Source organism: Candoia aspera, chromosome 10 (genome assembly GCF_035149785.1).
Source record: "Candoia aspera isolate rCanAsp1 chromosome 10, rCanAsp1.hap2, whole genome shotgun sequence".
NCBI classification, from domain to species: Eukaryota; Metazoa; Chordata; class Lepidosauria; order Squamata; family Boidae; genus Candoia; species Candoia aspera.
This window is the reverse complement of record NC_086162.1, coordinates 15589271-15661359: the sequence shown is the minus strand read 5'-3', so window position 1 is coordinate 15661359 and position 72089 is coordinate 15589271. Positions and strand designations below refer to the sequence as shown.

General features: G+C 42.2%; 1 protein-coding gene and 1 long non-coding RNA gene across 2 annotated transcripts; both read right to left on the bottom strand.

Moving 5' to 3' along the window:
* Positions 1 to 16234: 16234 nt before the first annotated feature.
* Positions 16235 to 17520, bottom strand: LOC134503661 (uncharacterized). Its single transcript, XR_010068567.1, has 2 exons — positions 16429 to 17520; positions 16235 to 16393 (listed from the first exon to the last, which is right to left on the bottom strand). It is a non-coding gene; the product is annotated as an uncharacterized LOC134503661 (long non-coding RNA).
* Positions 17521 to 18316: 796 nt separating this feature from the next.
* HIVEP3 (HIVEP zinc finger 3) lies at positions 18317 to 64182 on the bottom strand. The gene is made up of 6 exons (XM_063312537.1): positions 58962 to 64182; positions 56130 to 56275; positions 41548 to 41723; positions 30613 to 30711; positions 20893 to 21938; positions 18317 to 20426 (listed from the first exon to the last, which is right to left on the bottom strand). Exons 1-6 carry the CDS (start codon positions 64023 to 64025, stop codon positions 19581 to 19583), a joined length of 7377 nt encoding a protein of 2458 aa, XP_063168607.1. The 5' UTR covers positions 64026 to 64182; the 3' UTR covers positions 18317 to 19580.
* Positions 64183 to 72089: the final 7907 nt, after the last annotated feature.

Genomic DNA, 72089 nt, shown 5'->3' with positions numbered 1-72089 from the left:
AACCTCACTAGTTTGCTTTTAGTAAATGATATTTTGTGATTGTCCATGTCTCCCATGGGCACCTATTTACAGGACCCATTTATAACCTACTATATGGTCTCAAAATGTGTCATTGGCCTATTCCTAGAACAAACAGAATTAAATCTTCAATTTTATTTCCCTTTTGGCAAATATCAGACAGGCACTACTGGTTCTTGAGTCACCTAAGGGACTCTCTCCAAATCGTTTCCTCCAGGAGCAAAAGCCTCTCGGGCACCACAAAAGCTTGTAGACCAGTGTTTTTCACACTTGGCAACTCTCAGATGTGTAGACTTCAACTCTCAGGATTCTCCAGGCAGCATGAGTTGGGCCACTAAAGGCCACTAGTAGATCCCTAAATTAACATTTTCCCATTCCTTCACTGGGTAAATTCTGTATCTCTTATCAATGAACAGATCCGACTTTCATTTGCATGGGACCAGGATATGTATAGGTAAGATGTGTGAATGGACTTGCATTCTTGCTTTGGGTGCTGGCCCTACAGATTATATTATGTCTCTGCAACTTTCTCCACCCAATAGTCTATCAATAGATGAATGTACACTGTTGACTTTTATCCACACCTCAGATGCTGAAAGATGCTGGCCTTCCTTGTCAGCATTTGTTACTGCTGTTATCATATCGTTATTTGCTTAAATGAGGTTAGGGTCCTCTTTGAACTCTAGGATGGCAGGAAATGGGATTTTCCATGAACTTCAATGGTTTCTGTTTTGTCTTGCAGCCTATGTGTCACTATCAGATGAAAACTTTGATTTCAGGAAGTGACTCAATGGTCCTAAGGTTATTTTCATTCAGTGCCTTGACAGCAGAGATAGGGAACCTCCAGCCAGCCCACAAACTTCACCAGTCCATTGGGCCTGCAAAGTCTTCAATCAGACCCTCCCCTTCTTCTATCATAACTGGCTTTCTCATACACCTTAGGCAATGCAGTCATTACAGCTGGTAAGGGCCATGGTCCAAGCCTTCAAGACGAAGTGTCTGCAAGCATAGCTTTCCTTTGGAAAGACTGCTGAATGATGGGAAGGGGTAGAATTTAAGGAGAGGGGCTTACATCATCTGGCCTTTAGCCGGGAATGTATTCCCTCTCTATTGATTATAGAAACAACTGTACAAATCTTAGGGTCACTAACAAACCAGGGACTAATAAATATCAATGTGATCATTGGCAGAGTAGGCTAGGAAGTGGTTGGCCCAGGAGATCAGAAAAATCACACACCAGGCATTTCTATAAAAATTTATTTACAGAAAGCACAAAAACATATTTACAGGCTTGTGCATGCACACACGCTCTCAGAGAGGAGTGAGCTGCTTAGTCAGCTGCAAAGCTAAAAACTAAACAAAAGTCCTGCAAGCTGCTTTCCCCTCAGGCAATGCAACTATTAACACCTAAACTGAGGACAATTAAATTCGACCTCTTCACCCAACCGATGCTTAAGGAAGTACTTAATTACCATGGTAGCCAAGAGCAGAAAAAAAATGCCAACAATCATTATTCAGAAAGGGTAAAGGATCAATTGGAAACCTCTGGTAGATCATAAGGTGCTCAGTAATAGGTGACTTCTGGAGGAAGAAATAGTGGACTGACGATGTGGAGCCGATGACTGCAGCAAAGAACAAAGCCGGTGAGTAGATAGGCTCTTCAGAACCTTTCCGGACAAGGAGAGGAAATGCTCTGAAGAGTTGCTCCTCATGAAGAGACCACAATACAGCGGTCCCTGATGGGCTTTGAGCACTGGGAGACAACAAGAATAGCCATCTCACCCACAACCACAGTCAGCATCTTTTAAAGGACACTAAGTTTGCAAACTTCATTCTCTAATGGCATTCAGAAATTGCTTGTTAACTACTTTTAAGCTATTAGAGGCCTTTGGATCAACAAGTTTGAAAATGCTGGGTGAGTTTTCCTTCAATCCTTAATGAAAGAAAATTTTAATCATAAGCTTAAGAATTTTTTAAAAATGAAATAAACTGCAAAAAAAGTAAATAAGACTTGGATCCTAGAAAGTTATAACTGGATTAAGGGACCAGATAAACTTGGAATAAAAATTTAGAATTAATTATAAAGCATCCTTCCCAGGGGAAACAGATTTGCTTGGACTCTTATAGACAAAATAAAACTGGACACTAGAGAGAACTAGATATTTTAGTTAAAGAAGAAAAATACATAAGCCTGATTACCAGCTTATTAACTGGGATTTATAAAATGGCACAAAACATTATAATAGTGAAAATAGGGAAGGACCTTTTGAAAAATGGAATCAGAAGTTAGTACCAACAATGTCAATAGCAATGTTTGCTTCTATGGATAGACTGTGTCCAAAAGATGTTATGGAAGAAATGGCAGATGAGGAACAAGTTTTGTTTGACAAGACAGGGGTGGCATTGAAAGTAGATCTACAAATGACAGCTACAAGAATGACATGGAAAAGGATGTCTCACTAGACATACAAAAGAAACTGGTTGGTGTTTTAAAAAATCAAAAGGGAAATACAAATAATAAACCAAGAGAGTGACCTGGATAATTTCTTTTATACTGAATTTACAAAAGAGGCTTGTTAAAGCTTTGAAGAATCTTGTGAGAAGGGACAAAGAAGAAAGAAATCAAATTCTATGATATTGTTTGAATGGACTAAAGATTAAGACTGTTAGAAGTAAAAGGAAGGAATAATAAGTTGGTTCATTTGATCAAGGTTAAAATAAGATATGTTGGTATTTCTGGTAACCCTTAATGGACTTTACGCTGACACTAGGACTGAAAAGATGATGCTTTATGGACTTGTCTATAGATAAGAGACGGGATATGGTATGAAGAGATCATTAGTTGTAAACTAAGAGGGGCTGAAGAGTTACAAAAATAGTTTATACTTGTGATGAAGGTTGGAAGTCACTTCTTTATATATTTCTTTTCTATTTACTATATTCTTGCTTTTCTTTCTTTTTTCTGTCTGTTTTCTATGCTTTCTTTGTCTCTTGTTCTCTTCACTCTTTCTATTCTTCTTTCTTGTAGTTTATACTAGATTTTACTATTGTAATTAAAATCCATAAATATAAATAAATATAGTAATACATCAGCCAGATTCTTAGTTCAGGTTCTTAGTTGTTTAAGAATAGTTAAAAACTTCCTATGCCAAGTAGGAGAGTTTTGTATATGGAAACATCAGTGGCATAGGAAGTTTTAAAGATTGTTATGTTCAAAATGATTCAGACTCAAGCTGTCCTGACTGAACATCCTATTTCAAGCTAACAGTTGTCCTGGGTTGAAAAAAAACCACCATCTCAACCATTTTGAAATTCCTCAGAGCTCAAAACACTTTCAAAATGATCGAAACAGTCTCTGTTGAACTCGAATAGTATATTTCAAATTTAAAAATTAGGATTCAAAGCAGTTTGCATAAACCTCTCAATTGGGACGGAGGGAGGGAGGAATAATGTAGACTACTTGGGCTCATTGGAAGTGGGATACCTATGTATCAAATAAATAATGATCTAGTAGTTAAATATTGAGAAATGGTATACTTTTTCAAATAGCAGGAGATATGTGACTATTTTTTTAATGCTTCTCCGTGTTTAAAATCAAAGCAGTTCGTTCCATAGAAAAAGAATTCGCAACAAAATCTAAAAGCTGAGCTATTTCCTTTGGTATGTTAGTTTTATCAAACGGAGAAAACTTTTTTTAGCAGGTTATTAATCTCCTATTATATGAAGTACAGTAGTTTGCTGGATTATCTTTGCTTTTTCTCCACGTTAGGAAAAGGGTTTTTTGGTTGTTGTTGATTCTCATTAGCTGGCAACTTTGGAAACAACAGTGAGGTAGTGAGTAAGACTCCAGAATCCAGAAATAGCACTTGCTTATTGACCTTGACTGAGCAAACCAAATGGAATCTAAGCTATTTTCCTTGTCACATTTGCATTGTTTGATTAGAGAAGCTGAAGCATACACCAAAAGCCCTGTTGGAAGTTATTTCCTTCCTAGCTCTTTTTTAGCACTCTACCTTGTCAGGTTTCCTCAGACAGAAAACTTGTCACAGAGTTACCAGAAGATCAGAATAACAATTATGATGGGAGACAGGACAGCTGAGTAGTTAGGGCTGAACTGGAACTGGCATGAGCCAGGTTTATACTTGCACTGACAGGGTGTCTTTGGGGGCATCGGAAAAGTCAACATGGTGGCCGCAACCACGCAGTCAAACCCCCACCATTTTATGAGATGCAAGGGCCTTGCATATGCGGTTGTAACCTCCATCTTGATGGTTTGACATCCCCGTGTACCAAGGAATATGGCCATATCAATCTCTGGGTGATCTTCACAGCTTAACCCACCCTGTAAGAGTGTTTGTGCATAAAACAGGAGCTCTGAGTACACTGTCTTGGAGGAAAGGTGGAATATAAATGTTATGAGCAGACACATCCACCACTATCAAGCTCTGAAGAGGCACTATTGTTCAGTTTAGCCAAGACACCACAAAGGACAGCCTGCTGGGAGGCCCCGTTTTGTAATGGCTGAAAACAGGTGGCTCACACTGAGTGCAAATGATGTCTGCAATATAAAACCTAAAGTAGATATATCCCAGGTTTTTTTTTTTAAGTAAACTCTTTGGGCATGCCCCCCTGCCCATATCCCACCTGTATCTGTCCCCCCATGTTAAGTGAGGCTCTTGGCTTCCAGAAGGGTTCCCCCACTTGCATTAAGATTACCGCAAGATCGGGGACTGAGTAAACATTGAATCTGGACTGCACAGAGTAACTGTGAGAACTATGGTGGACTGCAGGTAGTCCTTGCTTAATGACCACAATTGGGACTGAAATTTCAGTTGCTAAGCGAAGCAGTCATTCAGAGAATCCTACCCAATTTTACAACCTTTTGTGTGGTAGTCATTAAGTGAATCACCACAGACATTAAGTGAACCACATGGTCATTAAGCAAATCACTCAGTCCCCTATCGATTTTGCTTGACAGAAGCTGGTTGGGAAGGTCGAAAACGGCAATCATGTGACCATGGGATGTTGCAATGGTCATAAATGCAAACTGGTAGCCAAGCACCCACATCATGATCATGTGACTGTGGGGATGCGGCAACAGACGTAAGTGTGAGGACCGGTTGTAAGTCAGTCTTTAAGCACTGTTGTAAGTCCGCAACCATCGCTAAATGAATGATTGTTAAGCGAGGACTACCTGTATTGCAACCTGCTTCTGCTTCAACCAATAATTACATCTGCCAGTATGCAAGTACTCTGTAGTCACCTGAAGCAACTGTATCTTCCGTTTAATTCCCGACTTCCTTATTCCGTATTTGTCCTATAAATGGGCATGTGTGGTTCCCGGGTGGCAGCCTTTTAAGGTGCTGCTGCTGAGATTGAAATGAGAGCTCCAATTGGCTAACAGTGAGTCACCTCTGCAGTTATGCACCTGAGCATTCTCCTCACCTTAGTGGTTCAGCGGTATCCTTCTCACCGGCTTCATTGAGTAGAGGAACTCATGTGGAATGAACGAACCACTTCAAGCCAAGCAGATCTTTTCTTTCCCCTAAAAGGGAAAAAGAAGCAAGAGAGCAGTTCACCTGCGCACAACGTGGTGAAGCAGCTGGCAGAAGTAATTGGATGGAGGGGAAAGATACTTTCCAGAGGTCATACGCCACATGTAGATGCATTTCGGCGGCTGAGATTAAGCCTGATGAGCTTAGGCTCCATTTGCAGGTTGGCAAAGGGTGGGATTTTCCAGGCACCGGTGAGCTCACTGGAAGATTATGGCCCATCAGTCCTTTCCAGAACTTAGCCTGTAACTCTTGGCACATCTCCAGGGTGGGGAGGGGGGAGGGATGATTGGGTTGGCTGTTTGGTTCACAATTTTAAGTAATCAACTCTGTATCTGTAGCCATGAGGATGCTATCAGTACACCTGTTATGTCGAGCTTGAAAATTTTTCTGCAGTCTTTTTCAACTCTTCCTGTTCAGTTGGGTGGGAAAGAAACTTCTAAACTCAAAACAAGGTTTACAGGATGGAATTACTCAGGTTTTCCTGCCAGGTTTTTCATGTTTTTCTCCAAATCAGAGATGAAGGCAAAAATGCTAGCTAGCCTTGCATATTACGCCATGAATGAATGAATGAATGAATGAATGAATGAATGAATGAAGACTGACTTCTTTATGCTGGTCAGAAGTCAGCAATTTAAGATAACCTACAAGAACTAAAAAGGCCAAGAAGCAATACCTTATTGCAGTACATATTATTATACAGCACATAGTAGGGCTCACATTGAAATTGTGACGGCAGTGGGAAAAGAGTCTATAGCAGTGTTTCTCAACCTTAGCAACTTTAAGAAGTATGGACTTCAACTCCCAGAATTCCAAGTTATTAAGGTTGAGAAACACTGGTCGACAGAGTAGCAGCTAGACTTCCGGAGGCATGGGTATTGGTGGTCAACCTCACCATTGCAGAATAAGACCAATTCTTATGTTATTACACTGGTAGCAGCCAGTTTCCTGGCCCAGTTCAAAGTGTTGGTAATTACCTACAAAGCCCTATATAGTATACTGCTGAAATATATCAGGCACCATCTGCCCACCCAGTCTGAACATCTCAGTAAGAGAATCAACGATCTCCCATCTGCGAAAGGTTCACAGGCATGGACATACAGCAGGCTTTTTCTGTGGTGGCCTTAATGATCTGGGATTCTTTCCTTCATGGGTCAAATTATTCCCCTCCTTTGTGGCACTCCATAAAGCAGGAAGGATAACACTTTTCCACCATGCATTTTGCCCTCTTCCATTCTTACCTTTTCCCCTATACTTCAGTTGGTGGGAGGGAGGGAAGGAGGGAGGCCCATTCAGTTTTGGACAGCTCACCAGGGAGGAACAATTTTTTTGATTTCTCAGTTTCTCTGGATTAGGGTTTCTCCACCAGGGTTCCGTGGCACCCTCGGGTTCTGCGAGAGGTCGCCAGAGGTTCCCTGGGAGATCATGATTTATTTAAAAAAATATTTCAAATTTGGGCAACTTCACATTAAAGAGGTAAGTTTCATTCTTTATTTTCAGTTTAAGAACACTGTTAATGCGTATACTCAGGTCTACCCATGAAACGAATATAATAATCTTGTAACTTCTGGCCTACATTTGAGTCTGAATGTGCAGGGGTTCCCCAAGGCCTGAAAAATATTTCAAGGGTTCCTCAGGGTCAAAAGGTTGAGAAAGGCTGCTCTGGATGACTATCAGCCCGACTGACTTTTTGGATTACAGGGGAGATGGAGACCAAGCTGCATGCTGCAGTTATAAAAGCTGCAGCAATAAAAATAAATGAATACAATAAAATAGTAATGGCAACCTTGTCTTTGCCTACTCAATCTCTCCGTATGCTGGCCCCATGCCACAAAAATAACATTCTACTGGCAATCCAGGTGGGAGGCCTGATGCTCCACACCGTCACCTAATTCCACAGAAGAAAGCCTGACATCAAAACAGGTGCTAAGGCTATGATCCTGGCTCTGATTAAACCCAAACTCCCTGTCCTTCTAAGGCATTTTTTTTTAACCAAAAGCCTCCTCAGTGCTTAATACCTGGGGACAAAGAGGACTGGCAAATTAATGATTCACATTTTTGTAGGTGGTGTTGGAATGGCAACCACGTTCTCTGACCCTGGAATAGCTGTCTCAGCAGCAACAGCTTCTCACCTTCTCTGCTGTGCCAAACGGGCTCCAAAATGCTGCTAGACAGCGCCCTCGTGAGGCAGTGAGAAGCCATGCACCTCTCCGTTCAGTGGTGCTAGCTGAAGTGAACCCCAAATAGGCCAAAAAATGACAAATGGGCAATCCGGTGGCTATCAAAATACGTGGGGAGTTTGCAGCTGAGATGGAGAGAGACTGGATTTGCCATGAGGACAGTGGCACCTTTTTTCTTTGCCTTTTTTAAAAAATTATTTAAAAGTTATAAAAGGAAGATTAAAAACTAATACAAACTAATATAAAGAAGGAAAAAAGAAAAAGAAGGAAATCAAAGAAAGAGATAAAGGTGCAAGAAAGGGGGAAAAAAGTAAAATAAAATAGAAAAGAAAGAAAAGAAATACAAAGTGGCTTCCAATCTTCCTTACAGCGGTTATAAACATAGTTATAAATTTACCTCTTACTCTAACATGACTCACTTCTATAATCTATCCTAATCATCAAAACCATAATCATAAGTTCATTCTTTTCTGTTTTATGCAAAAAAAATCGATAAGGACTTTCCAGGCCAATTTCCAGTCAGCAATATTGTCTTTTCTCTTATCAAAGACATCAGTTTAGCTTCTTTGCCTCCTTCTTGGGGGTGGAAACAACCTTGTTTCAGAAGAGACATGTTCAGGGAGGAAAAGAGGTGTAGATCACCCCCACCATTAAAAGCTGCTACCACTATAACCCTTTAAACATGTTCAAGAGACCACTGTCATCATCTGTTTTCAGAAAACAATCAAGACATTTTGGCTGGACACTGCAGAAATACCAGGACAATGCCCAAGGAGATATTATCAGAAACTTACATTTTGGGACATTCTCCTTTCCCCTTTTTTCTTTTTAGCAAAAGCCTAATAACTGAAAAAGAAAACATGCAAATACCAAGAGCATGTTTCACCATCATGATATACCATGCTGTGGTGGGCTACAAGTTCAGGAAAGGAAGCGTTAGCATCTTGTCCTGTTGTTGAAAAGTGTCAGTCTCTCTCTCTCTCCCCACCCCCACCTGTAACGATTGCCTACTCTAATAGACTCAGCCTCACAAGCAGGAACTTAATGATATCTGATTTATTAAAGAATAGTATGCAAATACAGAGAAAGCTGAGAATGAGCAAAAGCGCGCCAAATACAAACTAAAAACCCTCGGCTCAAACGTAATCCCTCCCCTCACCCTGCTGTTGCAAACTCCCCCCCCCCCCCAGGTGCTGGTAACCGTTTCTGCCGATGTCCTGGGAAAGGAACCTTGAACACACGAGATAACCCAAACACATTCCAATCCAGCTGCCAACATATAACAATCCCACGAGATGGAATCCTCCTCCCCTCCCAGACGAAACACGCATCAGCCAAATGACATGCCAAACGTTACGATGTACCGGCAACATTGGAACGGTGAACATGACAGTTAGTCCCCATCTGAAACCATCCTGAATTCATGCTTAGTCATTACTCAAATAGTTCTGCCCTACAGCATCCATAGCCAGATTGCCTACAAACCTCAGAGTGGCATTTGTATAACATGGTTCATTAAACCTGGTTAGTGTTTGGGTAGCTTATGGGATTATATGAACCCATCTTATTTGGTTAGATATGCTTCAATATCAATCTTAGAAAATGGATTTATTTGGTAGGCAGAGTGTGAGTTGTGGGAATATAAACATCAGGTGTTCCTTCTGAACAGACAAAGGAGTCAAGAGTTTATCTCAGTGGTTGGCACAAGTGCTGACTTCAGATGAATTCCTCTTCATCAGATCTGCTACCTCTTAATAATAATGAATGCAGAGAATAATTTTAGCGAAAATAAAAATTGCAGAGCAGTTAGATCAACATTTGGCTGTTCTATGAGCTGAAGGCTGACCTTAGCTGGGACATACATATCCTTTTAACTCCGATCTCTGTCAGTGCCACAGCAACAGATGCATCTTTCCATGTTATCCTTAAAAAAAAACCTATTTGAAAAACTATTTGCAATCATTCTGGATCTTCTCCACTTTTGAACTTTTTATAATTGACTTTTTTGTAAAAAAAAAAAAAATATATGCCCAAGACCTGTGTCTCCAAATATATATTTTCTTTTGTATATATTCTTGACCAGAGACTTGAAGGCACTTATAGAATCCATTCCATTCTTTTCCTTGCTAGAGTGGATTTGTAAGATGGGCCACTTTCTACACTGCTTCTGATTAGCCGTAACAGTGACCTGTTACTTTTTTCATTTTTTGTTGCATTTAATTTGGCTTTTCCTTGCTCCACATCCTTTAGTTATTGACACCAAACATCCCACCGGGAGTCCATTTCTGCTTCCGGTGGTTGTTCATTAACTCTTCTCAAAAATGTAGAACCACCAGTGCTGCCAGTAATAAGCATGTCCCCTTCCCCACAATCACATTCAATACTTAGCACCATAAAACTGCAAGAGAACTGGGATGCCATTCATGAAGTCCCACAAACATTTATTGAGCTTGTTCTTCCCACTGGAAGGGCAGCTTCTATCATTAGGCAGAGTGAAAATGTCATCTCAGGCAATGGCAGCTTTCCAGCCAATTCATCTGAATTCTTGCACCAGTCCTCATGGAAGGAGCTGTGTGTATCACACTTCTTATCTATGGCCTTAAAGGAGGAATCCTCTACTCCATTGCCAAGGTTGACTTCCACCAGCAGTCCAGTTGGCTTCTAGTATAGAGCAGACTTCTGGTCCTCTGCTTCAGACAACAAAATGTCTTTGGCTAAGGAGGGATTTTGACTCTGTTGTAAATCTGCAGCCCAGTTAAGTGACAGCACCCTAGCTGCTGCTGAGCTCTGATTAGGACTTGGGTGGAGGACCACTGGGACTTCCAGAACTGAGGAGTGAAGTTAGACGAAAAAAATACCCCGAACAAGCCATGGCAAGCCCCTTCTGAAATGCTGCCAAAAGACATATCTCTGAGGTTAGCAGAAAAGGAATGAAGTTTGACTTGGAAGTCTTTGCTCCCCCCTCAGCCAAAGTTCAATTCTCTTAAAAGATGGGGAGTGGGGTGGGGGAAGATGGCTGCAACCAGCATAATCCAGTAGATGGCACTGACTGACTAAGTTACTTTCAATCTGGTATGAAGTTTTCCTTGACCTTCTACTTCAGGATTGCCAGTCATCTGCTTGTAGGGCTGTAGCTATGGTGTGCTAAGCTCCTTGGTTGCAAATTGTGTCCAAACATACAGCATCTTAGAGTGGGAGGTGACCTTGAAGCTCATCTACTCCAACCCCTTCCTTGATATAGGAAATCATGAAGTTTCCTCAAGAAATGGCTTTCAGGCCCTACTTGAAATCCTCATGAGGATGAATCCATCATCCCTCTGGATGACCATTACCTGTTTGTTCTTCTGTTCTAGGGTTTTTCCTAATGTGCAACCCACAAGTGTGACCACTGATAATGATCCTGTATCAAATTTTGAGAACAGGCCTTGGGAGAACCAGGTTCAAGTCTCCACTTAGTTATGAAGCTTACTGGCTGACTTTGGGCCAGTCACTACTTCTTCACAAGGTCATTGTGAGGATAAAACTGGAATGGGGATGCTCTGTATGTTGCCTTAAATTCATGGAGAAAGTCTTAAGTGCAATCAACTAATCAGTCCATTCCATCTGGTTCTGCCCTTCTGGGAAAGCTTAGAAAATTTTCCTCTGTCCTCCATCTTGTCTTCTCAGGCTAAACATTCCCATGCATTCAAAATTTCCTTGCCTAGGACTTGTTTTCCATGCTGCTGCCCTGTGTCAGTACTTTGTTGGTGGCACCAGCAGTGATTTTAGTACAAGGCCACATGTTCCTTTACTTTCTTTCCTTGGTATATTAGAACAGCTAGTGGTAGCCAAAACATACCATACTTAGGTTTGCTGGCAGAAAGTATTTAGGTTCTTTAACGTTGCTGGCCAGTGCTGTGCAAATGCCTGTGTGTGTTTTGAATCATCTTTTCCCCTTTGAATCCAGACCCCTTCCGCACAGCCCTCATCGGCAACACTAAGAGATTACTGTAGTTTCATAGTTGTAAGCTCATAGGTCTGCAAATCACCCCCTAACGCTTCCAAAAGCTGCCACTGGATTGTGACTTTAGTGTGATCCAAGAGGACAATTATTAAATTCATAAGCAGTTATATAAACCAGATTTTATTTAAATGCAATCAAAATGAAATCCAGTGTAGCTTTTTACTGTGTTCCACTGCCTTATTTGCCCTGGCTACTTTCTGGAATAAGCATCTGTAGCATCCCACTCAAACTCTGTCTGTATCCCTCGGCTTCCTCAAAAGTTGCACGGTTGCAGGTTCCTATGCACAATGCACATCCCACTGGATGCCCAATTCATGAAGAGGACTCAACAGTTTTAATTTTTGAGGAGCACCCAATCCAATGAGAGATGGAATTTCCTCAGGGTACCCACCTCTGAAGGAATGTATCTTCAGGAACTGTGGGCTAAAGGCTTCTCGGTGTTGCCCTCCTCCTTTGGAACTTACTCCAAATATCCAGACCTTCTCCTTATTACATTTTCACAGAGCCAGATAAACGTATCTTTTACAGTCTTCTGACATTAATATTGAGGTTCCTCAGAATCCTCAGAAATGGAGTGGCAAAGGAATTGCAGAAGTAAATAAATATTTTACACCTGCAGCTCCCCCAAAACAAGAACACACCTTGAACAACCACCAACAAAAAAGCAGTCCCTTTTGGGGACATCAAGGGGGAGGTTCCCCATATTTCAGTAAGCAAATGACTGCCAGACAGGTGGTATGTTGGGACTTTAAAATTTATTCCAACATGCTATTTTTTAAAAAATAGGCTCAGACTGATTAGACAGCCCAAACTGTAGTAAAGGCAATATACGTGTAAAAACTTCTTTCATTCACAGTACAGATGTCATTTACAATAAGGGTCACAAACATCAAATGCTGAGTAATTTCTCTCTTTTTTTAAACATTATATTCTGTGCTTTTTACCTGCATTTTTTTTTTTTGCACTCTTATTACCATACAGACATTGCAAGATGCAAATGTAGAAACTGAAATAAAAATTACAGGCAAAACTACCAAATTACACTTTACTCTGAGTCTGTACATATTTACAGTACCTTTTTTGGAATGTATTGCCATTTTTAAGAACATATAGAAACTTTCTAAAGACTATTCCACTTACAGAATACATACACCTTTTAGAAAAAAAGGCAAATAGTTATCTTACATGAGACCATGTATATTAAATTTGCGTACACATCATCAATATTATTAATATTTTACATTACATTTACTAAAGTGAGCATAAGTGCCATAATATTCAAGACTGAAAACTTATTTTATGTCATCATTAGGACCCAAATTTGGTATTTTCTAAAAAAATATTTTACCTTTTAATTCACAAATACTGTGCAATAACAGGACTTAACAAAAAAAAATGTTCGTAAGGAATACACACAAAGTCAAGTTTGGAAAAATTAAAAGGAGGGAAAGTATTGAAATAGACACAGTAGGAGGGCTAGATCACAATGCGTAACACTTAGCTCAGAAATGATGTAACAGTTTGAAAACACTATATATTTAGTGCCTCTTAAAAATCAGTCACGACTTGGCGTATATTTTTTAAAAAATTGTGACTTAAATAGAGATATTCAGGTGCTAGAATATAGAACCTTCTACTAAGAAACTATCAGTGAGTTAAATATAATTGCTGTTTCAATATATTTCAGCATGAGAGTCATAGCCCAGCTCTCCTCCAATGCAGTTGTAACGAGGTTATTGCTTTAAGCATGCTGCAGTTTTCCATGCTATCCAAATCTGACAAAATCATGGTTAATTTTAATGTATGCTTTACTCAAAATGAGTCAACAGGAGACCAGGGTTTAGGAAGGTTTGTTTCAGCAAACCCTAGTTAAGATTAACTATAGGAGAAGGCCTGGATGTAATACCAAACACTGGCTAATCTAAAAACGTAAGACTCCTTCTTGTGACCACACTGGAAGAGAATGAGGATAGGGCACACATGTCCACGATTCACTGACTGGGTTCACACATGATGCTAAGTGCCACATTTTGCAAACCATAATGTCTTGATTCTCATGAGATGCTAAGCCAGACTCGAACAAGCCACCTCATGGCTTAGCATGACACATGAAACTGCCCCTTATGTTTTGTTCCTTCCAGGTTAAACTAGGAGAACACCCAGATATAGTCCAAATAGTTAAGGAACGGGAAGACCTCAGTACCAGGTTACTAGACCAAAAGCTATGGTAGTCCGATGGATTTCGTCATGATTTGGTCACCACTCCTGGTATGCTAAGGTTTTCTCCAGGGTCTAGCCCAATCAAATATCATCCATTTACATTTACTGAGAAACTGCGACCATCCTGACTGGCACAATTATATAATGGGGACATAACCAATAGGGGGGAGATGATGTCATCACGATTTGGCCACTTTTACAGGTGAGGCAATAAACCCACAGCTTGGGCCACTGTATTCCCTCTGATTGTTTGGTATTTTCATGGAAGGCAACTTGAAAAAGAGATCCATGCTATCATGGACTGGTTTTCCTGTACCTCTGGAACACAAATCATAGCTCTAAATATGAATCACTGTTACAAAACCTGGTTTGGTGTTTCATGTTTCATCCACACTACAACATCATATGACATCAATTTCAATTAACTCGGAGGGCAAACCCCTTTCGAAAGACTGGCCTTTAATGAACAGACATTATATCAAAGGGTTTAAATACAGCCTTTCAGAGATGACAACTCTAGTAATAAATCACTTTGAAAACAAAAAGCTATCCACTCACTTTGAAGTCATCAGCAGTTTGCAGGGGGAGCTCTTTGGATGGGTAAAAGCAGGAGCAGCTTACCAAAATACCAATGGAAGTGCTCATAAGCTAAAACACAAGTTTCATCCCTCCATCCAGATGAAGCCCAGTAACCAAGTATACAGATTTTTTCAAAGTTTTGCAAATGATTCTTTCTTTTTAAACCAAAAGCTGGGGGGGGGGGGGGACTAGAAATAACCCTCAGAACCTGCACTTCAGTTACATAGATTAAGGGTGCACAAAAGTATCAATTCAAATCATTTCAAATCCAAAATAACCCCAGGTTAAAATGGCCTGCCTCTAGTGTGGAGCAGCTATCTTGAGCACAAAACAGGGTTTGAGTTCAAAATATTCCCAGAATACTCAAAATAGTCCACTTCAAGTTTAGGCCAGTTTGGATCAAAACATTTTGTTGACCAATCACATGCATGCTTACTTTGAAATAAATGATATTATACTCAAGAGATATTTTTGAAGGTGAAAGGTCCCCTGTGCAAGCACCGAGTCATGTCTGACCCTTTGGGGGGATGCCGCTTTCACGTTTTCTTGGCAGACTATAGAGTGGGGTTCGTTTGCCATTGCCTTCCCCAATCGTCACCTTCCCCAGCAAGCTGGGTGCTCATTTTACCAACCTCGGAAGGATGGAAGGCTGAGTCGACCTGAGCCGGCTACCCGAGAATCCAGCTTCCACTGGGATCGAACTTGGGTCGTGGGGAGAGTTTCGGTTGCAATACTGCCACCTACCACTCTGCGCCACACGAGGCTTCAAGAGATATTTACTCCAATGTAAAACTTAGGATTCTTGACTTTTGGGAGAAAAAGAAAAGCTCTAAAAAGACATTGTCTTTAGCAATGAAATTCTCAAATTTTCTTAGTCTGAGATGATGGGGGCTAGTCATGTCTGTCTCCTAACTTTTCTTATAGCACCACAATGTTGTGATTGACCCAGTACTTGACTTTTAATGGGGCAATTTTAAGTGCTTCTAGTTAAGCACCTTCTTAAGGCTTTGCTAGGTCTGCCTAGAGTGCTCAGCACCATACAATTTGAGCCCTTAGTATGTTGAGTAGCTTGCAGTCAGGAAAGCTAACTCCATCTGGTCGACCAATGCACTTGGTTGACCAACAAGAAATGCCCTAGAGACCCAGAAGACTAGATGGCTGGCAAAAAAATGAGTGATGGGAGGACTGCTCCCATTTATTTTTCTTGTATCACAAACTCAAAGCTTTTTCACACACAAGTTTTCAGTTGGTCTCTGGTTAAATATTAGGAAAATTAGAACTCACTAGTGAACAAGTCAATCTGAGGTCTGCTTCTGTGTTTATGAAGGACACTCATTATGCAATAGAAGGCTCATGTCTTATCAAACAACCTAGGGATCACAACTTGGTGGTCGTTAGATGTTTAGGATTACAAGTCCTATAGTCCCCTGCTACTGGCCATGCAATCTAGAGCTAATGGGAGCTGAAACCCAAAGCAACTGGATGATGCCAAGTATAAACTATGCCACACTAAGGGCAAAGTGTGGCTGCTGGCAGGTATGCTGGTACAAATATCCAGGATCTATCTATTTATTTATCAAATTTTTAACACCGCCCATCTCCCCCACAAGGAGGGACTCTGGGTGGTCTAGGCAAACATTAGATCTCAATCAGGAAATAAAAAGGAGGAATTCAAGTAGAGCCCTCTAAAATGTGAGAAGAGATATTATCACAAAAAGTTACAATGCATTGCATAGTATGTTGGGTCTTCTGCCACTCAGCCTATGCTAGGAGCATTGTGGTCCCAATAAGAGATCTCATGGTCCCCCTCCCCAAAATAAAATGCCCTTACAGGCAACATCCTGATATATGCAGTGATAACACCAAGCCTCCTTACAGTGGATAAAAATTTACTTCCATCTGCAGAGCACTGAAGGAAGACAGAACGGTATCAAAACAAAAAGTAAACATACCCTAATTATTAATATTAGCTCTGGGAACATAGATTCCACCAGAAATCATAGAATCCATCACAATGGAAAAGAAATGCGACTTCCGTTGCATCTAAATGAGGAGGAGGTGAAAGGAAAACAGGCAAAATCTGGGAAAACAGAAAACCCTGAGCATTATGTTGCATTTGATCTAGCCCCCAAATGAAACCAGGCACAGTTAAAGCATGAGTGGATAAAAAACATGAGAGTGTCCAATAATGGCTCATGTAGTTTCAATACTGAAAACCATTTGGTCCATAAAGAGCTGCATGGAAAGCTGGCTGGGAAGGAGGAAGGGAAATGGGCCACCCAGGAATTCAAAGCCTCAGTGGAGATGAAATACTGTTGTCCAGCAATTGCCACAGAGATGATGATCCAAGGATTTCTCCATCAGTGCTGGACGGGGGGGATCCTCTAAGTCAATACAAGGTAGTGCTGATTTCTGTTGGTGCAATCTATTCGATTTAATCCAGTAGTAGATGTTTGTACCCCATGATCTGCCACAGGAGAAAACTGAATTAGACCTCCGCCAAGGTCTTGCTATAGATGCTGGATTCCAGTGCAAACACAGCAGCACCATCATGCTGGACCTCAGCCCTGAAAGAGGTCTCGGAAGCAGATGTAAACAAAGGAGAAATGTTGAAGCCCACCCGTGGAGTTTTCCAGCAAACTCTGCAATTCTAGAGTTGGTTTGGTCGCTTTCACAATGTCACTGTTACCTTGAATCGATGCACACAAAACCAGCCAAACAAAAAGGCCCAACATCCTGTTTTCTTAAATCCCTTAATACAATACACCAAATGATACATCTCAGAAGGTTATTTAACCCATTCTGTATTCTTCGTCTATGCCAAACCCAACGGTCTATGGCTTTGTCAAGCCAGCTTAATAAAATGAACTCATTCAGGACTTTTTTCTCCTTTTCCTGTTTTGGGGGAAGTGAGAGAGCATGCACATAGTAAATTCAGAACATCTCAGACAGCTCAGGACTGGTCCACTGGATATTTGTGGATCTGTTGCGGGGGTGGGGGTGGGGAGGAGGCTGGCTTCATTTTGCAAAGCATTTGTACAGACTCCATACAGACTTTTCAAATAAATGCTGAGCACACACGCTTATCAGAGTAAACACTTCTTTTTAACAGTTGCACTTTTAAAATGGCATGAACAAGGCAGAATTGCATGACTTGAGCATGATTTGTGTGTATGTGGCACCAGCTGGTTAGCGGTTGGGTGGGCACTTCTTAAAACTGTGTTCTCAAAGGAAAAAAAGGGGCTAAATGTTCACCACTGCATCACCTAGATTTGAAATTTGGCCCTCTACAAGATCAGATGTTTGCACTTATTCAAATAGTTGGGAGAGGAAAGGATAAACTACTCGAAGACTTATATATTCCTGTTTTCTTCATTAAGTCTGAATGAGTGTTTTCCCACTTATGAGGTCTTAAGTAGTGCTGTTTTCAGTTCTTATAATCTGCTATCCAGCATGACCAGGCTGGTTTGAGATTATAAAAGTTGAAATCCAACCTATTTGGAGGGCATCAAGTTTGGGAAGTTGAACAACCTCGTCTTTCAGAGCGAGGGAGATGATCTAATTGAGACAAACATATCATGAAATCAGAAATATAAATATGGCTGGGGCAGATAGAAGCACAAGCATGCGCTTAGCTTGGATTGGTGGGAAGACCCTTGCTAATGGCTTGTGCCACACTAAAGTCCTGGCTTAACACCCATGATGGGTCTCTTAGAGCTTGCTCACCCACATGTGGACTGTGCAGAAGACACAGGAATCAGTCGTAAGAAAGAAACCAATGATTTATTTTGTTCCCTGCACTAGTTTCCAAAAGTGGAATCAGGTGAGATCTAAGCTGGGTGGGTTTGTTTTTGTTTTTGTTTTTTTTTGGTATAAGAAACTTGGGATAAATTTTAAAAAGTACAGACATATTTCCAAATCTGAGGTTATGGATCTCACATTCGAGAGCACGTTTTCAAACAGCAAGATTCCAGGAGCAGGGGGAAAAAAAGAAACGGAACAAGATTCTCAACTAAGTCTCAGCCAACGTTTACCAGCCAATTTTCATGGCTGGTAAAAAGCACCCTTTAGGATTGTGTGCACATGGATTTAAGCAGCAGCGACATGGAATGTCAGCGTTAAAGCAAGAATGGCTGCCAGAAAGAACAGATCTACGCCATTCTCAGAACAGTTTTTTTTTACATTCAATAGATATCTATTTCCTTCCAATTTATTTTTTTCTTAAAGGGGATAACCCTTCATATGTCTGTGTGTCCCTTTTTAAAAAGTGCTTTTGTGGGTTGTATTTAGGGAGGCACATGCTGAGATCCCCAATCCCCCCTTTTTGGGGGGGTGGGGGGGAGAGAGTTATCTTTCACTGCCATCAAGACCTCCCCAAAGTAAGTGCTAATTTCATCAACAATTCAAGGGTAAATACTTCTTCCCCCCCCTCCAAATCGGAACAGTCACAGCTGTCCTTAAAGCACATTTACAGGCAATCAGAATAATGCAAATAATAATAAAAAAGAACCATTATAAAATAACAAGCACGTCACCACATATTAAATAAAGCAAGTAATAAATAGGGGTGGGGAATTATAACTTTCTGTACAGGGGAACAGATTTCTATTTTTTTCTAATCAGTATCTCTGAAGAGGTGTCAATTTTCCTAGAAGTTTTCAGTGCATCCTTTGGAAAAGATTCTTGACTCTTCCCTGTCTGCATTTATCGGAGCCCATTGGAACAGATGCTGCAATGGAGATGGAGGGACATGGGCTGGTCAACTCCTTTTCAAGACTGTAAAACATTTGTAGCTTCCATTTTGTGTGTGTGTGTGTTTATGTGTGTGTCAAGCAAACAAAACCAAAAAGGGCATTGACAAAGGCACAAGTAAATGTGAAAGTAAAATGGAGGGAGGGAGGGAGGGAGGGAGGATGACTTTTCTACACCAGAGACACCTTCCTTTAGCAATGATTATTCTAAAACCAACAGCACTGACCAAGGTCCGTTGTTACATCTGAGAAGTCGCTGACAAGACAGAGCAAGGGCTTAAGTATTTCCTGTACTGTTCTCCACCCGCCTTTGGGCCACGCCAAAGCCTGCAGCATGTTCCAAGGATGGACTTCTTCTCCTATGTGCCCCTGCTTGTGGGGCCGGCTCTCCTGACAGGTTCCTTCTCCTGGCGGAGAGCTGGTGGGTGGATTGGCTGGACGAGTGCTCCAACAAGCAGCCCATGCTGCTGCTCCTGTCCAGAGACTGCGTGGGGATGCTTGAAATAAAAGTGCAGGTGGATTTGAAAGTAGCGCATGAGCTGCCACCATATTTCTTCCCCTTCTTGGTGAAGGGTCCTTCCCCATGAGCCAAAGGCTTTGGAGAACACTCCCCCTCTAGGCAAGAACTAATCAGGGTGGCTGTACAGCTGTCCTGCTCTGAACTACTCTTTTTTACCCTGTATCCCTCCTTGGATCTTATTTGCTGAAGCTCACTAGTCCTTGTTTTCTCTTCCATGCAGATGTTGCTTTGAACTGGTGAGGCTGCTGATGAAGGAGGTGGTTCGTGTCTGTCTGGAGTTGCTTTGCCTCTGGCTTTCATCTGGCTGAATTCAGAAGTGCTACCACCAAGTTCGAAGTAGCTGGCCTGCAGTGACATCACTGATCCATGCCCCAAGGTGGGATGGCTGCTGGGCCTTGCCTGGACCATTTGGATGCCCCCAATTGGGATCATAGGGCAAGGGCTTCTGGGTAACTGCTGGGAATGCAAGGGGAGATGACTAAAAACATAGTCTTCCACTCGATTTGGAGCATGAATGGGGACTTCATGGAGCGATTGCAAAGGTCTGAAATACAGATGTTGAATGATGCCTGGTGAAATGGTTGGGCTCCTGGATTCTCTCTTCTGTAATGACAAGAGGTATATATAAAGTCAACTCTTAAGTTGGAGTATACAGATGTGGACACAAAGTACTGGCTTAATTTAATAGGGAACTCTTAATTTAGAAAAAAAGACGACTCAAAGAAGATGAAGTAAAAGAACTCCATCTTCCACTGCATCTGGTTATCCTTCTCTCTTTCTGTCCTTTGTGTTAAAACAAAAATAAAACAAAATCCACACCCCCAAAGAACACATCATGAAAATGATAGTTCCGATCTTAAGCTGGACACTGTCCATTTCCAAGTTCCTGACCTGCCACTTGAAGAGCAAGGATGTAGAACAGGGATGGGCAATATATGGATCTTCAGATGTTGCTGACTTTTAAGTCCCATCAACCCTAGCCAGCATGGCCAGCGATGTGGGATGACAGGAGTTGCAGTGAAAAAACATCTGGAGGACCAGATCTCACCCATCTCTGAGCAGAGCTTACCAGTTTAGGGTCTTCATGCAGCTCCTTATTTTTGTCAAGAGACCTGTGAGGTAGAGGCACTGAAGATGATATTCCATGCTGAGTTTTACATATGCTTTGCACTTTTTCATCTGCTGCCACTTGGCTATGAGAAGGCAAATCCTCTCTTCCTGGGGATGGATACCGTGAAGGTGGCTCTGAATAGCTCTGGGACAGCATTTTCTTCAGAGATGAGTATCTAGATGATGACATTTCCCTGTTTGGAGAGACACATCTCACCGGAGAAACCCCTCTTGCTGGCGGAAGGTATAATGGTGATGAGAGCTCTCTTTTTGAAGAAAGGTACCTGCTTGGTGAGATCTCAAGTCTTGGTAATGAATCACAGAGGACAAATGACTCTCTCTTCAGAGTCTGGTGACTGGAGGGCGTTTCTCCAGTATATGACAATCTTTTTGGTGAAGTTTCATTTTTGGTTAGCAGATGCTTTCGAGCCAACGATGACCGGTTGTTTCCACCACTGCTAGCCCCAGAGTCCTTGCTTGGGGAACACTTCCTTCTAGGAGTGATATCTTTGGAGATTGACAGATCCATTGCTAAGAGCATCTGTGGTCTTCTAACAGATTCCTTCTCAGTTGAAGTTGAGAGTGCACTGGAGGACAGAGCTGGTCGATGAAGTCTTAACAAGCTGTGGCAGACAGCAACTTCACTACTGTCAGCTGACCATTTCATTTCAGGCTCTAAGGAGGCAGTCTGGTGACACCGAACAGCACTCTCACTGCCAGAGGGAACATCTTCCACTATGGACAAGGTTGTGCTGGTGCCTTTCTCCTGGGAAGAGAGACAACTTTTTGGAGAATGCCCTGGAAGCAAAGTATTCTTCGTTTCAGAAGGCTTTCCAAGTGACTCCTCTTGGTTTTCCTCTTCCTCCTCTTCCTCTTCTTCCTCCTCATCCTCTTCTTCATCGTTGTCGTCATCATCATCAGATTCTTCCAAGTCTGAAAACTGGTGTTCAGGTAACTCAGACCCCTCCTGACCTTCTGAATCTTGGAAGAGATCTTCAGTGGTTCCTAAAAGAGGGGAGCAGAACAGAAAAATTTATCAGACAAGGATAAATAATACCTACACACATACACACATGTGTACAAATATCAGAACAACCAACTCCTGGGGTATAATTGGAGGTGAACTCCACTGTGCTCTGCGTTAATGAGGAAGCCCACTTCAAAGGGAATTAGAAATGTACATTTCCATTAAAAATGCAGCTCCATCACAAGCTGTTTTCAGCAGGATCTGAATCAAAACAGGACTGGGATACCACTTCTGACAGATACAGATTTTGCCTACCAAGGGACACTGTGATTATGGGGATTTCTCCATCTTCCCTTTCCCATTCATGCTGGATGGAAGCAGAGAAAATAAACATGTTTGGGGAGAGTACAAGGAGGATCAAATGAGGCCTTGGATCTACAGGATTCAAAGCTTCCTATTCCCTGGAATATCCAAGACAAGTGTGATAGAACTTTATTTATCTGTTCTATCTGTTCTTTCTATCCATCCATCCATCCATCCATCTGTAAACTACAACAATTAATCAAATCTCTTGGCAGTTCCAGAAGCCAACAGGTAACCTGTATAGGCACAGAGCACCAGTATAATGTGCTCCTGGCAACAGTCAGGCTGCTGCATTCTGGACCAACTTTAGCTTCCAAGTGGTCTTCAAAGGCAGCCCCATGTACAACATATTGCAGTAATCCAAGCAGGTACTGATGAGGAAGCAAGATCCTTATGCTCCAGGAAGGGCCACCTGGTCCTTAAGATGAAGCTGAGCAAAGGCCCTCCTGGCCATAGTCTTCACCTGTCCAGCTATGAGTCTAGAAAGACTCATAGTGCCACCTTATCAAGAGACAACACTGGAGCAGACGAAGAACTTTGATGAACAAACAGCAACTCTGTCTTGCTTGGGTTCAGTCTGGTAGGTCCCATCTAGTCCCTAACAGTCTCCAGACACTGGGACCTGGCATCAACAGCATCTCCTACAAGACCTGGAATAGCATGTACAATTGGGTATCATCAGCATACTGATGATCCTGTACCCAGAACTGAGAGATGACTTTCCTCAGGATCTTCATGTAAATGTTTAAAAGGGGAAAAGAACAAACCCAGAGGTGCCCAAGAAAGGAATAATCATTGGGCCAACCCCCCTTTTCGTGCAACCACATCTGGAACTGGCCAAAAAGGAAGCAGAAAAGATTGCAAAACAGTGCTTCTAATACCCAGCCCTTGCAGGCAATCCAGAATGATACCCTGACTCTCTGGTACTGAGGTCTGCTAAGAGATCTAAAAGAGTCAGAAGGGGTACAATACCTCCATCCAAGTCCTGATGAAGGTTATCCACAAGAGTGGCCACTGCCATCTCCATCCTATAATCTGGCCTGAACCCTAACTGAAAAGGGAAGTTTAGAGACTGGACAGTAATTGTGTAGAATCAAAGGAGGGCATTTTAAAGAGAGGCTACAGTGCAGCCTCCTTCAATGAACTTGAATTTGACAGTTTCCTGGATCCAGCTCTTTGCACCCACTCCTGCCCACGAAGGAGCCCAGAGGGAAATGTATCAAGCCCACAACTGGCCAAGGACATGCAGAGAGCAACCTACTACACCAGCAGGATCCCAACTTTGTCTCAATGACCCAATTTAACATTCTGTAGTGAGTAAAGAGGATGGCCTTGAAGGACAGAGGGAAAGACCAGGTAAATAAGACCTGAGGCCAACCCAAAAAAGTGGCTTAGGAAAACACCTCAGACAGTCCCCCCCCCCAATTCTCATGAAGTTAAGAGCGAGACAAAGGGAAGCACATTCAGGCTTGCAAGATGCTATTACTATGGCTGCTCTAATCAATGTAGCTTTAGGTCTGCACGGTGTCTGTTTCTTAGTCTGGTCCTCCTTACAGGGCTGAAACATTCACACCCTATTACCTGGTAGTGTTGCCTGGTGACAGACATGGCGTCTTTCAAGATCAACTTAACATCCCTCTTTGGCCTTGACACTGAGGCTCCTGAAGGACCCAAACCCAAGATGGCAGATCTCTATAAAGGTAACCCCTCCAACTTTGCCCAACCAGATTTCAGTAATATACACCAGATCCACTTGCTAATCTACATAATGCCACAGGTGAATACATACAGAATATGGTAGCATATAAATGACAGAACTAAACAAATTTTTAACAAAACAAGCTTCTGTCCTGGACAACAAGGCTCTGGAAATGCAATTCCTCTGTCATAGATCTACTTTCCCTGCTCTGCTAATAGGATGCTCTGCAACAGCTATTATTTCAAGGGCAGAACTGGCTACCACCACTAAGCACACAGGTCTACAATACTGAAGAACAGAAAGATATCTCTCTCTCTCTCTCTCTCTCTCTCTCTCTCTCTCTCTCCCTCTCCCTCTCTCAACATTAGTTCTAGAGGCCAGCCAGTGAAGCTGACTGGAAGATGTAAGAACAGATTAAAATAAGGCACTTCTTCACACAAGTAGCCGATGGAACTGATTACAAGATATGATAATGGCTTTAAAAAGGGATTGGATAAATGGATAAAGGACAAGTCTATCAAGGACTATCAGTCTTGAAGATCAATGTTATCTCCTGAATGGGAGAAGCATGCCTTAAATTTTGATTACAAGTGAACACTGGCACAAGAAGGACATGGGGCACCCCAGAAGTAACTGGTTGGTCACTGGGAGAAGCAAAATGCTGGACCAAGATAGGCCTTTGTCTGACCTAGTAAAGGTAAAGGTTTCCCTTGACATGAAGTCCAGTCGTGTCCGACTCTAGGGGGCGGTGCTCATCTCCGTTTCAAAGCCAAAGAGCCAGCGTTTGTCCGTAGACACTTCCGTGGTCATGTGGCCAGCATGTCTGACCTACTCATGTGTAAAGAGAAGGAATTGCTCTAGGGAAGTTTTCATGTGCACATTCCAGCAGAAATAAGAACTGCTGGGAAACATAGTTGACGTTGGGAATGTTCATATAGAAAACCAGTGCATTCCAGCCAGTGATGAAAGGGAGAATCAACCTAATTGGTTTCTTCCTCTCTGTCACAGCATGACAGGGTTCTTTTTTGATCTGGAGGTGTATTGTTTTGCAATTGACACAGAAAAACAGGACAGTGGAGGCTTTTATGCTTTTTACTATATACAGTGAAGTTGTTTACAGCAGGTACTTACAACAGGTACCGGTGTTCACCTGGTGTCATTCAGGCTTCCCACTAAATCTCCCTCCCAGAAACTATCCACCTCCCTCTCTCCTGTTTCCTCCCTGTTTTTCCCCATCTCCCTCCCCTGTTTCTGGGCTTGACAAGAGGGAGAGTGAAAAGAAAGGAATGGGTTGGAATTTCCCATAGTGCACTCAGCGTGGCTTGACCTCCTCCAGGAACCCTTCAGCCAAACACCTACTGCTTCTCCGTTGGGGGAAGAGCCTCTCTGGGTCTTCTGCCCAGTCCTTCCCCAGAGACCAGGGCTTCTCCACTGACAGCTGATCCCTTCCTTCCCCTCTTGGGTCTTGAGCAAAGCCTGCAGTCAGCCATTCTTGGGCCCTGGGTGGACCTCTCATCCCTCTGGGTCTTCACTTTTCTTCTTCCAGGAAAGCTACCCATGGACCTTCCTTCTCCCTTCCCGACCAGGAACCGACAACTGCTCTGCACACTTAACTCTCTCCAGCCACTCCATTTTTTCTGGGCACAGGTTTTTTCTCTCCTCTCCTTCTTGCCTCTCTCCAATTTTTAGGTTAGACCAGCAGCATGTCCCCCAGCAACTGAGGAGGTGGGTGTCCCCCCAGGGATCTAGCCCCCAACACCTATATACCAGGTTGGACCAATGGGACTGTTGTCTCAAAATCTCCCCACACCAGCCTGGTTAGCAGCTGAGTCAGCTCATCAGGCCTCGTGACAGCACAGCTGCCCTTCAAGGCCAGAACTGAGCTGCTTTTTCCCTTTTTACTCACTCCATAGGCGGGCTCACACCAGCAGAACCGCAGCCAGCCAGGCCACTAAAACTCACATGCCACTCTCTCCCAACATTAATGAACCATCACAAAAACATTCAAACATATTTTATCCTGCATAGCTATTTAAAATGCAAACTGGGTTGCTTTTTGAGCTGAACGTGGTATTGTCAAGTTAATAAAAATCTAGTATCTAAGGGTAGCCAGGTTTAGCTGCGCACTGGGACATGAGGATTAGGATTGGGTTGGGTCAGCATCCCCGAAGAATCCTCACATTTCCAGATCTCTCTATTAGAGTGCTATTCCCTCCTTTTCACTGGCTCTCAAGGTATTTCACTTATTCATCTAGACGACAGATGGATGATTTAAGATCCCATCACCATTTGGAACATTAGCCCCCACAAGAAACACATAAAATTACATGAAGGACAAACTAAGATGTTGTGGCAAGACCGATCAGATGGAAGCATTTCAAAAAGGGAGATGTGGCTGGGGGGGTGGGGTGGGGAGCAGGAATTAAAAGTTTTGATGAAGAAACACAGCAAATGGATCAACATTTCTTTAAAGGGATGAAATAACAGAATCCTAGGACTGGAAGGAGAGCCAGTTTGGTGTAGTGGTGAAGGTACCAGGCTAGAAACCGGGAGACCAGGAGTTCTAGTCCCGCCTTGGGCACAAAGCCAGTTGGGTGACCCTGGGCCAGTCACACTCTCTCAGCTCTAAGGAGGAGGAGGCAATGGCAAACCAATTCAGAAATCTTGCCAAGAAAACTACAGGGACAAGTCCAGACAGTCACCAAGAATTGGACCCGATTGAATGGCAGGGGGGAAAAAAGGATTGGAAGGGACCTTGGAGGACTTCTAATCCAATCCCCTGCCCAGACAGAAATCCTAAAACCATCCCAAACAAATGTTTATCTAACCTTTCTCTGAAAACCACCAATGAGGAGCACCCATGACTGCAGGAGGCAGGCTTCTCACTGCTTACCATCTCTCATGAAACTCCGTATTTTAAGTTTGGATCTCTCTCTGCAAAGCTTCAACCTACTGGTTCTTGTCCTATGTTTGTGCAGTATACACCCTCTTCCCTGTGACAGCCCTTCAAATGTTAGATGGCCACTATCAAGCTTCTGTTCTTTAGACTAAACATATCCAGTTCTTCCAACTATTCTTCATAACCTCCAAGCTCCTCATCACCTTTGTTGCTCTTCTGCACTCTTTCTGGCTCTTCAGCATCCTCCTTGCGTTGTATAAAGGAAGAATACTTGGTTACATTCTCATCCTTCACAAGCAGCCTGATTATTTTGGCCAGAGGACAAAATGAACTGTGGATGAGTAGGTGAGTGAGTATGTAGGTACATGTGTGTGTATGTGTATACTTCTAGAATTACATGTCTTCCCTGCATGAGGCTGCAAAGTTGAGGCAACTAAGCATGTCCCAGGGGCTGAGACTGTTGCCAACATTAACAAATCAGGAAAGATTCTGTTCAAAGATCAGCCATGGAACTGAGATTACGGAACTCAGCAGGTATCCCTAGAATAAGAGAGCAGGTATAAAGAAAGCTTCCCTCCTCCCAAGACAAGACTCCTGAAGAAGGGAAGGCCTCTAGCATCCCCTTGGTAGTATCCAGCCCTGCAGCCCTCAAAGCACAATGCAACACAGCAATAGGACTTTCCTCCAAAGAGCTGAGCCTTTGGCCCAAAGGAGATGCCCTCATACAATCTTAAAGACATCCTCCCTTCTTTTCTCATCAGGGTGAGCACTGAACGCCTTGAATTGCTGTTGAGGCACTGACACATGGTACATCTCACCATGCATCATCATCATCAGCTCAGCACCAATGTTGGACATGATTGGCCAGAAAAAGTAATTAACAGCAACAAAAGATGTGCCTTTTGGAGCCTGTGTTGAGTCCTCCTGGCTGTAACCTTTACTGTCCTGCAGTTCTCCCCACCATGAGCCAGAATCACAATCTGCGTATTCCCAGCAAACCGCCAAGTGAACAGATTTGCTTTCATTCCCTTCTTCCCCTCCTTTGAAAACTTAGAATACATCTGATGTCATGATTTGGCCAGGGCCACCCAAATGTCTCAGAATGCCCCAGAAAGAGACACAGAGGTAATCCATCTAAAAAGCAAGGAACCATTTTGGAAAAGCTCCCTTGAAGCTCATCAGTTATTCTGAGTAAGTTAACAGACTCCAAAACTCCTCCAGCAATCTGATGCTGGAGCAGATGTCCGTTGGCTGACACATGTGATTGTGCCTCCCTTGTGACTGACACAATACTGCTCCCTCGCCCTCCCTTGCTTGCATGTTCCTTCATCCCCAGGGTGAAACTCTGGCAAGGCACCATCCCTTCCAAACAAAGAATGTTTTTGGCTGATGCAAAGCAGGAAGAGGGAAACACACCCACAGAGAGAAAAGTCTGGATTAAAAGTGGGACAAATCCTGCCACTTGAATTCATGGTATTTTTCATTTCTGTGGAACAAGTAGAGTCTCTCCTGCCTCTTTTAAAGAATCCTGGGGGGGGGGGGGAACTGCACAGGGAGTGTGAAAAAGAGAAAACGCTTTCCCTGTTTGAGCTTTTACTGAAAACAAAACAAAACCATGCATTCCCACTCAGGCGCACTGATGCAGAGACTTTACTTTTGCCACTGTTTTCTTTCTAAAAATAATTAATCATGCAAGATAGGAGGAAAAGAAATGCCTCTGTACGGTGAGCAGATACGGAGTTCTTCTAAAAGAAAAAAAGGGGGAAATTTATTTATTTATTTAAAAGATTTGTTTGGCCACCCATCTTAGAGCACAACTCTGGGAGGCTCACAATAAGTTCATTTGCATGCTCAACCGCAAGTTCATTTGCGTGCTCACAACAGTGCCAGAGCTCTTCTTCCCCCAGTATTTTCTTCCAAAGAATGATCCCCTGACCATGAAACATGGGGTGGACACCTAGCTCTTGCATAATCAGGTGATCATTCTTTGCACAGTAGACAGGACAGCCCTGGTCTTGCCATCGATGCTAAAGAACGAGGAAGGCTAGGTCACTTCTCCTTCTTCTCCTGAAAATTTCATGCAAACCAGTTGTTGAAGAAGTTAGCCTGGCAAAATGTCACCAAAGGGTAGGGTGAGTTAGAAAAGGCAAGCCCAAAGGCACACCAACTCCAAGAAAGGAGAGCAGTATTTCTATTCCCAATTGACTGGAACACCTTGGTGAGTGTTTGATGCTGAGCACCCAACCCCAACCCCTACCCCGGAGAACCTACTAAAGAATGGAGCTCAGGCTGCCTTTGGAAGTGTAAGTGCCTGCTGTTCCCTTGACCTATTTCTAAGGACGATGCAGCAGATGCACATCTTCTGCTGAGCTTATTGGACAGCGAAATGATCAAGATTGCAGGGGCAACTAGAAGGATGGAGAAAAGGAGGCAGCTGAGGTCTGCAGGGTCATATAGAAGAGTTAAATGTGGGGAAGGGAAGGTCTGGGTACTAACACGTTCAGTGAAGGAGGAAATGGGCCCCATCTGCCCTTGAGAATGGAGGAAGAGCCATTTTAAATAATCCTACTTAGGTTTTCCTGGGAGTAAATCCCTTGGCATTGCATGGGGCCCTTCTCCAGAAACCTGCACAAGTCAAAATTATCAGCAGAACAGGTTGTTTTCTATTTTAGATAACACTCTTCCCCCACCCCAAACAGGATTAAAAAGGAGTAAAAAGTTGGTAACAGCACTAATTTGGATTACAAGGGAAGCATTTGCATCTTTTCAAAGCAGTCCAGAGTTGCTCTAGAGAAAGCAAAAACAGACAAATCTATTGCTCAGTGTAGTACTACACAGTCATTATCGCAGATGCACCAGCTTAGATCACTCTGCTTAGGGACTATATGATGCAGCAGCAAGACATTGGATGGGATCACATAACATACTATAATCTAACAAAACACAATGACCATTCAGACGATGTGTTATGTTCAAACAAATAAGCCACATACCTTAATGTGATGGCCTGGTTCATACAACATGCTGAAATACCAGTGTGGTTTCCTAAAAGACACTGAACCTCAAATCACCTGACCTCATTTTAGCCTGGTCTAGGATTTTGTGTAAACCCACCCATCCACTGAGAAATCCAGAAAACGTATCCTGTAACTAGAAGTATCTACTATCCAAGTCATTTGGTCATACTTTGGATAGTATCTACTATCCAAGTCATTTGGTCATTCTTAGCTAGCATCCTTGTGCTAGCTAGGAATGAGTAAACTGTAGCGACTATGAGTTTCTCCATGCAATGGTCCAGAACAGGTATGGGCAAAATGCCCTTCTAAAGAGGGTCACATTGACCCAACACATAGTGGATAGGCTAAACCAAAGAATGGATGAAGTCAGAGCTCAAAATGGGTTAAGATCCCCATTCTCTCTCTGATACCCTTCCTCCCCACCCCCGCTTTTCTGGCACTGTTTTCTCTCTCTCACTCACTCCTCTCCCAAGCAGCAGAACCTGTGGAAGTTTCCACCTACTTAGAACAGGAGTTAAATGTTCCCCAGATGTGCATCTCTAGTTAGCATCAAGAATGGTGTCTAGGGGTGACAGGGGTGAGCAACCAAGTTCCCACCAGATGATTCACACTACAACTGTCATAATCTCTCATCAGTGGTCATGCTTGCTCGCCCGGGGGGGGGGGGCACTCAGTCCAAAACATGTGGAGAGTGCCATGTTCCATTCCCAAGAGGTATAGCCCCAAATCTTTACCTTCCTCTGGTTCCAGCTCCCCCAGTGAAGACGCCAACACACCCATCTCCTGACATTTTTTGCTGTGGGCTTTTGACTTCATATGTTTAGTCAGATTCCCTGAAAATGAAACAGAACATGCACAAATTGTCAGTTGTTGTTTGCAAGCTACATGTAGCAACCAGTAACATTATCAGCAAACTATGTTTTACATCCCCGGCCAAAAACAGAAGGCTACTGCTCTTGAACAATTCCTCTGACATCAAGCAGCTGCCCTCAGTGGCTAATTTGTTGTCTGCTTCTCCAGATGACTACAGAATCGCTTTTCACAACTGCTAGCTCTCATGCAATTCAGAAAAAGCCAGCAGGCACATGCTTTGCAAAAATAGGGAAAACCCTATCCAGAACCCTTCCCTGTGGCATGCAAAAGAGGCAGAGGTACTAGATACCCATCTTTCTCTCTAAAGTTGCCAGAGTGCATAAAGCAGGGATGGCCATATCATGCCCACAGGTGCCAGATGCCTGCAATTCTTGAGATGACAATGATGGAGTCCCCAAATCAAATATCCAATAGCTCACAGGTTCTTTTTTATAGAACTATTACTTGGGGTTGCCTTTGTCTGAAAAAAATCACTGACCTAGGACACGATCATAAATCCCTCTCCAGAAACTACCAAAGAAAATGATGTCAAAGTAAAGGCTATGGAAGGAGATCTGAGAGTAGAGATAAAGTGAAGAAGGAAACTAAAACTCTCCTAGGGTATGACTGAATTCTCATTTTTTAATTTAGGGTAAACTTTACCATGGTTCTTTCACCCTTTGGATTGTCCTTACCATTTTTTTCTCTAAAAACACACAACTTTGTGTTCTGAAGTCTGTTTTTCAGGCTCTGTGCTACTGCACCACTAAAAACCTCACCTACTTTTGATATCCTCCCAGCTTCTGGAAATCACTAATCATTTCATCTAACTCAACACCCTATTTTAAAAAAAGAGTGCATGTCTGCAAGGTTTGCTCATTTAACATTAAACCATGATCTGAACACACTGTTAAGCAAGTATGAAACAGAAAGAGATGAAGAAGTTTTATCTAGAATTAGCTTGACTTCTTGCATTTGAAAGCAAGACAGAATTTGCTGCAGATAAAACGACTGCTTCAAATTAAATATAGGCTGTGCTTTGGGAATAATGTCTACATGTCCAATAGTAAATCAAAAGATGTAACTGCTCAGTTTCCAGGTGCTCAGATAATGTGACTTTAGGGACACAGAGTGGGGAATGTTGCAATAAAGCAACAGAAGAACATGATGAGGGGGTCGAGCTAATGCATCACTGGAAACCCAGATAAGAGTCTCATGGTTATATGCATTAGAGTCATAAAAAAATCTTCAGTCTCTTTGAATTGAATTGCTGTTGTTGCTTAACCCAACCATAGGACTTAGCCACAAATCTCATAGAATGAAAGCACAGAAGGATTACATGATGCACTTGTGGAAACTGCAACAATGACTGTTTACAAATCTTTCAATCTTAGATGAGCTTTTTGCAGTTCAGAATGTGAGGGTTAGGGTTAAAGAAATTCTGAAACATCCAAGCCCGAGAAACATTTAGGGATGTCATACTCTTTACAAGCTTCATTATGAATTCTAGGAATTTGTATCCAAAAGCAGACAGAAGAAACAAACTTTGTCAGGCCCTAAGCAACCAATTTTCCCATTCAAATCACCAGAAGTGAATGAAATAAATAATGTCTATTGTCTCTTAACCAGCAAAACAGAAAGGAAACAATTTAACAGGGAAGACAGATGACAGGCCTATGAAAGAAGCAAAAACAAGTTATAGAAGGAGTAAGTGTATTGCAGAACATTTCCTTTTTTTACTAGTCTTTCACACACATACACTTTTTCTCCCCAAGGGACAGAGTAGACTAAAAATAAGAAGGCATTATTAAAGAGTTTTCTTGGTGAAACTTTTAAAGATTTGGTTAGTTTCTGAGAACTATTTATTTGTTTGTTTATTTATTAAATTTATATACCACCCATCTCACTAAAGTGACTCTGGGCGGTTTACAAATAAAAATTATGAAACCATTATAAAAATAGGAAGTACAAAAAATAGAAGATAAAACAGAGACACTAAAAGGCAGAGAGAGTGTCTTAAGCCACCAACCACCCTCAAGGCTGCCTATCACTCTTGGGTCCCCAAGCTAGTTGGCAGAGCCAGGTCTTGACGCTCTTCCTGAAGGCCAGAAGAGTGGGGGCCAACCTCAGCTCAGGGGGCAAGATGTACTGTAATGTCTTCATTCCTGAGTTCTCTTAATACAAGAATCTTCCCAACTCTTGGCCAAGTAAGTCTAGCTATATAAACTGTAACAGGGTAAACAACTGAGGTCCCAGGAAGAAACTGTTGGCAGAGTGCTAGAAAGCCTTTGGCCCAAGAGAGATCAGAAAAGTCTCACATCAGGTATTTCTATAAAAATAATTTTATTTACAGAAAGCAAACATATTTAAAGGCTGTTTGCTGAGAGGAGAGATTTCTCTCAGCTGCATATTCTCTGCAAGCCTACACAGAAGGGAAACTGAAACTAAAACAAGTTCAGGCAAGTTCCTCCCTTAGGCAATGCAACCATTAACACGTGAAAAGGGGACATAGTAACCTTAATCTGTAGTAGAAAACGTATTAACACTCCCCTTTTTATACTACAGAATAAGATGCAAACCAATTTTCTTTGACAACTCTGTATGTCTTTCCATTCACAATATTTTAACATTATCTCCCCTTTGGTTTAACAGAAAGCTACCATCCTTCTTCCTGTGTATTTCCAAACCTAGGTTATTTGTTACAATTCCAAGGCTCTTTAGTGTGAAATGGCTTTTCATGCAGGCTTCAAAATCAAGCCTTTGTTTTTCTGTTGGTGTGAACAGCAGCAAATCATCAATTTGGGTTGTCTGAAGAGCCTTCTTCTGTGTTGCCCTTGTGTTCTTCTTCTCTGTCTTTCTTCTCTTGGGTCTCAAGGCACAGTCTTTCTGCAAATGTCCAGCTGAACCACAAGTGAAGCATCGCTGGCTGGCTAGCGCTGTGGCCTCAGCTTCCTTTCCCTTCCTTTCCCTTGTTTTCTGGTACTGCAGCTTTCCAGAAGAGATGGGGGGGATCTTTCCTCTCTCTTCTCCCATTCAGCGGGTAAGCGCTGTGTAACATACGATGGGGTGAGGTCTGCTTCAGGCATAGCCTCCAGGGTACAAATCAGCGTGTCCCACGTTTCATTCAGTGAGGACAGGAGGATATGGGATTTTGTGAGAGGTGTAAATTCCATTCCTCTCTCCTGCAACTTAACAAACAGCTGCTGAATATGATGCAGGTGCTCAGGAAGGCTATCTCCTTCTGCAAGGTAGGCTTTGTACAGCTTTTTTGTCAGGGTAACTTTACTCCCTGCTGTTGCCTTTACATACAAGTCTCTCAAAGCGTCCCAAAGTTGCTTTGCAGACTGCATACCTCACACGTGGACTAGCTGATTGTCCTCAACTCCCAGGATAATGGTGGCTCTAGCCCGCTCATCCTGTCTCAGCCATTCAGCACTGGGATTTTGGGGGGGTTGCTCACCAATTGGCAGCCAAAGATTCTCTCTGCGAAGATACATCTCCATCTTCAGGACCCAATTCAAATAGTTGGTCTCTGATAGGCGCTCCAGAGGCATCGCTGAGGGCTGGGAAGTAGGAAGCATACAATGCTTCACTCAGGAGAGATCAGAAAAGTCACACATAGGCATTTCTATAAAAATAATTTTATTTACAGAAAGCAAACATATTTAAAGGCTGTTTGCTGAGAGGAGAGATTTCTCTCAGCTGCATATTCTCTGCAAGCCTACACAGAAGGGAAACTGAAACTAAAACAAGTTTAGGCAAGTTCCTCCCTTAGGCAATGCAACCATTAACACATGAAAAGGGGACAGTAGAAAACATACTAACAGACATGCTCCACACCAAAATCATGGGGTTCACTGCCCACAGCAACTTCAAGTTGCCACCAAATACCAGAGAAGGGGGAAACTATTAAATGGGAAATAATCCTATCAAATGAATTTAATTAATGTAATTGGGCTGACACTGAAATTTATTTATTTATTTATTTGATTTCTATAGCCACCCTTCTCAGCAAGTAACTCAGAATGTAAATTAAATGAAATCATGTTTAGTTTTTTGTTTTGTTTTTTTAACCTGATCCCACCCACTTCTTCATCCTGATTCTATCCACGTTTGGGAAGTAAAGTTCGCATCATGTTACTGAAAGGAATAGGGTAGCCCTTATCTTGAAAAATGCTATATGTTAATGTTTTGTACTACAGATTAAGGTTACTATGGTAACTAATCATTTTGGCCGGGTGAAGAGGTTGAATTTAATTGTCCTCTTTTCGGATGTTAATTTTTGCACCTGGGGGGAAGAACTTGCCTGGACTTGTTTTAGTTTCAGTTTCCCTTCTGTGTAGGCATGTAGAGAGTTAAGCAGCTCTCACTGAGAGCCTGTAAGAATGCAGAAGCTTTTAAATATGTTTTGCTTTCTGTAAATAAAATTATTTTTATAGAAATGCCTGGTGTGTGACTTTTCTGATCTCTCCTGGGCCAAAGGCTTTCCTAGCAATCTGCCAACACTATATACCCTTGAACCTTAAGATTTCAGAGACAAAAAGACATGAGTCCAATTGTTTTTGCTGTGAGCTACTTCACCTAGAGAAAGAAACTACTTTTCAGGAGAGGGCTTGTAAAAAGCCATTGTCACAATTACTTAATCATAAAGGATCTAAGTTTCTGTATTAGAATAGCTACTGGATTTTCTGTTTCCAAAAATGGGGTAATGCTGGTTAACCATTTTTAGTTTCTTCAACCCAACAGCCTTTGAGAAAGTCCTAGATGCAACCTCAAAACTTCTCTTTCTCATCAACAGCAAACAGCATAAGTAGAACGTATCCAACTCCCACATTCCATTTTAGGACTGGAACTGCATTCAGGCCTGTGGTTTTGACATCCCTTTCAAATTCTAGATTGCTGAGAAGTTCTGGAGAATTTAAAGGTCTGCATCTTATTTCATGACCTCAGATCAACATACAAATATATTACCCTAATATGGATGTTGGAATTTATCCAAATTAGTCCAGACTATTCAGCACATGGACATGTCATGGTAAAGAATCAGGGTTCCAAATAATCAATCAATATGGGTAGCTTTTGCTTATGGATCAACTTAATGGCATCAGACAAAACTTCTTTTTTGCATCTCTTTCCCTATTTTTAATATGGAAGTAGTAATGAGCAGCACTTACTTTTGCTATTATTACAATTTTCTAATCAAGAAGAGCCATAAAATAGCTGGCATATTACACCTTCTAAAGAATGGATTCTTAATAATAAAAAATCAATATGGTACGCTGAAGTTTATTCATGATGGATTACAGCTTGGAAATAAACTTAGTGCAAGCATTCAGAACATGGCCACCAGAACAGGACATCTCAAGGTCATGCACTGTACTGTCCCCTGTTCAGACCACCATCCTTTCTTGATCTGCAGCCATTTCTTCTACTTAAGCTTCTTTGGACTGAATCAATCAGGGATCACACATATATTATATAAACATAATTTTACCTGCTGGCAATCAGCAGTGACTATGGGACAATATTTTCTACAGAGCGAAGTGAGAGAATTCATTTCCTGAATATCCTCCCAGGAGGCAGAAACAGAATTGACTATTTTGGGGGAGGAGGAACTGAAAAAGGAAATGCTAAAAAATGTCTTAGAAGGTTCTTTCCGAAGACATTGTGGCTCTGTTAGTACTGAATAACTTGTTCTTCTAGGTTCATACTGGAAGTGGAAAATGGATAAAAAGAGGAAGACAGGACACATCACTGAGTGCCCAGCCCTGTCTCACTGGTTAACTTTAATTTATGCAACACACAAATTTAAGCACATGAAACAACAAAACACTCAAGGTCTGCCACACAGAGACATCACTGCCTGCTTCTCAACATGCAGTTATCTACTAAAGCTCTCTTGTCAGAAGGTTGTTTTGTTTTGTTTTTTTTGGTTTTATGAAACTGAGACAGCTAAGCTTCTTTTTGTATTTGTAAACCTCAAAACAGTGAAGACTGAAGAAGAGGTGCATTTCTTGAAGAACCTTGAAAAGGAAACCTGATATTGCAAAGTCTGAGAAGGAATGTGGAAGGCAAAAATAACCCAAATGGATGCAAAGGTATCATTGGCAGCTCTTCTCTCCTTAATCATAAGGAGAAGCCAAGCTTATTCCCCTGGGGCTGGCAAGAAAGCCTTTCTCTTGCTCCTGCCTTGTACCCTTTCTCACCAAGGACAGCATGTTGCATTAATTGCTTCCCTGCAATGTTCACAAAAAGGAGTATCAACAAGTTATCTGCTGCAAGATACTGAACAATCCTCTACGGTAAAACTTAGCTGAAGTCTTTTTAAAATCACTCTTCTGCAGAGCACAACTCATGCAAGAGAATTCAGATTTGCCTGAACATTTCAACATTTGTTTTCAATGAATTGCTACTCCTCGGCCCCCAGAGCAGATACCCTCCACATATATCATAATATATAATATATAATAGTGGAGAACAATGAAACAGTTATGAAATAATGGATTGTATTATCCTCAATGTGAGCTAATCATTAGTACAGGTTTTCTTGTTCTTAGGTGCCCAAGTTTGCTTACCCCTACCCTCCATCCATTTCTTTCCTTTGTGTGTTAGATCTTTCAGATAGCTGAAAATACTCCAAAGAGGATTGCAAAGTCATGGGGGTACTAATGCTATAAATAAAAGGTTTTGTTATTCAGGCAACAAATTCAAGGACAGAAGTGAGAGGATGGAATCATCAGTAGATCCCAACCCCTCTGCTCATACGTGAATAGAGATAGGAGGAAAGGCCAGGATAACACTTTTCCATCTCCTCCAGTGACTTGCTAAGTGATAAATCAGTCCAGACTGGGCTTTTCAGTTCCCAGTTTAACAACATCTATTCTTTTTGGATATCACAAGGAATTTGTGGGAAACTGAGCATTGCAACATCGGTGGAAAGCTCACTAAAAGCAGCAGATCAAACGAAGAAGTAATGGAACACTTTACTATATATTTATCTATCTGCATTTGTATATCTGCACCTCTCCACCTCTATACTTGCTTTTTTCAGGTTTTTAATAGGCACTCTTAGGATCAAGCTGAAGTTAAAATATAATAATTATTTCTCCTTTGCCACAAGCTATCGAAGCAGAAAGAAAAGGGGGAAGGAAAAAGGGGGGGAAAGGGTTTGTCCACTATATGTGAATAACACAATCCAGCCAAAATTAAGAACTTTCAGCTCCCATTGCTTTCAGCATTAGAAGATGAAGTCTGTCCTTGCTCAGCACTGTAACTGGATTCCATGTGGCTCAGATGTGCCCAGATAATTCTGTGGCTCAGAATAACCTTTTGCTGGATCTTAAAACACACAAATAGAATAGCTAGTCTTTCCAAACCTTTTAAGTGAATGTTGGAAATTGCTCAATTTCACTTGAAGGCTGCGTCCCACTTACACATTATACACAAATGCATTGAAAAGTACCCCAGATTTGTTTGTGCCATAGAACTTGGTTTCTTTTTAGGAAGCAAGCAAACAAGCAGCAAACTTAGGAGGGGATAATTCAGGGAGGAGGAACTCTTCCTACCAAACTGACTTACCCAGAAGCTGAGTTCCTTTTCAAAAGGAATAAATGGTGTTCTACCTTACATGCCTTTATATCAATGTAATGTAATTCAGTGGCTCATATTGTCTACACCAGTGTTTCTCAACCTTGTCAACTTTAAGATGTGAGGACTTCAACTCCCAGAATTGAAAGCTGGCTGGGGGTTTCTGGGAGTTGAAGTCCACACATCTTAAAGTTGACATGGTTGAGAAACACTGGTTTACTCCATTATATTTGACCAGTATCTGAGATTTCTGGAGGACTCAAATCTGACTGCAAATTACTTCCTGATTGCCCAGTTGTCCCATTTTCCAGAAGTATCTGAGACCTGATGTGGCATCAGTTGAATCTGCCAAGCCCCAGAATGCTTTGTTTAGATTCCTTATCTTCACCTGAAAACTTCTGAAAATACCACTGATACTAGGAACATTTTGTTGGTTCAAGCTTCAAGATAAAATGCCTTAAAAACTGTCAGTAATTTATTCTTCAAGTATTACTTTCTCCAAAGTTATATCATAATGATGTTTACAAACTGGCAAGACTGGAACTAGAATAGAAACAATGTTCTATGTCTGCTTTGGTAGACTTCAGTTATATACTCATTCTTTTATATGCAGAGATTAGGACCTATCCTTTCTGCATGCAAACATTATTATGTTCTTTGGCACTGAGACTCAACCCCCCAAAGATTCAGTGGATAGGTGAGTGGCAAATCTCCATTTCAGCAAGACAAATCATAGCTTCTTCCCAGGCCCTCCTTGTGTGAGAATGGAGTCCTCCCCTCCACTTCAGATTCCGAGAATGATAACCCCAGTGCTTCTACTATTCCTCAGCTACTTGCCTTGAATCGTTTAAGGATTGCAGCCATCATCCAGCTGGGATTAAATAAATGACTGGGTTCTGTCCGCCATCTTAGATACTGTATCCTCTGCAGGGACAACAGTTTTTCTAATGAGTTGTCCAAGGTCCTGAAAATGGTATGTTTTGTGATGATCTTTACTGTAGTTGTTCTGTTTTACCTGCATACTTGTGCTCTGTGCTGTCTAGACCTCTGGACAGGTCAGAATAGATATTCAGGAACTTATTTGAATAGCTTCAAAGAAGAGCTTGCAGAATTTTAAGAGCTGCTGAATTTTTTCTGTCTCAGATTAAAACCTGAGAGAGAGAGAAACGATTGACTTCTGCACAACCATCTATCTCTCCACATGGGACACACAAGTAGTGTTGGCGTACAATGTACGAAAAGGAAAGGAGTAAGAAGAATGAGAAGGCATGTTTTATTGTTCCTATATGCTGCCTGTATTCTTACCAGGACCTGGAAGGTGTTCAAAAGGAACAAATGCTGGGAATTAAGGGGATGAAGGGGACGGTAAGCAAGGCATTTGAGCATTGAAGATAGGCAGGGAAGGATGGAGAATCGAATTCAAAACATCTAATTATTTTGGAAAAGAAGCTTGATTCTTTCTGATTTCCTTCAGGAAAAAGCCTCTAAGCCAAAGTGAATGAAGGCGCATTCCCCAGCCTATGTTTCACTGAACTGAACAACAAATTCTATGTACATCTCAAGATTCAGATGACAGTCAATGAACAAGAAAATGCAAGTGTTCTAGTCGACCCCACCTTTCAGTTATGTCAAGATGCCAAAGAAGAGTTCCAAATACTTTTTTCTACACCCATTCATGTGGATGCTGACAACAACAGAGCTTTTCAATATGGCTGACAGGTGGTCCATCTGGGCAAGCATTGTATGCTGATTGAGTGTCCCTTTCCAAGGCCTTGGGAAGAGACTCCTACCAGTTTTGCAAACTGAAACCTTTCAAACTAAAGCACTATGTGAATTCAAATGCAGAGCTAACGCTTTACATGTCGAAGACCCAACAGTGAGTTTTGGTTCCCTTGGAACAAGAAATGAGAATAACCCAAGAGAGACATTCTGAACACTTGAATTTCCACCTCAAATGTAGGCAGATTTCTCTTAAACAAAGATATGCATATTTCTATAGCATTTTCTGATATCCTGGGCAGAGGTTTCTAGACTCTGGTCTAGGTTAGAACATGCTAATTGGCCCATAGAGGCCTTTGGCAAAGCCCAGACTAACTGGCCATGCAGCTTTGGCGATTTTTATAAATAACACCATTAGTACTTAGAGAAAAATCCATACCAAATTAAGTTAAGGTGCCACCTCCAAATCTGGCCACATGCTACCTTCTCCAAATTTCTCAACAACGCAACAGTGGCTGGTAGCTAAGTTCCCTTATGCCTGATTCAAAGTAATTGATTCATGGGAAGCAGAGGGGAACCTCATGAGCTATTCCCACTGGAAAGAAGAGAATACTCTGCTCTCAAGCATAGTATGGCTTGCAGAGAAATACTCTTGAGTTACCCACACTACTATGTTCTTAAAAGTAATTGTATGTTTTCCTTTAAGCCATCCCTCCTCCCATCACATTCACCAACAAAAATCTGTAGCTTGGTCAGATTTCATATTCTCCTGGATTATGAATCTTCTGGGTGCAGTTCAGTCATGCTTTCAGACTTATCTTTATTACAGGAATTAAAACTATCTCTTATCTATCAGTAAACAAAAAGTGAGAAGTAATAAATCAACAGATCCAGAAGCTTAAAGAGATGTGGGGTGGGGAATAAGCATTTTCAAGAACTGACCAACTCACAGACTTTGGATTGAAAGCATGGTCCTTTGGGGGAATATGTTTCTTTGATGCATAACTTTGCCAATAAGAGTAGGTCAAGGATAGTATATTTATTTTGAGAGAATATTAGCACATATGGCTGGAGATACCCTTGAAAGCCTATAGGACCTCTTTGAATGATGCCTCTGGGTTGCCTTTGCCCTGTAACAAAATACTATTTGGTTGACTGTTGAATTAATGAATATATGATATAGATATTCATTGTTCAAAGTTGCTTTCAGTGAAGGAACCAGGCTGATTTACATCAAAATGGCCTTCTCTAGCTTGGCAACCACTGGTTCTGATCTCACTGGCCTCAAACCTTATACTCGGGACATACTCCATTCAAAGGCTGCCCTGTGCTCTGATTACTCAGCAAATGACAGCTTTGCTTTGGCATGCTTCAGCCAATTATCAGCCAGTTCGAAGTTCTGTGTCCTGTCCAACTGAATTTTAAGCATCTGTCCACTACTGCCCCCAAGGAAATGTCAACCAGCAAGCCAATGCACTAGGAATATGAGCTCAGAGCTGACTGGTGCTTACCTTTGGTTTTAAAAGCAAAGTTACAGTACTTGCAGACATAGGGCCTGACGTCTGTGTGCGTGCGAATGTGTTTCTTCAGCATGCTGGGTTTCTTGCAGCGAATTCCACACTCCTCACATACATACTTCCCTCGTCCACGGCCTCGCACATACACATACTCTTCGTTTGATTTGTACCTATGAGCAACAGGGTGTCATGGTAACAGAAATAAAAGATTCCCACCTTAACATAGCAAGTTTCCTTGAAAAGAAAATAATAATAATAGAACCAACACACAATCCCATTGCATTATTCATGGCTGCAGGTTAAAAATTCACTGAATGAGCATCAAGGAACAATGTGTGTGCACATGGAGTCCTCCAGAACCCCAGATATAGAGCTTTCATTTATAACCACAGCACCTGTATATTCTTCAATGGAGAATGTCAGTTTTTGAGTACAGCTCCTTCTTTTTTGAATTTGAGAGAGCCAATGTCAGACTAGGATCGGGGGGAGGGTCGTTCAGGTTCCCACCCATCCATGCAGCTCATGTTAGGAAGATTAAATTAGCAAGAAGAGAACCATGAGTGGCATCCTGACTCCTTAGAGGAACCAAACGATTAAAAACACATTTAATAAACATGGGGCTTCGCTTTCCGAATACAGGGTACAGGGAGCTCCATGCTAGGAAGGGATTTCCATGCCCAGCATATCAAGCTCAGATCTGTAGCCTTGCTTTATTAACAAACACCCCCTTACCAAGCAAGTGAACCCCTGACATTTCTAATCATCTTCAACCACATGTCATATTAATGCCTTCTACTGAAATCTAAACATCACAGAAAAGATTGTGATCTGAAACCTATGGCCAGAAATTCATGTGGAACATGTCAGGGAAAGATATCCCCCACTCTTAAACATTGTTAGCTTTTGGGCTTAGCCTAGTAACTTGAGATTCCCTTTCCCACTAGAGTCAGGAACAAGTCGTCATTCATGTAGCTGGAAAGAAAAACTATGGTGATATTCATAATTCACACCTATTATTTGGAAAAAGTACACAAGCAATTGCTTCCTCCAATTTTTCCTACATTCAAAGCACAGAAATGTGTCTCTCTGCCTTAGAGAACTTCAAAGATTACCAATGTATTGGGGGGACAGAGAGGGGAAATGTCTTGAATTTGCAAGGAATATAGCCTGGGACACTGGGTCTAAAACATTTAAAGGGGAGAATGTCCCCCCAAAGTAACTCTTGGGGGGCAAAAAAGGGGAGAAAGTTCAACTGAAACTGAACAATTAAATGGAGCATATTGGCTAGTAACACTGAGCAACCTCCAAAAAAGAGAAAGCAAGAGAAAATAGCAGTTTTAGTTTAATAATGATTCATTTACAAAAAGACAAGGAAATAAATGAGCAGGAAATGTCAAGTATGTTGGAAAAAATATTGCTAAAAGGATAAAGTCAGTTTAACAGGTATCAAGGAAGTTCAAGAATCGATGTGCCTAAATACAGTGCATCTACTAAGTAATTCATTGAACAAGGACATTTGTATAATATGTACCTGGGCAAGGAGCGAGGGAGAGCAGAAATGACCAGAATCTTAGAATCCTATTTATTAATTTTTCACAATAATTCTGGAAAATGTAACCTCTTTGAAAGAAAGCAAACAGAAGAAATGGAAGGGTCCTACACCTCATGCCCTCTACCCAAGAACCAAATTGCAGTAGAATCTTTCTATCAACAGCTTTTCCTACCTGCTGAGATTTTGAAGCAGACTGAGATTAGGTGAAAACCTAATGAACACACCTGTTTTATGTCTTAAACTGTAAAGAGAGAGAGAGAAAATATATTACCAATATTACCATTATGCATGTGAATGTTGGTAATGCAGCCTTGGGGGGCTCTGTCTGTTTCAAAAATGGGGCAGGGACTGCATGCATGGATGGCCAAATGCATTCCTACAGCAGCCCACAGGGCCTCCAAGAGCTTCTGCAGGAAGACTATAGTTCAACAGTTGGACTATATGATCTTCAAGATCCCTTTCAGTTCTACTCTATCATTCTGAGACAAGATAAAAACAGCAGTAGCAACAATTACAAAACAGTAGGAGGTATGAGCTAGGGACGCGGTGGCGCTGCGGGTTAAACCGCTGAGCTGCTGAGCTTGCTGATCGGAAGGTCGGCGGTTCAAATCTGCATGACGGGGTGAGCTCCCGTTGCTAGTCCCAGCTCCTGCCAACCTAGCAGTTCGAAAACATGCCAATGTGAGTAGATTAATAGGTACCACTTCGGTGGGCAGGTAACAGTGTTCCGTTCAGTCATGCCGGCCACATGACCACAGAATTGTCTACAGACAAACGCCGGCTCTTCGGCTTTGAAACGGAGATGAGCACTGCCCCCTAGAGTCGGACACGACTGGACTTAATGTCAAGGGAAACCTTTACCTTTACCTAGGAGGTATGAAGACCAAACCATTATCTTTAAAGAACTGAATAGGACTTCTTAGCTCGTCCCTGGCTATACAGTCCTGAGCTGAGATGCAACTGGAGGCCACCACCTCGATCACTCCATCCCTGAAGAATTACTGCTATATAAGGCCACAGGAGGGCAAATGGCAGTGCTGTCTCTTGAAAGTACACAATCATCCTTTTTCTTCACTGTTAAAATTGCTGTTCATGCTGTGTTCTGCTTAGTTTTGTTGTCATTCCCAATGTTTGGAACTCTCCCTTCCTGAGTCTGTTGCACCCACTCTCTTTCATTAATCTCCTAGAATCATAATTTAGATGGAGACAGCAATGCCCAATCCATCAGCTCTATTTGCAGGGCTGTCCCATTCTGCTTTGCATTTCAATGCATATTAAATTGTTTTTTGAATGCATTGTAACATAAAACATACATTTATTATGCAATTGACCCTAGAAACAGACCTTTTCCCACACATTTTACCCACAACTACATATTTTTATGCTAATTTGACCCAAGCATGATTTTGGACCTTTAAAAAATGCAAAATCATTCCACGCTATTTGGAGAAATGCCCCATCATTTCAAAATACAAAATACAAAACAGAAAAATATTCCCTAGTATTTCTAGAGGATGCTTCCCTATATTGCTGTGCAGTGTTTTATGAAGAAAGAAAGAAAGAAAGAAAGAAAGAAAGAAAGAAAGAAAGAAAGAAAGAGCAAGCAAGCATGAAAGCATGACCCATTCACCACCTACATCCAAAATCAGCTGCTTTGAGCATCATGCTTGGCCGCCTCCTCCACTCCTTTGGCATTCACTTGTTGGCAATCAATCCTATGTCTCCATTTAGCATTTCCTTGTTTTTGTATTACTTTTAATTACTCCCCTACATTGACCCTTTGTTATCCTGGAGTACAGCACTATCAAAGAACAACATCTCTTCAGAACCCAGCAAGCCTTATTTAAAAGAAGAGGGGGGAAAAAGTTGCGGGGGTGGAGGGATGGGGTTGCTACTTTTCCAGGTCATCTATCCAGTAGTTAGAAACATGGGAATTGTGTGAGAGAATGTGTGATCCAATGTACATAAGAGACACAGAGATTAAAGAAATATTCAAACAGAAGCAACATTTTAAAGCACACAGTGCGTTTGGACAGAGAAATGGAAAGGGATTCAGGGTTGCAGAAGAAAATCGGGAATTATTTGCCAGCCCAGATTTTAATCCAAACTTGACAGGGAACTTCGAAATTTCCAGGACTCTCTTCTATTTGGGGGAGAATTATGAGCCCAGGGAGATTCTATTAGCAGCTGTTGTTTCTGCTTTTTTTTTTTTTTTTGGTATTTGATGGAACCTCCCCTAGATGCCTACATTCATGCATTAAAGCAGTCATTGGTGCCTTGTTGGACCATCACTCTTATAATTTACAACCCTCATGGGCCTTGGTTATGCTCACTGGGAATGTCTGGTATTTGGCCTAACACATTTGCAAAGTGACTCAAGGTCATCTATGAAAGACCCTCTCCCCTCCAAGTGGTCTTTCATTCTGATATAGCAATGGATGAGTGGACCTATACTTGCCCAACAGGGGTAGGAGGCCAACTGCTTCTGGGTTAGAAGCCACATCTCCCTCCTCTGGGCCAGCCACAGAAAACATTCCGACAGTGCAGAAAACCCCAGAGCAAACAAATATTGCACAGATGAAATTGGCCATTTTGGCAAAACAACCTAAGGTGTTTTTTCCTAATTATCTTCTTAGTTTCCCCCTCCCCGCTTTTTTTTCTTTCTGCCACTTTACTCACTCCTTCCCTTATTCCTTCCTTCCTTCCTTATTTTTCTTTTGCATATAGTTTGAATAATTTAGACTGAGACTTGTAAGTACTCTATAGTTATGAGTGGTACTGTTTAAATAAAAGTCAGCAAAATTATAATTAAAAATCCTGGATCCTGGGGAATCAATGAAGTCCAAAGGTTGACACCCACACCTGCACTGTCTGCTCCATTGCATGGCTATATGTCAGACAGATACAGAATAAACTGCACCTAGTCATTTTTGCTACTGGAGGCAAGTTTTCTTGAGTAACCACTAGCTCAAAAAAGATCACACAACCCGAGGAAGAAAAGAAGTGGGCTGGCCAGCAGGCTGGCTCACTCTGACAGAAAGGCATGTGATACTTCCCTGGCAGGTTCAGGTTAAAAATCCAAAAGAAATAAATTTATGGGTCACAGTAGCTACAATGCCGATCTCCTTCCTGACATGAACATTGTGTCCGACACCGCCCCCCGGCACGCTTTGGCCAATAGAGCAGATTCCTGCAACATCAGTCATGCAGGCAGCAGACTTGAGAACTGATGCTTGTAGATACTGCCTTTGCTTTCCTTTATTTAGAACCAGGTGGGCCTACAGGAACCCCCAAACCCAATATTTCACCTAGTTTTCCCTTAGACCCAGCCATTCTCAAGCTATTGTTCTCCAAGGCAAATCAAAAGAAGAAGTCACAAACATGAAGACTGGGAACTCCAGGGTCAGGGAACTTTGCCAAACTGTCTGTTCCCAGATGCTGTATCACACCCACATGCAAGATTGGAGCCGCAAACAGCTGGGAAGCTTGACAAAACGGGAAAGGAATCTCTTGCAGACCTTAAACACACACCAAAAGGACAGGGCTGCTGAGTGAGCATGAAGAGAAGACATGATTCCCAGGTTAGTTACAGGGAGGGGAAAAGACATCTTTGGGGGTCTGGCCAGTTCTCCATCCAAATCTTACTGGGGCTATGAAACTGTCTTTTGGAAGCTTGCCTACTGAGCTATAGAAAAGGGAAGCCCAGAGCAAAGCAAGGAGGTAAATGGTTTCTCACAAAGAAGCAATGGGTATTTCAAAGAGTTTGGCGCAAGAGAACTTGTCTGTTGGAGACATCATATCATCATCATCACCACCATCATCTTACCTTTCCTACAAAAAGCTGACATGAAAGTGTTCCCCCACCCACCCAACCTGAAATATTCACAGCAATCTTGTGACATAGTTAGGTCAAAAGAGAAAGACTAGGACGACACCCAAGATGTGACTAACATCCTCTTTATGGCATTTTAAGCATCTAGTGACTTGCCCAGAACTTCTAGGTGTTTAACTAAACAAAATCTGGTCCCTCTGAGTTGTTTGTCCTGTGCTGGGAAATTTGAGCGGTTAAGTTTTTTCCCCCTACCAAACAAGACTGTCTGCAACATTCTTCTGCTTAAAAAATCTTGAACATAGGAATGCTTTGTATTGATAATGTCAATATTATTAATAATAGCAACAGGGATATTATTAAGAATAAAATGGATATATCCAGTAAAAGATAAAGGTAGAAATATTTTATGGTTGAGTTAAACTCCTAGAGATTATGGAGGAAGGTCCCTATTTCCTTCTTCTGGATGAGTTTTTTTGACTTCCAAGTCTACCTTACTGTGCCATCAGAATTCTCTGGGGACTTACTATCCAAGTCCTAACCAGGCTTGACCCTGCTTAATTCCTGAGCCCAGGTAATGTTGGCCAGATGCTGCCACCTGTTGAGCCATAAATAGATTAAATCACAGAAAATGCCAACTCCAAGCAGAAAACTCATCTGAAATGCATCTATAAGAACATTCCTTTCTGAACTGAATTTAGGAGAACTCGCTCAGCGTCTCTGCTGCCTCCAGTTGCCCTAAAATGTAGGTAGTGTGGATGATAAAGCAAGCCAAGGTGAGTATGGCAGTAAAACAGAAACCTAGGTTGTTTCCAGAATCACAGAGAACAGATGCATAATAGATAAGTGTCTTATGAAAAAACATGCACTGGTACAAAGGACTGCTAATCTTTTCCCAAATCTGTGCTTTTTACATGCTATAATGAAAAGCTATTGTCAATTCAGAAGGGATTTGCCTTGAAAGAAACATCTGCATTTTAGACAGAAACCATACAAATGCAGCTTCAGTTTGCACTCGATTTCTAATCCAGATGTGACCATTTGTATTAACCGTTTTTCAGCAGCTCCAGTGACCCAGGCATAAAGAGTGTGGTTACACAGAGCTGACTAATTGTATAATTCTGACATTTTAGATCTGGCAGAGATAGACAGGTGGCTGTCACCCACAAGAACATGAATGCTTGGGAATTAGCAGACATTTTACCATTGTTGCTAAGACACAAGACATTATATAATATCACCCAGAATAAGGCCAAATTCCAGCAGTTGCCACATCTCCCTTCTCCCCACTTTCACCACTGAGACAACTTGGAGCATTTTGCATCATACAACGAGCTAGTGGCTCAGAAACCCTTTTCTGGGTATTTTTAAAGAGCAAACTTCATCTTTGATGCAATAGCACAAGAAGTCACACTCAACCAGGGCGTAGGAGGCCAAGACTTGGACTCACGGGCATAACTGGCCCTATTCCACATATGTACATGCCTTCAAGTCAGTCTTATCTCCTGGCGACAGTCTGGACTATTCTAACAATATGGTTAATTGGGCCAGGAAGAAGTTCATCTGCTACGGGGACTTCAAAAGGAGATTAACTGATTGTTCAACTAACTTCAGAGTTAGATTTATCTCAAAGTAGACCCAGACATATAAAAGTTTAAACCAACATTTCTCAGCCTTGGCAACTTGAAGATGTGTGGACTTCAACTCCCAGAATTCATGCTGCCTGGGGAATTCTGGAAGTTGAAGTCCACACATCTTCATGTTGCCAAGGTTGAGAAACACTGGTTTAAACTAACCCAGCGATGTCAAGGGAATACCAAAATCTAGTCAATTTCCCTATGTTGCCCCTCTAGAGCATCAAGAAAAAGGAAAACCTCTTTAAATTAAGATCTCACTGCAAAAGCCTGAAATCCAGAACATATCTCTCAGACACTTGGCTGCCTCCAACAGCCAAGCCAACACTACTGCTTCATGCTTGGCCAAGGAGAAAAGGGCTCATAATGTCACAAAGCCTTATCTCTACTAGGGCTACTCTAAATGAGCTAAAATCTACACGTCCAAGAATCAGGGTTCTTTTGATTTCTTTGCCACCATACAGTGCTGTCCAGATATTCCTAGTCTAGCTATAGCTAACCCTATAGGTAAAGGTAAAGGTTTCCCTTGACATTAAGTCCAGTCGTGTCCAACTCTAGGGGGCAGTGCTCATCTCCGTTTCAAAGCCGAAGAGCCGGCGTTTGTCCGTAGACACTTCCTCCGTGGTCATGTGGCCGGCATGACTACACGGAACGCCGTTACCTGCCCGCCGAAGCGGTACCTATTCATCTACTCACATTTGCATGTTTTTGAACTGCTAGGTTGGCAGGAGCTGGGACTAGCAACGGGATCTCACCCTGTCACGTGGATTCGAACTGCCAACCTTCCGATCAGCAAGCTCAGCAGTTTAACCCGCAGCGCCACCGCGTCCCTTCCGCATCCCTAGCTCACCCTATATATAGGGCTGTATAGGCTAACCCTATACCTAGCTAACCCTACCTGAACTCTACTGGTGCAAGGCTAAGGGTTAATTGGGTGAAGCGTGTTGTGGAACACAACTATTGAGTAGAGCAGCATTTCTCAACCTTGGTGTCAGGCCCAGCCCAAGAATGACAAGGAATCAATCCAGCCAAACTTGTTCTTTATTTGCTCACACCGGATAGACAGAATCCTGCCAGGCTAAAGCTCCTCTACTCTAACCTAAAGGGAAATAACCTGGGGTGTGGCTACTCTGAATCTCTTTGTCTTCCCACATTCCAGCCCCAGACTGTGTTTTCCCTTATCTTGCTCCCCGCCTTGGCATGTGCTCCCTCCTTCCTGAGAACCAGCAGCGTTACTGTAGTCTATCACATCACCTCCCCCTTCATAGACACATTCCATCACTGCTGGCTGGGGAATCCTGGTTGTTGAAGACCACCTATCTTAAAGTTGCCAAAGCTGAGAAATGCTGGAGTAGAGGGTACTCAAACAGGCCATACATCCAACTTGAGCTCTACAAGCAAGAATCCCCAGGAAATTATTCAGTTTAGTGTGTAAGAATATTTCAAAATGTATCACCAGATGAAACAGGTATTAAAAGCTGGATGAAAATGCCCCAAAGTTTGTGGAAAAGAATAAACTTCATGAATTTTACATCAGTACTGATAAGATATATTGAGAGCAATCCCTATGTTGGTTCCACATAAATATTTTAAACATCATGATAAATTAATGGTCAGATTTTTAGGGGAGGAGAATATACCTAGGATCTCCTTCTTAAAGTTTCTCTTACAATGATGGTGGTTTTAATTTTTAAACAATATCAGGCTTATTTGTTAACCTCAATCATATACTAGAAGGGAACCAATATTGACTACTTGCCATTGTGGGCTCAGCTTAAGAGTTACTGTTTAGTACCCGTGCATGTTCTTGGTTTTAATTACAGCAGGAATTTGGTTAATTTGTAATTACTACCAGTTAAATATCATTGCCATGTTAAACCAGGTGGTTAGAAAGCAATGAAGGGTTAACGATGTTAAGGTTTTATTAAACTACATCACCCAAATTTGGAACTTTTCAGTCTAAGAACAACTGGATACATCAAGATTGGACAGCTGCAAAAATGGTGATTATGTACTCATGGAAAAATGCTGGTGTCCCAGACTCTCAAACTTGGCTTAACTTTTGTCAGCTTTCAGCCTTAGATTTGTACCAAAGGAGAGACAAAGCTGGACAATATGATTCCAAGCCATTTAGGTTTAATTCATTGTTTAAAATGGAATCATAATGATGAAATAAAATAAAATATTATTTTAATAGCCTGAGAAGAAATGACTGGATGACTGGATAGGTGAAATATATATTCAGTCTTAATGGACTTTTAAATATATATCTAGGACTGGAAATAAGTTAGGTTTGTGGGGGGTTTGTTTTTAGTTTTGTTCAGGTTTTTAAAAGTTTTCTTCTCCCACCCCCCAGGGTTTTTGAACTTTTGCTTCCTCTTTTTTCCCCTCTGGGGTAGTTTGGATAGGATTCTTTTTTACTCTATATTTTTATATACAGGTTTCTTTTTTTAAATATACCATCTTTCAAAACATTTTTAATGGGACAGAATTGTATTCCCAGTAATTCAAATTCCCATTTGACTTTTAGGATTGTGCAATCCTTCAGGCTCAAGATTTTTTTTTCACTCCTGTTGTTACATGAAAGCTTAATCTGTAATACTGAATCTGTATTTTTCATATAGAGAGCTATGTTGCACTACTGAAACTTACAAGAATTTGGACTACCCTCAGTTTTTTAGCCAGGATGGACATGTGTTTGTCCAGAAACAAAAATAAGCATATTTAACATAAAACACAAAAAAATAGTCAGGACAAGAGGACCTATCTTAAGCAGATCATCCACCCTGATTATACCCATTTCCACATATCCTTGTTTTTTGCTATCTAGCATGGAAAACTGAGAGCCCTTCTCATGCCATGCCCCCAAAGGTAAAAGGTATTCTCTGCCAAGGAAGCCAGGAGCACCAGCGCCTGCTCAGCGATTCTTCCTTCTTGCCCCACATGGAGTGTGGAATGCAAACAGAACAGATTTGCACATCACACTAAACCTTGCTTGGTTTTCACCCTGTTTGTTAAATAAGCCACAATAGCTGGGTTCATTCACCTGCTGAGCCATAACTCGTGATTGACAAAATCTAATCCAGAAGAAATCTAACAAACTACATTATTGCTTAAGGTGATGGGTTAACCCAGCAGCCATGATTTTACACCGGCCATGGAAGAGGGAGTGGGTAGTCAAAGAAGCAGAACAGTCTAGAGCAGTGCTTCCTCGCTCCAACATGCTATGGATATGTGGACTTCAGCTCCTGAGTGTCCCCAGCCAGTATGCCCACTGCTGAGCATTCTGGAGTTGAAATTCATATATCTGGAGCTATGAAGATTGGGCAACCCTGACCTTGTTTTCTTCTTGCTATTTGCTAAGACCTGGTTCTTCTTCAGCATCCTTCTATGCCTTATCTCTACTCCCAGACTTCTGAGGTTCACGTAGACTGTGGTTCAGAGTTCAATTCACTCTTATTATTATTATTTCAATTCACTCTTAAGTGTGGAAAGTTTACATAAATTTGCTTACTTCCAGATCTAGACAAACGATAAAATGTTGTTAGACATGTGAATAACAGTTTGCAAAGTTGTGACTTGTTTCCCAGCTAAGATAGGAAACCCTACCTATTCAACTTTAAAGTAGACCTGTTAAGAAATGTTCCCCATCCAAATAAATAAGCACACAAACAAATAAAATGATTGAGTTCATGACTTTTAGTACAGAACCATTCAGCTATGTTCTGGGAATTAATAATAGTAATCTAAGCAGGTAGTTGGCAGTTACTAGCTACAATGACCAGCCAAATAATAGGAGAAGGAAGAGGCCAGCTACAAGCTGCCAACATTTTAAAGTATTATACACTATCTTCCCTCCTCCAGTGAGCCAACCATCCTTAATTGTGGCCACATGGAAGTGTTCACAATCCCTTTTTTAAGAAAGTGAAGCCCTTCTTTGGGGTCTCTGTACCTTCTTCTGACCTCTGCTACAGAAAACTAATGATACGATTTTTCACTTCGAGACAGAGACCACATGAAAACAAGAGTGGACCTTCTAAAATAACCGTAACAGAGTTTTAGAAGTTAAGAACTCCTCTAACTGTCCCCAAATAAAGAAAAAATGGTTCCCCCATGATACATCATTGCTCCACTCACTGGGGCTCTGGGACTTCTCGAACTATTGCAGAGCTACTGGCCACCAAAACATTGCCCAGTGGTGCCTAAGAAGCTGTCTAAAGGCAATGGGACGCTATCGTCTGACTTGTAGAACACATGGATGTGAATTCAATACAGCTGAACCTGAGATGACAAGCAGAATGATTTGACTTCTTGCAACCCTAAAACCCACATAATTCCAGTCATTAAGTCATTTGTTTAAATAAGGACGTCAAGAAATCCACAAGCCTTGAAAAACTGCTGATTCTGTGCCCTGATGAAAAACATCTGTAAGCTCGCTCACTCTCTTCAAATGACCAGCTACTGCTTTGCAACCCAAGTAAATAGCAACATTAACTCATTCAGTAATACAGATTAAGACAAAGACAGGTCCTGTAATAAATATTTACATAAAGTTCCCACAAACTGCCGCCTGGTTCCTTAGACAGATGACTGTTGCTCGGGTAAGAAAATACAAACTAAAAATTTAAAACTCTGCAAAATGTCTATCACTCTATGCCAGCTTCTCAATTTATTTTTATTAAATTTGAAGCTGGAAATCTGCACCTTGAGCTTGCAAATGCCATGATACCTACAATGCCACCAGATAGGGTCCTATAGACTCATTTTGTAAAAAAAAATCATATTGACAAAAAACTTGCATGATGGCCAAATCACACACGACTTCTGTGTTCTTATTGGAGATTTGTGAGATTTTTTTTGAAAAAGTCAAATCAGATATACATACGTACTAACTTTAGGATTACTGCAAAATAATGTACAATTATACTACAGTGCCTTTTGCTCAAAAACTACTTGCAGAGTTTAAAATAAGAACTAAAAAAACTATTCTATTCATGAATTTTATCAGGATAAATTAGGATCATGTTCAATAAATAGAGAACATTAAGTTAAGAACAGGGGAAAAACATGACCATGACAACGAAAGAAGGTGGGAATATTCCTCAACAGATTCTACCATCACAATGCAACTGCTGTTGACTATATAAGATCATCTCATTGCATGACTTTGGTGATCAAAGGTAGAATGCCCCGATGATATCACCATAGGACAGGCAGATGTTCATATATTAAGAAGTAGTATATGCTCAGGTGGTTTAAGAGAAGGAAGTATATGGAATCCACAGAAGTTCACATACGAAATACCACCCTTCACCGTCATCACTAAAATCACTATTCTTCTCCCTGTATGTAAGGCTGTTAGATTACCTCAATCCAGTAATTTTCACCCCAATTCTTTACCATAACCAGATTCTTTTCATTACTAAGAATCCTGGCTTAACTTGATCAAAGAAGCATGCTGCTATAGGCCACCTGATTGCCTCCATTTAGCTCTCCTGCCCATAGAAGTTAAAGAAGAACTTCCCCTATGGTTTGTTTGCCATGACAAACCAGCATCCCCGGTTCATCTCTCAAACAAACAAGAAAGTGGACAAAATACCATTCCGGACTGGCTTTTGTTGTAGAAGAACTACTGATTCTAGATCTTAAATCCTGATAAACTAACCATGGAAGGAAATTCAACAGGATGTTTAGATGGGAAAGTCCATAAGCATGACTTGGGAACCATTGGAAGAATGCATATTTATAGCAAGCTACAACTCTTGGATATTCCAGTTCATCTTGATCTATAAAGACAGACCCTTTTCAATGTTATTTAAATGAGTACAGTAGTAGCTTACTCCACCTTCTGTGTCCAGGAAATACCACCTTAAAAAAAAAAAGCAACTGCACAGAATTTCTATTTGAAACGTCACGTTCTTTTTTTCAAAAAATGCCATCTGCAGGATCAATCTAGGTAAAAGCTCACAAATCTCTGCTCATTTCTGTTTGTGTTGTGCACTACAGATTTGTATCATCTGCTTACTTGTGCCAAGGGCAACGTGCTCACTTATCGCCAATGGCAATGAAAAAAGGTAATAAAGCAATAGACTGTGCTTCTAATTTTACGTCTGCAGCTCCATGTTCAGCTATTTTTATTAGGAGCACAAAGTTCTACCTAATCAAGTTTTAAAAAAGGCAGGGAAAGGGAGAAGAGTGTTTAATTATATATACCAATCTATTGCTTTCTTAGGTGAGCTTATATTTACGTACTTAAAAAAAACCCATCGTATCAATGTGCCCTTCCTGATAAAGCAACAGAAATAAACCTTGGAAAGCTTATACAGATATCACGTTTTATTCTTGGTCTTAAATGACCACAAAGCCCCATCAACTGGCAATGTTAAAACTGGCTCTACTGTTTAGACTGTACATTTATGGACAAAGATGAACTCCTTTCAAAACTGCACAAGCAGATGGGAAGAAAAGGTCAAAGCTTGCTGGTAAATAATATAAGCTAGAATCACACATTGAGCAACAATAGCATTTGTTTTAACCACCATTGTTATCAGCTTCAGTAGCTGCTGAAGCCATAATCTTGACTGCAAAGCACAATAACTAGATTTACAAATCATAGTAAACTCAAACCATACAAACAGCCTAGCACAATATGAGAACCCAGCCACTGACAGGGAATGGCTTCCTATAAAAAAGAGCAGAAGGTGTAAAAAAAAAATTGCCCAATATCAACTCACAAGTGAAGAAACTGTGTCCATCTAGATATTGTGGAACTCCCATTCCCATAATTCCTCAATCCTGGCCAACTTTGCCTCTTTCTAAGCATTCTTGGGGATTTCTGGGTTTGAAAAATTACTGTAGATCTTTGATGTGGCTGAACTGGCAAGAAGCCAGAGTTTACAGATTTCCCTTAAGGGCACCCTATTATTTTCTTCTCCCCCATCATTTGAGCACCAACAGAGGCTGCAATGTATGAAGTAAATACAGTGAAAATTAAAATTGGGATATAAATAAAGTAGCTCCATTTCAACATTTAACACCCCAATCTAGAGCATCAGATCTGTATCTAGGTCTGTGGGGAGAGGGCCACAGCTAGAAATTGGACTAGTAGATGTACAACTTCATGCACAAACAAGCAACAGAAACATCTGCACAAGATTATACGTACAATACTTTGGGCAGCCAGCCATAGGTGAAACTGGAGTGAGCACATGTGATCTATCTTGCTAGCATCAAACTCTTATCCTACCCTTCTGAGATGCTTGAAATAACTCAACCCAACTCAAATCTTCTGGAAAAAGTTGGATAATACAGCTCCAACCAATTCTTCTATTACAGGCAGAATTACAGAAAATCAGAAACCTGAAGCTACTCACTTGGCATACAAGTTGCTAGAGTCCAGAACCTTAGGGGTGATGAGAGAGAGAGAGGAAAGAGTGGAAAACTAAGCCTGACTGGAGCTAACACGGGTCTTCATGGCATCCTTTACCTAGGAGTTGTTTTTAGAATCAAAACTTCCCATCAATCAAACACTATGGAATATGAGAACAACACAAATACTCACCCTCCTTCAAAGATCTTGATCCTGGTTGGTTCTCCTCGCTTGGCTACAGGAATGTCATCTTCAGTTTTTCCTCTTTTATCCCCTTCCTTATTGGTTTGCATTACATCTTTTCGACCTTCACTGGGAAGGAGTGAAGGCAGATGAACCTATCTCCCAAAGAAATCAGAGCAGTTTATTATTATTTAAAAAAAAAAAAAAGAGGAGGAGGAGGAGGCATGATCACTGATCACAAACACCTTGGTTCAATCCCTTCCTCGGAAGTAAAGAACCCACAGCTATTTCTGGCATGGACTGCACTGAAATCAAATTTGGTAGCCTCTCTTTTTAAGGCTACTGCTAAAGTCTCTTTTAACGAAACTTTAAGGAGCCATGAGTAGAGCACGGGTTATGCCATAAGCAGACAAACTGCACTCTGAGCTGTACTCCCAGGATTTCAACCATTAGTTATATTATCTGGGGGCTGCTGTCAGTTGTACTTCATCAACTTCTAAAGAGTCACAGGATGTCCATCTCTGAAAATGTTTTGGACGAGCCATTCTGGAGTATAGAAATACCAGTAATATAAAATAAAATAAAATCAACAGTAAAAAGGGAAAAGTCTAGTATTACTAGATGAGACAGAACAATTATCTATGTTTTGCAAAAAAAAAGCTCAACCACGTACAAAAAGTAACTGAAATGCCCTGAACACCATTCCCGGAATTAGCACTCATCTATGGATTTAGGGCTAAATCCTCCTCCTCATCATGATCAGCATATCCCGACTCTTAAGAATGGGGGGAATCCAGTTATATGTTTCTTTTACTGGACATGATTTCTGCTGGGGAAACAAAGGGACAAGCTTCCCTCTCTCTTTCTTCCATGGCCCCTTAAAATCTACTCCAGAGGATCCCTCAATCACCAGAATAGATTTTGGAGTTCTCCTGGGAATGAAAAGTGGGTTGGGTGAGGGGGATGGAGAGGAGCGCAAAGTCCTATTGTGCTAGCAAAACTGTGGTATGGTGCTGTGTTCCATCCACTATCATATAACCAGCCAATGAGAAAGTAAAGAAGAATAAACAGGTAAACTCTGCCAAGGAATCTCTGCAGTCAGTTAGATAATTGCTTTAACAGGACAGAGGAAGGAGGTTATATGACTGGAACCATTTTCCAAAACATGAATCTGGTTTTCATCTTTTTTTTTTTTTTAGTCTGCTTTCAAGTTAAGCAGTCTGACTTGACAATCACCCCAATATTATGCCAAAAAACACCCTCTTTGACCCTGCAGGTGCTTCTGAGCATTCAGCCCTCTTTTCATCTCATGGCTGAGTGCTTCACGTTGTCTTCAGCCCAAAGAGAAAAGCTTTTCTCCAGGGTAAACATGAAATGCTATGATTTTAATGTAACTCTGTAAGATGTTATGACTACTCCTATGCTGTGTCAGCCTCTACTAAGCAACATGCAGTCTTGGATCTAGACTCCATAATCGTACCTCATCCCACCAACTCCTGTTATGGGAAGTGCAATGAAAACATTAAAACTTTCAAATGATCTGCTCTTTCCTACAGATTACTAAGATTTGTATATATAAAATAATATAAAGCACCATCATTTTTACTTCTATGTCTCTTAACAGAAATCACAGTAAGGGGTATTTGAATTTAGCAGCCATCCAAAGCTGATCCCAAAGGATCGCCACATTTCAGACCAATGCAGTGATCCCCTGCCCCAAACCCCAAACTATAATAATTTCCAAGTTTGATCAGTCATCCCCGATTTCAGGGCTGAGCTCCCCCTAAAACCAGTCTTCTCGTTAACCGTTCTTTGCATGATTTCACTTTTTAGTGGAGCCATTGACCACTTCAAGGTGGTTTTAATCAATGAGCTGTCTGGCTTTGAACTGATTTAACTGGTAAAACATATAACTGATTTTACATACTACGCAAGATCAGCAAAGGTTTCTGAGAGTGTCCGTGCTCATTTTGCACAAGTTGCCATTTACTGGGAGTGCCAGCATTGGGAAGTCTTCTGTGACTTCTATTACCAACTGTTCCCAAGACCACTGTGTGATAGCTTGCCTCCTAATACATACTGGACTCCAGGAGCAGCTGCATACATTTTTCTCTGAACTGGGAGATACATTAATTTGCCCTTTTCTACCAATTTCACTGTATGGGATAGTGAGGCTCACTAGTGAAACCTAGCAACTTACAAGGAGGAAGCTTCCACACAACAGTCGCTCACAGAGTCAGGAATAGACAGAGTAGACATGACTCAGCACTGTGGTGCTCATTAGGAAGCAAGGCATGTAATGCAATTTCCATAGCAAGGATTGATTCTATCATTTTATCTGCACAGCAAACCGAACAAGGAGGTGCATCAGCAGCCCATTCCTTGGGCTGACTGCACATTAAAGGCTATAAAATGGATCAGAATGGCTTTCCCCAAAGCAGTACCTTTCAAAAGTGTTGACTTAATCACTGTGATACTTCCTAATCACTGGAAATTCTGAAAGTTTCAGCTTCAACATATCCAAAGGCACCAGATGGAGAATGATAGAACAAAACAACTGTGTTGGGGAACCCAATACCCCCAAGTGTGTGTGCCTTTAACTAGCTTGATACAGAGTGGGGATTCTAGAGCAACTCTCTCCAATCTTTCTATCTTCCAAATGCATTGGGTTGAGAACTTCCAAAATGTCCAGCCAGCATTGCTTTGGGGAGCCAATTCTAGGAGCCACGACCCAACTCAGTTGGAGAACATGCTGATCCAGTTCTTTGAAGCCTGGCAGCAATGATGTCCAATTCTTAAACCAAACAGATGAGGGCCAAAGGAAAAAGTGATTTTCCTTACCTCAGACATTTTGGGATTCCTGGAACTTGAGGGCACAAGCCTCCCTGCCTCTGGACGTGGAGCAGTAGCCATGGTGTAGGTTTCTTTGCTCACCTTTTGCTTGGAGCGTAGGAGTGACAGGGCTGCTTTAGTAGATACACCAGGGAGGTTGGGATTATACAGGCTAATGCACCAGCTGGCATACACCGAGGACCTGTGGTCAACTTGCTGAATGTGATTTGGTTTTGTGTAATTTAAATAGCACCAACTGACATTAGTAGTTGTGTGGAGACTGGGGAACAGTAGTACCTTCTTAACATCTGTACTGTCCTGAGACTTCTTGGAGCTTTGAGCAGCCTCTGAGGAACATGCTGAGCTCAGAGGGCTTGTCACCGAAGGTTCCGCTGATTCTCTCAAATCTTCCTTCTTCACTATCTCAGGAACAAGCTCGCTTTCCAGTTTCTTTCCTGCTGGCTGCTTACATTCCTTTTGAACTTCAAAGCTAGAGGCCTCAGACTGTGGCAAGACCAGGTTTAAAGCAGCCTGGCCTTTCAGGGATTCTGACTGTTCAGACAATATAGTAGGGAGTGTTTCTGTCTTGGCTGCCATTTGATCATGCTTTTTCCCTTCCTCTACTTCACTGGATGTCATCACTATTTCCAGCTTCTCTTCTGTCTCGGAGAACTCTTCTTCCTTCACCCGTTTTTGCTGCTGAGTTTCCATGGTGAGCTCCAAACTCCCAGCTGGAGAAAGCATCCGCTTGCTTCCTCCAACATTTGATGGGCTCCCTTCAAGATCCAAGACGCTTTCAGACGTGGAACCCAGGGGAAAGTAGCCTTTCCTTTCTGACAGAGATAATGGCAGCCGCAGGTAAGGACTGTGGAACAAGGTCTTCTGCTCATCTGTGATCATTTGTGCCAAATCAAGACCAACACTGTGAACGTTAGCAGTGCAGACCAAAGTACCCTTGGTCTGATAGTCCTCAAATTTTGGCAGTATGATTGAAGAGGCGCTACAGTGGGACTGAGTGACTAGGATTTGGGAAAGAGTTGTGTACATTGCACTTCCATAGGATGGCATGTTAGCCTGAATGCGAACTGGGACAACAAGAGACACCACAGGCTCAGAACAGGCAGGCACCACCAACTGAGAAATGGAGATAGATGCAGAAGGGCTACTTGGTCGAGTTAAAATATGTAATCGGCTCTCGGGGCTATAATCTATTGATGGGGAGAAGGTACGACTTCCCATTTCAGGAGAGAGGCTGGATTTGAGCTGGGGCAAATGGGCACCAATGTCACTTGGCAACTGGAGAGCAAGCTGGGACTGAAGAGGCAGAAACAAAGCAGAAGGAAGTGGTGAGGATCCTGGATAATGTAAGGGCATGATTGATGGGCTTGGCCTGAGTATCATATCAGCTGGGTGTGACAGCAGCGGAGGGGCAATGTGCAACTGGCTTGGATGCAGCAAAGCTTCTTGAAGGGGAAGTGCTGCACTTTGGAAAATTGAATGAGGAACCTGAGGGATGGAATACTGAGTGGAGAAGATGTCTGCCATGGCCTGAGAGGAAAAAAGCTCAACTGACTGTCCCAGTGGTGGCAAAAGATGCTGGAATGGTAGAAGAGAGATCTGTGGGCCCATATACTGTTTTTCATGAAGTGTTAAATGAGGGACAGGCTGATGGACCACCTGCAGAGCTTCAGTGCAAGGATAAGTACATGAGGACTCAGGACAATCTTTTGGCTGGTCCTTGTCAGTTGGGTATCCTCTGTGTGAAGAAAAAGAGGAGGAGGAAGAGGAGGAAGGCAGCTGCTGGTGTGACAAGCTTGCAGCAGGAGACTTATTTGAAGGCTGCACTGATTCCTCTGTCTCAGCTGCTCCTTTGGAGGCAGAGTCTGGTTCGTGCTCTGGATGCCTGGTGAGAGATGCCTGCCGGACCAAAAAGCACCTCCTCCTCTCCTGTGGAGCTGATGTTGTTGGAGTTTGGGATGTAGAAGGAGATGAAGACAAGCTCCCATAGTCAAACGATTTGCTGCGGATCTCCGACATTGGAGAAGCATGTGAGACATTGGGTGTCTGTTCAGAAGCAGACCTTCGCATTTCTCGGGAATGATGGTGATGGTGGTGGAGATGGGAACTTGGCACTGTTAACATGTGGGAGCCAAGGCCAAGAGGTTTACCATGGGATTCAGAGGACTGAGACACAGCTTCCTCTCGCTCAAAAGAAGCTGAGTGACTAGAAGTGTGGGAGATGCTGCTTTCCTGACTTGGGCTTCTGATTGACTCAAAACTGGATTCTCCAGAAGACTGGGCCATTTCTGCTAGCCGCAGCCTCTTCTTTTTGGGTGGCAGTTTCTCTGCAGGAAGTTGGGAGAGAGACTGGCTTCTCTGTGGCCACTGAAAAGTCTCCATCTTTTCTGGCTCTTTTGGTGGAGGTTCAGGCTCCATTTCTGGCCGGTCAGGCTCTTCAGTGACCAGAATCTCAGGGACTTGAATATTAGGTTGACGCACAAGCTTTGGCTGAATGGAGTGAGTTGGCCGGCCAAGTTGGACTTCTGGCTGGGAGGCATAAGGTAAGAGCAGCTTTTCTTCTCCCTCTAAGCTACTCTGCTGTTCTATGGAATCAGACTTCTCAAAAGAACTGGTATGTTGGATGACAGAGATTTCCTTTGAGGTTGTTCTCCTCTCTTTGCTTTCCGTAGTAAATGGGGGATTTGCAGTTCTAGGGTGAAAACTTATACTAACATCAGAAAGGGGTGCAGACTGACTGGGATCCACTGCTGGCTTCACAGACTTGGAAGTGAGGTTCAAGGCCACATCGCTGGATTTCAACCCAATAAACTGAGTGGCTGGCCCGCTTCTAGAAGAGGATGTTTCAGTCAGCTCAAAAGCTGGTGGATCTTCATCATCACCAAGACTCTTTTCTTTTCGTCTCTTCCTCAGTGGAGTGAGTTCTAAACTAGTTCCCAGCTTATAATGCATCACTTGTGGCCCAGGATCAGATTCCATCAGACCTTTCTCCATTTCTGACAAAGTATGTGAGCCAGAAGAATGAGGTTTGGAGATCTGGAGTTCCGAACAGTAGTACTTCTTGTGGGCTTCATAATTATCCCTCTTCTTGTACCGAGCACCACAAATGTTGCATTCGTACATAAATCCTTTTGTTTTGGTGCCCTTCCTTGACTTTTTGGTCAACTCACTCTCCTTGGTCTCTTGTTCTTCTGGAGGTCTGGAAATGCTTTCTTTGCCTGCTGCACTGACCTCTTCTGAGCTGTACTCCATTCCCAATGGTAGCTCAATAGCTGGCTGCCGTTTTAGCATCCGGGGGTGGGAAGACATCTGACTGCGGCTTAAGACCTCCGATTCCGCAATGTGATCATCAAAAGAATAGCTACCTCGAAAGGAGTGAGGAGAACTCATAGTGCATACAGCTGAAGGCATAGAGTGGCTTCTTAGAAGAGGCACTGTCTCTGTGGCACTGTGGGATTGCTGGAACGATAACAACGATGGTTCAGGCTTCATTTTTTCAACATGGGATGTCAACGACTTCGATGGATCTGGTTGGCCACTGGAACCAGGTTTGATGTCTAGCTGAAATGATTCTCGGTATGAGCCAGGCTTTGGGGATTCAATACTGCTTCGTCTAGACAAAGAACTCCTTCTTGGCTTAACACTATCAATTTCACTAGTATCAACAACTGCCTCATTGATAGTGATCAGCTTGGTGATATGTTCAATAACCTGTGTCCGAGGCACAGACAAAGGAACAGTGCTCAGCTTTTCTTCAGACGATACTGGGGGAAACTCCTGGGTGGTGGTTGTGGCTAACATAGCAGTCCGTTGGCCTATCCTCCCGCACTTGCCAAAAATAATTTCTGCATATGACTTTGCATTGGTATTTGGTGGACTGATTTGCTGCTCTGCACTCTCTGATCTTGAGAAGTAGCCTGATTCAGTGCTTCCTTTACTGCCAGGACTGAGGAAAGCCTGTTCCTCAATAACCTTCTTCCGCTCACTGAGCCGGAGTGCAAGCTTTTGTTTGATAGTGTGTGTTTCTTCTGATCTATGACTTTGGGCAAGGTCTGAAGATGGCTCCACAAAAGCACTGCTGTCGTCAAGGGATTGAGACATGCTAGAATGGGGGAAAGAGCAGCTTTCTTGGCTTGAACCTTGACTTCCTGCCCCATACAACATAGTTTGCTTTTGCCTGGTTGACAGTTCCAACAAATGGCCTGGAGTGCTCCTTGTCTCCTCTTCGGAATCTGTGCTTTCTCCTTCTGTAGGCTCTTCAAATTCCTCTCCACCCATCTTCTCCATCTCCAAGCTGGAAGGGTACAACTCAGTAGCAGTCCCCGAAGATAACCCAGCTTTGATGCGATGGGCATGAGATTTTCGGTGCTTGTATAAATTGCTTTTGGTTTTGAAGGAAAAGCCGCAGGGAACACATGGATAGGGTCTCTCACCCGTGTGGGATCGGATGTGTTTCTGGAGAACGCTTGGCTTGGCACAAGGCCGGCTACAGTACTGGCAAATGTACTTGCCTGGCTTCTGTGGCTTCTTTTCCTTCTTCTGTCCTTCTTCGGATGGTTTCAAAGAAACCTGCAAAGTACGAGGGATGTAGACCTTTTGAACAGCGGGCTTGTCTTCTTCAGTAGGAACAGATGAGCAGGATGGTAAGATTGGACCATGGCTGGAAGGGAGCCCAGAGGAAGGAAATGAGCCCGAGGGAACTGATCTTGCTGGATCAACTAGCTGCCATGTGGGCCCTTCAAGAATGTGCTCTTGCTTCCGGGGAGTCCTGTATGCTGGTGACAATGAGTGCTGCTGGAGCTGGGCAACATGGGAGGGATGCTCAAAAGAGGAATGCTTGGGTTGAGTTTGTCCTGTCTTCTCCTGAGCCTCCTCCCTTGAAAAACGTTGCTGGGGTGCAACATCTTGGAGGGGAGAGCCTGGCAGTGGAGCAGAGCTGCTTGGATATGGAGTCACTGAGGAGACACTGCTCTGAAAAGCTTCTCCTTTCACGAGCCTTTTCCTTGGAGCCTCATCCCCCTTTTTCGTGCTCCTCTTGCTTTGTTCAGGATCCATGGCCTTTGAAAAGGGGAGCAGGATGTTGAAAATGCTATTTCAGGAAACTGTCACCAGGCTTCATTTACAGCAAAGGGAGGTCTCCCCTGTAGCTTTCCTGCTTTGCTTGCATTTGAGATGAAGCCAGAGCTGCCAAAGAACCGCTGTAGACTCAAGATTTCAAAGTGTCACAGGTTGCTATTTGATTCAGGGGGAAAAACAATCCTGAAGTAACAGGGGGAAAGGGGGGCAGGGGGATGCGGGTCAACAGAGTTCACGCTGGTAAAGCATGACAAACTACTTCAAAGCAGGAAAACTGTCCAAAAGTTGCAGTCCAAATATTTTCCTTGTGAATTGTGTTGAAGCTTTAAACCGAGCCATTGCAGTGCCATTGACTGTGGCAAGTCTTCAAAGACACGGAGCAGCCCAGGAAGTGCCTCTGGTTCTTTTCTCATGCAAGCCTTTGTAAACTTGAGACTCCTATGCTCATCTTGCAACCACCCCTCTGTGTCTCTTTCCTTGGCTCGGGGAGGGAAAAAAACTCACCACCCACCACAGCTTTGTCCGTGTGAGCATGTGCGTGCAATTGTCTCTTTTGTCTTCCTGCTCTTCCACTTTGATGCTCAGAGACCTTGGAAAATGTTACCACTCACCTTTCTGAAATGACAACAAGGAGAGAAATACAATCAGTTACCGTCATTCCCGGTTCTCCTACTTAAAGCTGTTGAAAATGCAGAGATTTGAGCCTTCTTCAGGCGTTCAGCTGGACATGTGACAGACTTCAAATGGAGAAGTGAATGGGCTGTACCCAGAGGCCTTAACCCTTTCTCTCTCTGACTTCCATGCATTCCATTGGAGGTCTCCTCTACTGGGGGAGCTGTACTCACATTCGCTTCAACTCAAGGACATCTCTATGCATGATCCAGGACCCTGAGAAACCACAGTCCCAGCCTATGCAGAAGGCTGTTCTCACATTCATGCAAACTCAACCACAGTTATGTTGAGGTCAATAGGAATTAAAGAGTAGGATTGTACACAAGACCTTGTTCTCTCCTCTTTCTGTGGGAGATAGGTTGGGAGCTAGTTCCCAGGGCAGAATGCCAAAAACATCAACTATGAACAGCTACCTTGCACAAGATCAAAGTTCTGCAAATTGGTGGAAAAGGCTGGAGCTCTGGGTTTAAACTGTATATGGTATATGAAGGGGTTGCACCTTCATTTTCTCAGAGGGCAATCAACTGTCTATGGTATATTATTAATTAGCCATGTAATATCAAGTATCAGCCAATTTTAAGCCAACTAAAGGAGGGAGTTGGACATTTAGTTGAAGGTCAGAAAAGAGCTCTTGATTCCGGCAAAAGCGACCTTTGAGGGGTGGGATGGGGTGGGAATCTAATTCATGCAATTTCTTGCTCTTGGGACAAAGTTTAATAGGATCACAGCCTCTCAACTTGAAGGCATGATCCAAACTACACAAACCACTAGAGACTCAAAATCAGATCTTCCAACATTTTTTCTAGAGCATTCAAAAGCCAGGATGAGTGCTGGGGTGGCTGAAGCCAGTAGCAAGATGGAGGGAATCCTTGCCTCTTCCACTCTCTGATCGAAATTCCCCCTCCCCAAAGTCCTAATGATGTCATTGCAAGGGAAAAATTAGTGGGGATTTCCTACACCGTGAAGTTATTAAAACAGGGATGGCAGGGGCAGGGGGTACAAGCATATTCCAATAGAGGAGAAAGGGAAGCAGAAAGAGTTGAGCAACCACCCCATTGAGCATATGCTTGAGGGACAACATTTTAGACCTAAACAGCACCATGATTTTATTCTCAGTCTGTAGGTTATTCTTCATTCAGGTTCTAGGTCCCTCTAGCTTAGTATTAATAATAATATGTGCTATTTAAAGAAAGCCATCAAAATTGATGTTTTCTGTATGGTGCTACTGTTTCATCATTTTTGTTTTGTTTTTATTCTTGTTTTGGTCTTTGACCAAAATAAAGGCACATGCCTAGCCCCTCCACAAAGTTCCTTTTAAATTTTCAAAAGGACATAAGGAGAGATCCCATTATGGGCATTTAATCGACATTAATTGTGAGTATTAAAAAAAGACAAGAAAATAGCAGTCAAGAGGAAATCTGAGGATTGCGTAGACCACAAGGTTATGGGGAAGAAACCAAACTCCACTGCTGCAGCCCTTTCAGAGATCATTCCTGGAAGCTGCGTTTTGCATTAGAATTCTCTACTGTCATTAAAATCACCTTTCCCGCTTGAAGCGACTATTAATCTCAGGGAAAAAAACCCATCTCAATTGGCTTTAATTAAGGTTTTTTTTTCCACTGGATGCAAATAACAGCTCTGGGGAGGGGATTTTTTTTCCCCTGGAATGGTAGAGAGCAACCATTAACTTCTCCTTCCTGAATTTCAGCAGTATAGCTGCTGTTCAGATCTCCCCTGGTTGTTTACATTTTTAAAAGATGTGTATGTTAGTTGCATTCATACAATTAGAATTCTATTCCTTAGACAGGAAACATTCCACTGAAACCAACAGGTGATGTTCCTGGATATGCATGTACAGCATCAAGTTTCTTGGCTGCAGTTTAAGTAGACATCTTGGAGTTCCATTGTTACTGTTACTTGTTGATATTATTATTTAAAATAAATGCACACTAAACCGATAGACACAGCAGCAGATGTACTCCAGAAAGCATGTGTAGCCAAGATGACCCCAATCTGTAAATGGTCACCATAACAACATATTGCATTTGATTTAACAAAATTAACTCAATTTTTCCCTCCTTGCAGCAACTGCAAGCTGGGAGACTTAATAAGGTTAGGTACTTGCATTTATCAGTGAAAGAAAATTTGTCTGTCTGCTTAACATTAGAAATCTCAGCCAACAGAGGGAGAAGCTGATGTTCTTTGGGGCTTGCATAAAGGAAAGTGGGGGGGATAGCAAATTGCATGGAAGATCTTCAACAACATCAAGACTCAGAAAACTTCTCATCAGGTCTTACGATGACAGCCTTCTAGAGCCACTGTTGCCATAATCAGCAAGTCATGCTTTTAGGAAACAAAGGAGGATGACTTCTCTTGAAGCAAATTCTTGATGCACTTAGCAGCCATTTCAGGTTTCAGGTTGCAGTGTTTCCAAAACTTTCTGGTGATGCTGGCATTTAAATCTGCCACCTTCTACAGCAAAAGTATTTGTACTCTGCTGAGTACAGTCCCTATATAGCCTGGGGGTAGGGGGATGGGGGTTCTTTAAGGTAAGAACGCTAAAAAAAACCCACTAATGGTATTTAAATAGGTTTATACTGTAATTAAATCCTGTAAAATACAGACTGCAAATGTGATGCTGCCATATATCAAAACCAACCATCAGTCCTTCCAGATCTGTAGAGTCCACCCAACTAGCAGCAATTAGTTGGGGCAGTTGCAAAGAGATGGACTGTCTCAGCAAGGGGAGATGGGTCACACTTTAGTGGTACATATATAAATATGGGGTAATGCTGCACATAGCCTCCAAAATCAATTACAGCAGTACATTTCTCCTTTTTAACAGCAACGAAATAGGTGAGTAAAGCCTGTGGTAGCAGAAGAGACCTTGTTTTTAATTCAATGCGAAAAAAAAGTTTTTTAAAAAGCACCCCAAAAAGGGGGAGACCCCAAAAATTCTACCTCTGTCCCATCCGCAGACATCACAGCCACATTGCTATATGTCACCCCTGGCCCTCAGCAGTGGAAACAGTAATAAACCTTTGCAGTACTAACTGTACAGCTCGCATGCAAATGCCACAGGTATAATTCAGGGCATCTGATGAAGGATGTGAAAGACTTCTGTTTGAAACGCCCTCAAGCTGGGAAAGAGAGTGGGCAGGCACAATGGCAGGACAGATAGGCAAATCATCTAACCTCAGTTTAAAGGCAACTTCCTTTGTTCTTAAAATGATGGCTTCTGATCATTTCTCTGAGCAACTGCCAGCCTGTATACCAGGATGTGTCACTGATAGCAGCTCCATGGAGAAATCTCTGAATCCATCTTTTCTGCAAAGAGAGGCCAAGAGTTTGTGACAGATTCACTTGCTTTTAACAAACGGCAGGCAGCTTCCAAAGACCAGGCTATGGGACAGAAGCACTTCTCCAGCCTCGTGCCCCTGCGAGTACCCTAATTTCTCAACTACCATCACGCTGCTTGTATTACGAGAGGCTATAGTCCGCCGAGGGCGTCAAGTGGTGGATGACAATGGCAGACGTTTACTTGCTTTTAACTGGTGGCATTGCGCCTTCCTCCTGCAAGCCCATCATCTCAGCTTCTTGCCGTTTTTGCTGTGCAGGTAGACGCTCTTCTTAACAAAGCACCAGCACCATTCCTAACCATTTATAAAACATGGTGCAAAATTTTAAAAGGCTGATGGGACCAAAAGTCTGGCAGAGTCTACAGGACATGTCCTAGGAACACTGGCAATCACAGGCACCATGTTTTATACCCCTGGATCTATGCCAACACAATACTCACCTGGATCAAGCTATGATAAAGAGCTTAATCCAACCACCGAAGTATCTTTGACCAAGTAAGGGAGTGTAAATCAATCCATTTCTGATTTTTGACATTATTTGCATATCAGTCTATCCAGTCCTATCTATATACTACTATAATTCCCCTGTCTGTTTGCCTGCTTGTAAAGTTCAATTGGCGGAAACGATGCATCGTAGGGCAACAATTTTTGAAACAAGGTACCCCAAATGGGCTAACTTGAAGAACGCACCCAAAATCCAGGACCTGTGACTCCTGTGGAATTGAAATTTCAAGGATCTTCATACCAGTTCTATCCACAAAGTTGTGGCCACTGCAGCATCACTGCCGTTAGCCACAGTCATGTAATCATGATTTCTAACTACACTTCCCAGAAACTTGTAGGTTGCATGGCACCAAGGAAGATGGGAGGGGCATATCTCTACCCTCTTTCCTGCCTCCCTCTGGCCCTTGCACCCAATCGACTGGTGGCAAGGCCCAATGGGCAAGTGGTGGGCAGCAAGGGAAGGACGAGGGAGAGACTCAGATGCTTGCTGGTGAGCTAGGGCTGGCTGGGGGTGTCAACGGGTGAGCCCTCTTCCTCCCTAGTGGGAGGGGGCCCTTGGGGACACCCCAAGACGTGAGCGGGGGTGCAGTTTTCCTTGCGGTCCATGGCTCCCTTTGTTCCCCCTCCCTATAGCAAAGTGGCAGGCGGTTCCACAGGGAGGAGGAGGAGGAGGAGGAGGCAGCTTCCACCGTGGCTCTGCTGAGGTCGTGAGAGGAGGGGAAATGGCACCAGCCCATATTATATGTGGGAAGAAGGATGCACTGTCTAGTACCGCATTGATTTTTTTAAAAACCCACATTATAGTTGCATTTCTAAATATACTCTTTTGCAAAACCCACATTTTTTAATGGATTTTGATGAAGATAATGGTGGTGGTGGTGGTGGTGGTGGTGGTGATTTGAGTACAAGCAATTTAGGGAATATGAAAGTCACTGATAACTAAGGTCCAGTTTATATGTTAAATCTGGAAAGTGAAGATTTGACCTTTGGATATCTGAAGGCAGAATTCCTTGCAACAGCCTCTAAACCAAGCCTCCCTTTATACTGTATTCATTCTCAGCAGCTTACAGTCATTAAGAACATTCAACAAACAAGAGTAAACTAACTAAAACACCCATGGCAAGACGAAAACTAAACCCATAAAGGCATAAAAAGTGAACATCAATCAATCCTGGCATCCTGTCGCTCATGACAGGCCCTCGGTTTTCAGTGCCTTTCTGGAAGGCTGATATAGTGGCTAACATGGTAGCCTGAATTTTAAAGGAGAGGATATTCCATAATATAGATGCCGCCACTGAGAATCACTGCCTACAGGCCTCCATAGCATGTGCACTGTGGAAGTAGGGATCACCAGCAATTTCATCTGGAATGAGTGGGCTAGATCAATACTGGCTGGAGGAGTATATGTGATGCATTTGTTCCTCATTATCCTGTGCATGACAAACAGAAAGCTGTAATGAACAAGATGGGGAATAGCCAGTTGCTGGAGGACACGGAAGAGGTATGACTTGCCTGCAGCACAACCGTTCGGTTCCTTGAATCCTGCACTTTCCAATATTTCAGATACCACCATGAACATTGGCTGTGGCCAACCCCTCCTCCTTCTGTTATTACAACTGTACTGAAAGTGTCTCCTTGCTATATAGAGACCTGCCAACTTTCTCAGCAGCCTTTGCAGCTTTTCTTTTAATTCTTGTTTGACAAGATCAAAGAGGTAAATACTATCACTACCGCCTTACTATAAAAATAGACCAGGGTAGGAGGGAAATGTGCACGTCCATGGAAAGCAAAACTTCGCTCATATAAGAACTGTCCAGTTTTTCTGCTTCTTTTTGTTTCCCACTGATCAAGGAAATGCTGTTTCTTCTTCAGCTGAAGAGTGAACTGAGCAAAACCGAGCAAAACTTCATATTTTTTAAAATAAGGGACCACGCATGGTTTGTTTTTTCATCCCAGCTAGAATGAATGGGGGCAATCTGAAATGCAAACTGAAAATAATTCGGCACCAAGTAGAGCAGTGGGTGGCAATTCACGTCTTATGGGCCACTTCTGGTCCTCCAAACCTGTTTTTCTAGGTCCCAATGTCCAAGATAGTACTGCCAACTTCTGAATATTGCCAACAATATTCAGAAAATTGCCTGGTTTTAGTGCCATAACAGGTTTTTCTGATGAAAGAAATAAAATTAGCTAATTAAGCTTCTGCAGGTTCTAATGCACTTATGCTACATTAAAATAGCCCTCTCTTCCCAAAATCTTTAAAAAAAAGCGTTTAAAATATTGGGCCTATGTGGATGTTACTACATCATCAGCACTCCCTAAGTGTACTGAGAGTAAAGAGAAAGGACATTAGTAAAATTGGTAAAATTCACTGAAGAGATTAAACATGTTTCAACGAGCATCTCTGCAGAGCAAGAATCCTGATTTCCAACTCTAAGACAAGTAGGTCGTGCGTGTGTGTGTGTGTATACACACACACCCCAACACACACACCTGCTCCACCTAATGGTAGGAGAATGGGGAATACTTACAGCAAAATTGATCTTCAGTGGCTCTAATGGTGTTTGTGCTTCTTTTTTTAAAATGATTTTGCCCAGGGCTTAATTCAACCTGTAAAATAACAAAAACATGTGCCCATCAGAGATATGCGTTTCAAACAAAAATAATATTTGAACATGTGAGCAAGATCTGGAGCTCAAATTAAATACCTTACCCAGAAACAAACACAAGACACAGCCTTGATCCCAAGAGTTGGCTTATTTCACATCATACATTTTGGATTTAAAGAGCTCACTTTACCTTTGGAGTAGGATGAAGGATGCAAACTGGATAGAAGTTCATCACACATAATGCATGGGTGGGACTCAATTTTGGCAGGAAGGTTTGGATGGGTTTTTTTGTTTTTAATCACTGGCATAATACTCTACATAGATTCTCCATGATAGGAGCCACAAAGTATCTTATCTGAGACACATTCAGACCTGGAAAAATGTCTGACCAACACAAGAGCAAATGGTATCCCAAACAAGGTCTAGCTTAGACATCATCTCTGTTCTGACTAAGCAAAGACCACGCCGAGACGAGGAGAAAGTCTCTAGTGTTTTATTACTGCTATTGTAGACAGAAAATCCTACCAAACTGAAGAAGTGTGGGAAAACCCAGACAGATAAACCCAAAACTCAAGGTGGGTCTGCTCTGAGTTTCTTTGAAGGACAGTTCAAAGCCTCTAGACTACGCATGCATTTTCCCCTCTGGATAGGGGCCCCCTCCTGCTCACCATCCGTACTCATGACAATCTCCCTCTGAATTTGATCTTGGAACATCTTAATTTTAAAAAAAGTAGCACATTTAACAAACTTTGGCATTCACAGCTGCAGAAGGCTTAGGAGCGCACAAAAAGTGATTTGGGGTGCTGATTGTTCACAACTGAGTAACTAAAAACATATTTCAAAAGAGTTGAGCTCAGCATCTGATGATGAGCTGGATAGGTCCACACACTTTTCTTGGCAAG

Bases quoted from the DNA above. Each gene is read 5' to 3' on its own strand.
- HIVEP3 (XM_063312537.1), bottom strand. From the start codon at position 64,025: ATGGATCCTGAACAAAGCAAGAGGAGCACGAAAAAGGGGGATGAGGCT. The intron at 41,724-56,129 runs GTGAGTATTTGT...TGTTGCTCATAG, and splicing joins ATCAAGATCTTTGAAGGAGG to GTACAAATCAAACGAAGAGT. The intron at 21,939-30,612 runs GTAAAGATTTGG...CCCCTCTTTTAG, and splicing joins GGAGCTGGAACCAGAGGAAG to GAACCACTGAAGATCTCTTC.